The sequence below is a fragment of the Ambystoma mexicanum genome, chromosome 4q, assembly GCF_040938575.1.
Source record: "Ambystoma mexicanum isolate Mex_15411 chromosome 4q, UKY_AmexF1_1, whole genome shotgun sequence".
In the NCBI taxonomy this organism is placed as follows: domain Eukaryota; kingdom Metazoa; phylum Chordata; class Amphibia; order Caudata; family Ambystomatidae; genus Ambystoma; species Ambystoma mexicanum.
This window is the reverse complement of record NC_090928.1, coordinates 482,300,109-482,372,197: the sequence shown is the minus strand read 5'-3', so window position 1 is coordinate 482,372,197 and position 72,089 is coordinate 482,300,109.

Sequence of the window (72,089 nt, the reverse complement as noted above, 5' to 3'; positions counted from 1 at the left end):
GGGTGGGGGTGGTGGGAGACATGGGTGGGGGCCTGGTGGTGGGTGCCCCTGCACTGCTGGGGGGTGGGGGTGGTGGGAGACATGGGTGGGGGCCTGGTGGAGGCTGCCCCTGGTGACTGGGGGGGTGGGGGTGGTGGGAGACATGGGTGGGGGCCTGGTGGAGGCTTCCCCTGGTGGCTGGGGGGTGGGGGTGGTGTGAGACATGGGTGGGGGCCTGGTGGAGGCTGCCCCTGCACTGCTGGGGGGTGGGGGTGGTCGGAGACATGGGTGGGTGCTTGGTGGAGGCTGCCCCTGGTGACTGGGGGGGTGGGGGTGATCGGAGACATGGGTGGGGGCCTGGTGGAGGCTGCCCCTGGTGACTGGAGGGGTGGGGGTGCTGGGAGACATGGGTGGGGGCCTGGTGGAGGCTGCCCCTGGTGGCTGGGGGGTGGGGGTGCTGGGAGACATGGGTGGGGGCCTGGTGGTGGCTGCCCCTGCACTGCTGGGGGGTGGGGGTGGTGGGGAACATGCGTTGGACATGGGTGGGGGCCTGCTGGCAGGTGCCCCACAGTGCTGGGGGGTGGGGGTGGTGGGGAACATGAGTTGGACATGGGTGGGGGCCTGCTGGAAGGTGCCCCACAGTGCTGGGGGGGGGGGTGGTGGGAGACATGAGTTGGACATGGGTGGGGGCCTGCTGGCAGGTGCCCCACAGTGCTGGGGGGTGGGGGTGGTGGGGAACATGAGTTGGACATGGTTTTGGGCCTGCTGGCAGGTGCCCCACAGTGCTGGGGGGTGGGGGTGCTGGGAGACATGGGTGGGGGCCTGGTGGAGGCTGCACCTGGTGGCGGGGGGGTGGGGGTGCTGGGAGACATGGGTGGGGGCCTGGTGGAGGCTGCCCCTGGAGGGTGGGGGTGCTGGGAGACATGGGTGGGGGCCTGGTGGAGGCTGCCCCTGCACTGCTGGGGGGTGGTGGTGGTGGGAGACATGGGTGGGGGCCTGGTGGAGGCTGCCCCTGATGACTGGGGGGGTGGGGGTGGTGGGAGACATGGGTGGGGGCCTGGTGGTGGGTGCCCCTGCACTGCTGGGGGGTGGGGGTGCTGGGAGACATGGGTGGGGGCCTGCTGGCAGGTGCCCCACAGTGCTGGGGGGTGGGGGTGGTGGGGAACATGTGTTGGACATGGGTGGGGGCCTGCTGGCAGGTGCCCCACAGTGCTGGGAGGTGGGGGTGGTGGGAGACATGGGTGGGGGCCTGGTGGAGGCTGCCCCTGGTGGCTGGGGGGTGGGGGTGCTGGGAGACATGGGTGGGGGCCTGGTGGAGGCTGCCCCTGCACTTCTGGGGGGTGGGGGTGGTGGGAGACATGGGTGGGGGCCTGGTGGAGGCTGCCCCTGCACTGCTGGGGGGTGGGGGTGGTGGGAGACATGGGTGGGGGCCTGGTGGAGGCTGCCCCTGGTGGCGGGGGGTGGGGGTGCTGGGAGACATGGGTGGGGGCCTGGTGGAGGCTGCCCCTGGTGGCTGGGGGGTGGGGGTGGTGGGAGACATGGGTGGGGCCTGCTGGCAGGTGCCCCACAGTGCTGGGGGGTGGGGGTGGTGGGGGAACATGAGTTGGACATGGGTGGGGGCCTGCTGGCAGGTGCCCCACAGTGCTGGGGGGTGGGGGTGGTGGGGAACATGAGTTGGACATGGGTGGGGGCCTGCTGGCAGGTGCCCCACAGTGCTGGGGGGTGGGGGTGCTGGGAGCCATGGGTGGGGGCCTGGTGGAGGCTGCCCCACAGTGATGCGGGGGTGGGGGTGGTGGGAGACATGGGTGGGGGCCTGGTGGAGGCTGCCCCTGCACTGCTGGGGGGTGGGGGGGGTGGGAGACATGGGTGGGGGCCTGGTGGAGGCTGCCCCTGCACTGCTGGGGGGTGGGGGTGGTGGGAGACATGGGTGGGGGCCTGGTGGAGGCTGCCCCTGGTGGCTGGGGGGTGGGGGTGCTGGGAGACATGGGTGGGGGGCCTGGTGGAGGCTGCCCCTGCACTGCTGGGGGCTGGGGGTGGTGGTCGACATGGGTGGGGGCCTGGTGGAGGCTGCCCCTGGTGGCTGGGGGGTGGGGGTGCTGGGAGACATGGGTGGGGGCCTGGTGGAGGCTGCCCCTGGTGACTGGGGGGGTGGGGGTGCTGGGAGACATGGGTGGGGGCCTGGTGGAGGCTGCCCCTGGTGGCTGGGGGGTGGGGTGGTGGGAGACATGGGTGGGGCCTGCTGGCAGGTGCCCCACAGTGCTGGGGGGTGGGGGTGGTGGGGAACATGAGTTGGACATGGGTGGGGGCCTGCTGGCAGGTGCCCCACAGTGCTGGGGGGTGGGGGTGGTGGGAGACATGGGTGGGGGCCTGTTGGTGGGTGCCCCTGGTGGCTGGGGGTGCAGGGGGACATGCGTTGGTGGGCAGTAGTGCAAGTTGACATGTGGGTTGGCTGGTGGGCATGGCCATGGTGGATGGGGTGCCTGCAGGATATGTGCTGGGTAGGCCCCTGTGGTGTGAGCCACCTGCAGGGGCCGTGGAGGGTGTAGAAGGAACACCTGGGAGGACCCACACGTGCAATTCACGTGTGCTGCTCCCGGCGCACCCCTGTAATACACGTACCCTGATGAGATTGCGTGTGGAACGTCCCGCGCACCCCTGGAATACACGTACCCCGCTCAATCGCGTGTGTAACTTCCCGCGCACCCCCGAAATACACGTACCCCGCTCAATCGTGTGTGTAACTTCCCGCGCGCCCCCGAAATACACGTACCCCGCTCAATCGCGTGTGTTACTTCCTGCGCACCCCCGAAATACACGTACCCCGCTCAATCGCGTGTGTAACTTCCTGCGCGCCCCCGAAATACACATACCCCGCTCAATCGCGTGTGTAACTTCCCGCGCGGCCCCGAAATACACGTACCCCGCTCAATCGCTGTTAGGCGGAAACCTGTGCAGTTCCCTCTGGGACCACTGCAAAGATTTAGGACTACAGGTGTTGCGATGAACCCACTTGGTAGCAGTCTGTACCACACAGATTCAATTGGTAGCTGTGGCTGAGCAGTCAGACTTCTCTCAAGAAAAGTTGGTCAGTATAGGGAGTATACAAGATAGGGTAATCCTTCGCAGCAAAACGAGTAAACACGCAACCAGGCTTTAGTATAAAGATAGTAAGTTATTTATTAATAACAGAACGTCTACGAAAAATACTAAAGTGAACCACGGCAAACAAATCAAAATACAATTACTCTGCAGAATGGAATAAAGCTCAATCCCCCGAAACACAATATCGACAACTCTAGGTTCTACGGCACCACTTATTTTCAGACAGAGGTGTATACCTCAACCCAGATGACACTCGAATATTTAGTGAGGAAGGGAGAGAAGAGAAAGGCATGTAATGAAGTCAACACGGTTCGTACTGAAGAGGGTAAAAATGCAAGGCAAGAAGGCATTAATCACACTAGATCATACAGTTCGGCGGCCAGGCCCACTCGGTGAGAGGCAAGGCACGATGTCCTGGAAAGTCTCTACGGATGTTGCACTCAAGTCTTGTTTAGCAAATTGGTTAGCGACAGGTTGAACCAGTTCAGAACAAAGAGTGAATAAGCTTGGAGGCAACCCAACGGAACAGAGAGGAATCAGATACCTCACACGAACCGATCGAAAAGGGAAGCCAGGCGGTTACGGTACCTTGTTGTGGAAGACAGCTCCGACGGGGGCAGTTGTTCCTGGTGGTGGATGCACGACGGGTCCAAGAGAAGAGATGCTCTCGTCGTCGAAGAGAAGATGTCCGGTGCACCACCAGGGAAGAAACCAGCCGCGGAGTGCTTCGTCACAAGGCACCACCTTTCGATCACGGTGCAGGAGTAGTGGCTATCCGGTTGCCGGGTGCTCTGCACGGGCAATTCGACCACTGCGTCCTGGGCGACCAAAAAGCACAAAGAAGAAGAAGACTGGTTGTCCCCACCAGCCAGGGAAAGAGACTCTCCGGCAGAGAGATCTCTTCTGTCGTCGGGAGATTGTGAGACGATTCCGCAGGGCTTCACCGGAGGTGTTGTCGTGCAGGTCGACTCAGCGTTACCCTCGTTGGATTCTTTAGGTCCAGTGGCGACTTCCTGAAGATCCAGTCCCAAAGCCCTGCTTTTATGCAGACGTCCCCCATTCATTCAGCCTAGCTTGTCAATCAACACATGCTAAGTGGTGAGCGGGAAGGCTCACCACCTGGGCCAATCACTTCAGAGTGCGACCTGAGTTGGCAAGGCAACTCGGTCCAGGGTGTCTAAACCCCCTCCCACACCCCTGAGGTAACACAGACAGAATGGCACCACTTTGGAGGGTCTCTGTCCAGAGGCCCGCCAAAAGTGGAACAAAGGGCTCAACCTTTGGTTTAGGAGTCACAGAGAAAAACACAGACGCCATTTTACAACCCGAGTTCTGGCAGAAAATACCACTCGATAAACCTATTTAAGATAAGTAGATCGGTGGTACGTTGGAGATTAACGAAAAACAGTATTAATCTTCAACAATGGGACGGATCCCATAGGGTTATGCCCGGGGTCGAACATAACAAGTAGTTTCCACTGCCACCAGCCAAAACTCGATGAGGAGGGACGGGACAGTGCCCCCTCGAGTAACAGATCCAGGAGTAATCGAATTACCCCTACTAGCACGTCCACAATAAGATGGTTGGTACTAGTTCTGTTAGCAAATTTAGGTCTAGTAAAGCCAATGGTGACTTTACATGCCCGGGGAGACGGTAGTCAGTCCCCGGGTATGGAGTCTATGGTGGGGGGACCAGCTAGGGTGCCCCCGTGTCACGACACGTAAGGTGCGGGGTGACACACATAGAAAAACTTATGAGACCCTATGGAGTAAAAGACCCCATAGCCCATCGAACACATTGACAATTCAAAGGAATTCCACACATACATGTCCAAGAGTGAGAGGAAAAGGGTCACACTCTTGGCAGGATGGAAAAAACAAACTCCAGAAATCCAGCAAAGCTGCTGGGGGACTCACTAGGTTAGGAAATTCAGCCTAAACAGAGAATTCTCCCTAACACTCGCCCCCCCAGACTAAGGGACAGGAGGATTTAATCCACTCCTGGATGAATCTCATACCTCTAGTCGATGATATACATCCTAGAGAGACCATCAGCATTTTGGTGGTGACACCCTGACCTGTGCTCAATGGTGAAATCGAACCCTTGCAGGCAGATCGACCCTCTCAGTAGTTTTGGGTTTTCCCCTTTCATTTGCATTAACCATCTCAAGGGTTGGTGGTCAGTCTGAATAACAAAAGTAGAACCATACAAGTACGGCCTAAACTTCTTCAGAGCCCACACGATAGCAAAGCATTCTCTTTCGATTGTTGCCCACCTTGTTTCAGGATCCTTCAGCTTGCGGCTGATGTAGCAAACGGGGTGCTCCCTACCTTTCCCATCCAGTTGACTGAGTACGGCACCTATCCCTACATTGGAAGCGTCTGTCTGCACAATGAAGTGTTGGCGGTAATCAGGAGCTCTGAGTACTGGGGCTTGGCAAAGAGCCTTTTTCAGGTTTTCAAAAGCCTGATTGCACTCCTCGTTCCATTTAACCTTTTTAGGGAATTTGGGCGAGGAGATGACATTCAGTGGAGAAGCTATGGTCCCATAGTTCTCTATGAAATTCCTGTAATACCCGGTGAGGCCTAGGAAGGCTCTCACCTGAGTCTGAGTAGTCGGTGTTGTCCAATTTTGCACAGCTTCAATCTTACTGAGCAAAGGCCTTATTTCTCCACCGCCTACCTCATGCCCAAGGTAGACTACCTTACTCTGTCCAATTTGGCATTTACTCGCCTTTATGGTCAGATTGGCTCGTCCAAGAGCCTGCAAAACATCTCTCAGGTGGGTTACATGTTCGTCCCAGGAATTGCTGAACACTGCTATGTCATCCAAGTATGCCATGCAGAAGTCCTCCATCCCGGTTAGAACCTGGTTTACCATCCGTTGAAACGTAGCAGGTGCATTTTTTAGTCCGAAAGGCATTACCGTAAACTGGTATAAACCAACGGGGGTAGAAAATGCAGTTTTCTCCTTGGCATGGTTGGTCAGGGCTATTTGCCAATAGCCTGACGTCAAGTCAAATGTGCTGAGGAACTTGGCGGCGCCAAGTTTATCCACCAACTCATCTGTTCTTGGCAAAGGATGGGCATCAGTCGTGGTGACTGCGTTAAGAGCTCTATAATCCACGCAGAATCTAAGTTCTTTAGATCCGGCCTTTGGTACTAACACAACTGGGCTAGACCATGGACTAGTAGAGGGCTCTATTACCCCGAGATCAAGCATCTTGCTGACCTCACCTTTGATGTGGGTTCTTACGTTTTCTGACATGCGATATCCTCTGCTTTTGACAGGCAGACAGTCACCAGTGAGTATCTCGTGCTGGCCCCAAGGGGTCAAGCCTGGTGAGAGCGAGAACAGAGAGGCAAACTGATTCAACATAGACTTGCACTCTTCTTGTTGCTCGGGTGTCAGATTGGAGGAGAGATTTACTCCTTCAATGTTTTCATCTAAAGGTAAGCCTCTGAGGAGATCCGTAAGAGTTTCACTCTCTTCTTCTTCCTCGGCTGATGCTAGAAGCAACGCTCCTACGTCAGGTCGTGAGACATACGCTTTAAGTCGGTTGGTGTGAAAGACTGTTGGAGCCTCCTTGGGGTTGCCCAAGTCCACCAGATAGTTAACCTCACCGAGCTTACCCACTACTCGGTAGGGTCCCATCCATTTATCTTGCAAGGCCCTCTGCCTTGTGGGGATCATAACAAGAACAAGCTGGTTTTGAGCGAACTCAACCATGTTAGCCTTTTGATCGTGCCAGTGCTTGACCAATGCTTGTCCAGCTTTCAAGTTATCGCTTGCTTCTGTCATCAGGTGCGACATTCTCCTCCGGAGACCTATCACGTAGTCAGTCACTCTGACTGGCTTGGGGGAAGGAGCACTCTCCAACCCCTCCTTAATCAGGGCCAATGGACCTCTGACGGGATGACCATAGAGCAGTTCGAAGGGAGAGTAGCCTACTCCCTCCTGAGGGACTTCTCTATAAGCAAAAAGAAGGCATGGCAATAGAAGGTCCCACTTACGCTTAAGGGGTTCTTCTAGAGCACCTATCATGCTCTTCATGGTTCGGTTGAACCGTTCTACCAACCCATTGGTTTGTGGGTGGTAAGCCGTTGAGAACTTGTAAGTTACCCCGCAGGTTTTCCACATGGCTTTCATGTAGTGGGACATAAAATTTGACCCCCTGTCAGAGATAACTTCCTTAGGAAATCCGACCCTAGTAAAAATACCAAGGAGGGCCTTAGCCACAGCCGGAGCTGTAACAGTCCTCATAGGAATTGCCTCAGGATACCTAGTAGCATGGTCTACTACAACAAGTATAAACCTGTTGCCTGAGGAGGTTGGAGGATCAAGGGGACCAACGATATCAATCCCTACTCTCTCAAATGGGACTCCCACAACGGGAAGAGGCACTAACGGTGCCACATTCTTGGACCCAACCTTACCAGAGATCTGGCAGGTATGGCAGTTTCTGCAGTGTTTTTCTACTTCGGCCCCCATTTTTGGCCAATAGAAGTAGAGTGAGAGCCTTTCCTTAGTCTTCTTGAAACTCAAGTGACCAGCCAAAGGAATCTCGTGGGCTAACTGCAAGAACTGTGGTCTGTTCTCTTGGGGTACTACAAGGCGTTTGTAGTCTCCAGGTGTAGACTCGGTCGGTTCACTATAGAAGAGGCCATCTTCCCAGTGCAACCTATGTTTCCCAGGCTCTTGCCCTTCAGCCTGAGTTACTGCCTGACGGCGAAGACCTTCCAGAGTTGGACATTCTCTCTGTCCCTTACTGAAGTCTGCCCTGCTGGGTCCACCTTCTGCCAGTAATGACTGCAGCTCAGGATGGTGAACAGGATCCAGATCTCCAATGAGTTCCTGGCCTTCCATTAGCTCTTCTTCAGAGTCTAATTCTACCATACAGGGTTGTACTTCCCCCTCAGCCTCAGCTGGAGGTGGAGTTACGGGTGTGACGTTGGACAACCGCGGGGAAGTCCGTGTCGGCTGCATCGGAATGTGGGCTGTTGGTTTCGGTTTAGAAGTTTTAGGTTTCCCTTTGACTTCTGTGTTCCTAGAGACAGCGGCCGCCATTTCCAATGGAGCAGGAGTGATTTCTTTCTTCATCATCTCCCCGAGAGTACCGCGCAGGGTCCTCTCTCTTGCAGGTCTGGTTAGCTCCTGTAACCGTTTACTAGGAGGTCTGGGAGTATGCGATACAACTCCGAGAGTTTTCAAATCGTTACCCAACAGTACGCGTCCTGGTACCTCACTCTGTATGCTGACAGGTATCTTTACAGTCATGTCGTTACACTGGATGAGAACTGGTAATTGGGGAAGCATCTGCACAGGCCCTCCAGCTAACTTGGTGAGGCGTTTGGGTGCCTTAGCAACATCCTCAGCCTGAAAAAACGATTTATCCACCACAGTTATGCTGGCCCCAGTGTCCCTAATGGCAGGCGTCTCCTGACCATTCACCTGGACACTGTCCTTATAATACTCTTTAGTATTATCGGGGATAGAATTATAGACATCTAAATTCTGTTGTTCCCACAACCCCAGAGATACTAAAGAAACGCTGGCTGAGACTCCAATGGGTTCGTCAGCTAGCAGTAGAAAGTTTCCACTTGCCATTGGGACTTCCTCCTCTGGAGCGAAGGCTAAGGAGACAAGCTGGACCCCTGAAGGTTTACCCTTACATCTGGGATCTCCTTTCACGTGATCAGTCGAGCCACAAACAAAGCATTTCCCGAATGCTTTCTGGAATGGTGGCTTGTTCTGACCTCCTTCCGGTTTGGCACCAGAAGACACACTATTCTGCTGTGGTTTTCCCGGTGGCTTACCCTTCTGGTTTTGTTTGGGGCCCTCTTTGGAATGTGAGTTATTCGAATTCTCCTTTGAGTCTTTTTTAGGCTGTTTTCCCTCGTCCTTTTTCTGAGTTACCCCAGAATCCTTGTGAGTAGCCCTGTTGGCAACCCACAAGTCAGCAGCCTTAGCTAGAGCCCTGGAATCTAATTCCTTCGAATCAGCCAAGTGCTGTCTGAGCTCAGGAGAACAGGCATCATAAATCGACTCCAACATAAAAAGATTTCGCATACCCTCGTAAGTGTCAACTTTGTAACCCTTAATCCATCCCTCTAAGTTTTTCAACCCTTCACTCACCCAGGTAGCCCAAGGGGTACCATCATGCTTTTTGAGGGTTCTAAACCTCTTAAGATACTGGGAAGGGGTCTTCCCGAATCTAGCTATCAAAGCTAGTTTCACACTTTTGTAATCCGTTTTATCCACCTCCCCCAATTCCATTACCACATCAGTCGCAACAGGAGGAAGCCTAGAGAACAACCAGGGAAGCAACGCATTCCTGGTGATGTCCTGGAGCCCATGATTGTATTCAAACAGTTTCAACCAATCCAACACATCCAATCTCGGTTCGTACATACCCACTAATTCCTTCGGCATCCGGGGTCTTTTGGGACTGGAGCTCCTAGAGGAACCAGAGGAGAGAGAAGCATTTTCCATAGACAACTTTTTCATTTGTAACTCATGATTAAGCTCTATTTCCCTGAGTCTTAACTCAGCTTGTTTCTGCTCAGCCTGGGCATTCATTCGTTTGAACTCGAGCTCTTGGTTTCGTTCAGATTGAGCCAAGAACCGTTTATATTCTAATTCGAGCTTCATTTTTTCAAGTTCAAAATAAGCAGAATTACTCGTGGGACCTGGTATTGGCCCCGTAGGCACAGTTGGTAAGGCAGGTAGAGGAACAGGTGAGACAGTTTCGTTAGCCTCGCCGTCCTCGTCAGCCTCTTCATCGCTATCATCAGAATTACGATTCAGATCAACACCATTACTGTTATCTACAGATGCTGGAGAGTTTGGTTCCTCTGAACCAGTACCCAGACTTTGGTTCGCCAGCAATCTCTCTATCAGTTCTAACTTCTTGCCTTTTACAGGAAGATTCTCTTGTCTACAGAGAGCTCGCAGACTCTCAGTATTTTTATCCGACAAAGACTCTTGGCTGTAAATTTCCATCGTAGACATGTTTTTTGAAAGTTGCTTTTGTAAAGTTTTGTGGTTAGTCGTCCTACAGCGTCGAAAAACACTCTAAACTGTATACTCGATACTAATCCCACCGCTGTACACCAGTGTTAGGCGGAAACCTGTGCAGTTCCCTCTGGGACCACTGCAAAAGATTTAGGACTACAGGTGTTGCGATGAACCCACTTGGTAGCAGTCTGTACCACACAGATTCAATTGGTAGCTGTGGCTGAGCAGTCAGACTTCTCTCAGGAAAAGTTGGTCAGTATAGGGAGTATACAAGATAGGGTAATCCTTCGCAGCAAAACGAGTAAACACGCAACCAGGCTTTAGTATAAAGATAGTAAGTTATTTATTAATAACAGAACGTCTACGAAAAATACTAAAGTGAACCACGGCAAACAAATCAAAATACAATTACTCTGCAGAATGGAATAAGGCTCAATCCCCCGAAACACAATATCGACAACTCTAGGTTCTACGGCACCACTTATTTTCAGACAGAGGTGTATACCTCAACCCAGATGACACTCGAATATTTAGTGAGGAAGGGAGAGAAGAGAAAGGCAGGTAATGAAGTCAACACGGTTCGTACTGAAGCGGGTAAAAATGCAAGGCAAGAAGGCATTAATCACACTAGATCATACAGTTCGGCGGCCAGGCCCACTCGGTGAGAGGCAAGGCACGATGTCCTGGAAAGTCTCTACGGATGTTGCACTCAAGTCTTGTTTAGCAAATTGGTTAGCGACAGGTTGAACCAGTTCAGAACAAAGAGTGAATAAGCTTGGAGGCAACCCAACGGAACGGAGAGGAATCAGATACCTCACACGAACCGATCGAAAAGGGAAGCCAGGCGGTTACGGTACCTTGTTGTGGAAGACAGCTCCGATGGGGGCAGTTGTTCCTGGTGGTGGATGCACGACGGGTCTTGGCCAAGAGAAGAGATGCTCTCGTCGTCGAAGAGAAGATGTCCGGTGCACCACCAGGGAAGAAACCAGCCGCGGAGTGCTTAGTCACAAGGCACCACCTTTCGATCACGGTGCAGGAGTAGTGGCTATCCGGTTGCCGGGTGCTCTGCACGGGCAATTCGACCACTGCGTCCTGGGCGACCAAAAAGCACAAAGAAGAAGAAGACTGGTTGTCCCACCAGTCAGGGAAAGAGACTCTCCGGCAGGGAGATCTCTTCTGTCGTCGGGAGATTATGAGACGATTCCGCAGGGCTTCACCGGAGGTGTTGTCGTGCAGGTCGACTCAGCGTTACCCTCATCGGATTCTTTAGGTCCAGTGGCGACTTCCTGAAGATCCAGTCCCAAAGCCCTGCTTTTATGCAGACGTCCCCCATTCATTCAGCCTAGCTTGTCAATCAACACATGCTAAGTGGTGAGCGGGAAGGCTCACCACCTGGGCCAATCACTTCAGAGTGCGACCTGAGTTGGCAAGGCAACTCGGTCCAGGGTGTCTAAACCCCCTCCCACACCCCTGAGGTAACCCAGACAGAATGGCACCACTTTGGAGGGTCTCTGTCCAGAGGCCCGCCAAAAGTGGAACAAAGGGCTCAACCTTTGGTTTAGGAGTCACAGAGAAAAACGCCATTTTACAACCCGAGTTCTGGCAGAAAATACCACTCGATAAACCTATTTAAGATAAGTAGATCGGTGGTACGTTGGAGATTAACGAAAAACAGTATTAATCTTCAACAATGGGACGGATCCCATAGGGTTATGCCCGGGGTCGAACATAACAAGTAGTTTCCACTGCCACCAGCCAAAACTCGACGAGGAGGGACGGGACAGTGCCCCCTCGAGTAACAGATCCAGGAGTAATCGAATTACCCCTACTAGCACGTCCACAATAAGATGGTTGGTACTAGTTCTGTTAGCAAATTTAGGTCTTGTAAAGCCAATGGTGACTTTACATGCCCGGGGAGACGGTAGTCAGTCCCCGGGTATGGAGTCTATGGTGGGGGGACCAGCTAGGGTGCCCCCGTGTCACGACACGTAAGGTGCGGAGTGACACACATAGAAAAACTTATGAGACCCTATGGAGTAAAAGACCCCATAGCCCATCGAACACATTGACAATTCAAAGGAATTCCACACATACATGTCCAAGAGTGAGAGGAAAAGGGTCACACTCTTGGCAGGATGGAAAAAACAAACTCCAGAAATCCAGCAAAGCTTCTGGGGGACTCACTAGGTTAGGAAATTCAGCCTAAACAGAGAATTCTCCCTAACAATCGCGTGTGTAACTTCCCGCGCACCCCCGAAATACACGTACCCCGCTCAATCGCGTGTGTAACTTCCCGCGCGCCCCCGAAATACACGTACCCCGCTCGCGCAGGCCCAATTGCTGTATGTTGCCACTTTTGTGATGCGCTGGGACTCTACCGCCTGCCTTCGTGTGGCGGACGTGTTTCAGCTTGTGCGTGTCTTCGGCTGTGCGTGGCTTTGCCCTATTCGATTCCATGAATATGTGTGGTTCGAGTGCGTGTGGGCGTTCCGTCTGCTTCCCTGCAGTACATCCCCAGTTACGCCCTTATTTTCGCACGTTTTTCCCCATTCCGCACGTTACGCCCCGTGTCCCGCCCACTTTCTGGTGTATGCGCCGAGGTTGTGCGCTTTCACTGTGCGCGTCGCGCACGCCTTTCGGATGTTGCAGTGACTTGTGCGCCATGCACGGGTTTGGCGCACATCCCGAGGTGTACACGCGCAGGGACTTCCATGAATTGCACGCGTGTGCATGCGCCTGTTTTTTTCCGCTTGCGCCTGCTTGCGCGAAGATTTTCGGCGCACGTTTGTTCCATGAATCGGCCCCTTAGTTGCTTGCTGAAGCACGGTATGTGCTCAATAAATACCCTAATAATAATACAAATACAAATAATAATTGCAGCTGTATTTGCGCTACTGGTGTGCTAGAATGTGTCTTAACCAGGTGTGCCTCCAACCACTTGATTTATAAGTAGTGTGTGTGTCCTTGCATATCTTCCTTGCACTGAAGTCATATGAAAAACAAGCATTCTCAAAGACAACAGTTTTGGATTGTGTATAGGCATCATAGGTGTTTGCCAAGCACTGGTATCATTTGCCCAGCAGCTGATGTGTTCACACCATTTTTGCAGCCGTTGTCATGTCATGGTCAAGTATCACCATTCACGCAGTGCATGCCAAATGCCTATCCCATGGCTACACAAAAGCCAAATCTGTTGGCTTTGTTAATGCTCGTTTGTAGTGGTTTCATGCAGTACATATCACTCTTCTGTGTTATTTTGGGTTCCTTGAGAACATATATCTTTTTTCCATGTTATACTGCATTTGAAGTTGGAAAGTTTATATTTTACCAAATTCAAGTGTGCTTTATAAGAGGAGAAATGTACCTTAAACCTGTGTGTGGTTTGGAAGGCTGGCAAGAGTACATCCCACCCTGTTAGAGTTTTGGAAGGTCGGCAACAGTCATTCTGAGTGTGGTGTGGAAGGCCAGCATGAGGTACTTTATTTCTGGTTCTTTAGCTTAATAGGAGTCACTGTTCCTTCTGAAAAAGATGTTCCGTAATCGGTTTGTAAAATCTATGCCATCCTGCTGGTCTAACTCCTGCAGAGCACGCGTATGTGTGTTTGTTTTGTGCGTTGTGTGTCCCAAGCTCTCAGAGTCTTTGACTTGCTACTGCTCTAGGCATCAGGGATCGAAAGCTGTCAAGCCAAAAGATGGGCCACTGTCCAATAGCAGCTAAGCTCGCTCAACATTGGCAGAGCTCCATGAGAAAGCGTTCCCTGGGCCTCTATAGGTTTGGAATGAAGGTCAGTCGTGGAATGTGCCGCAAGGCCCACCCCAAGTGCGAGGCCTTTGGCAGTTTGCCCCTCCTGCACACCCCATGTGACGGCCTGGTGCCTGGCACTGGCAGCCATTCCTGGCCGAGCCAGGAATTATGTGCAGCAGTAGCAGACAGTGGCAGTGCACTGTCTGTGTACAACAAGAAATTCTGGTGGGGACATATGCCATTATATCCCCCCACCTAAAATTGTGGGAGGGTGATTTGTCCCCCCTATCCCACCCATGTCCTACGCCCATGGGGAAGATGTTAGGTTGGGGGCTGTGCAGAAAAGCACACATGCAGAAGGGTTGTTTTTAGAGATAACCTGGGTTAGCACACTTATATTGTTAGGTAAAAGAGCAGGAAGGTGGGGCTTCATTTTATTAAGTAGGTTGAACTAATATAATATTACGTAGAAATGTTAGTTTCTGCAGGGAGCAAGAGGATGGCCATATTGAAGCCAGCCAGTCTTGAATGTTGCAGTGTCATAGTTTAGCTAAAGGCTGTGGTATTCGTTTAATTGAGTTTTATTTTTACTGTTGGGCAGAAAAGCTCATGGAGTGAAGGTCAGGATGGAAAGGGATGCCAAAGCGAGTCAAATTAATTGTTGCAAGGGAGTATTTTCTCATGGGCGTGAAGTTTTTTTAGAGGCAGCAGGTGCATTCCAAGACGATAAACTAATGAATACACAAAGATTGTGAAGGACACAGTATGATGCACGAGAGGGCTCAGATCACGTCACTGCCAAAATATAGAACTAGGATGGGAGCAACAGTGCCCACACTGACCACAGGGCATTTGGATGCAAATAAAACTGTGGGGTAGAACCAATAAATATAAGAAATTCATGTCTAGCAACAGGGCCACACACACATTCTTTCATGGAGGTGTTCGTTATTTTTTTATAGCGCTAACACAGCCCGCTGGCATCAAGGCCGCTGTTATATGAATTGTTTGTTTTTTAGTTGCGTAATTGTTTTTGTCTTAGATGTGTATTTATAACACACTTACACACCCAGAGGTTTCTAAGCGTGGACCAGAGATTGAACCTGTGTTGCTTCGTGTTGTCTTGCTTCCAAGGCGCTCACGTTGCCGCTGAGCTATCCTCCCGGGACAATTATGAGAAGATAACTAGACGGTTGGCTCGGGAGTTGGCAGCATGGTTCGACACAGGAGGTGAGGAGCAAGCAGGTGCAGGGGGTGAGAGGCTAAGGGATGCAATGAGGGCTAGGGGATTACTGTGTTCTGGGGAAATCAGAAAATATTTGTTCTCGCTAATTTCCACAAATAAAGTGGGATGACGGAGTACATTCTCGGAGGGATGTCTTATGCTGTCTGCAATATAACTGCCCAATCAGGACCTAGCAATCTATCACATTGCATTACGAACAATACCAACCAATCAAAGTGTCATGTTTTGCACTGACTATCGCAATAGGTAATCTTCAACAGGCGGAATATATTTGCCATGAGAATGGAAACCACCAGTCATATTTCTCAATGTATAGCGTTCTTTTTGGGGCCTGATTTCGAGCAAACCAATCAACATGTTAGAATTATACTAATTGTTGTGATTTTCCGCTTTAAAACATGTAGCTTGGAAGTACAATGTTGAGAAATGGTTTCCAGTTCAGTTCCAAGGAGCTGTCTGTTTTTTCTGTCAACTGATTCCTTTTTAATAACATTTGTTTTTTCTTGCAACGTGTGCACACCATTTTTGACTACTTTTGGATTATTTCTTGAATTACTTGAGGGGCCGCACCTTTTCAATTTGGCATCAACAGTTACTTCATGTCTGACAATGTTTGTTCATAACATGGCTTCTAATTTAGCATTGTAAGCTGTAATTTTCATTTGTTGGCAGATTTTAGGCATATGAAGCCATAACTGGATTTGAGCATGAACTCGCCATACAATTATGGTAGCTGCGCCTGTGCAGCTGCACTGAACATATTAGGACAATACCGACACAGGATGCTTCATCGGGACAAAGATGGTAGCACACGGGAAACTGAGGCTGGTCTTGTCTAAAGTAGCAGCACCAGCACATCTGAGGCTATAACTTGCATATGATAAATGTACCTGGCATGCAAGGCTTTTGCAGGTACATGATACCAATATTGGGGCATTTAAAGGTGCCCTTGACATATAACTGCAGTCATCAGGTTTTGGACACTGTGCCTCTTATAGTATGCTTAGCACCTGAGGCAATAACTGACAAATGAGGGTAGTAATTGGAAATATCAGGCAGTATTTAATGGTTCTGGTGTTTGTGCCTTTGGCATATCTTGAATCCACGCATACTGTAGCAAAGCACCATGCGGGTTAATATGTGGTTGGTAACTCAATCATTTGTCTGTTCACATTCGGTAACATCCCATCTCGTGATGCCATCCGGGGGGAAAGGTCATTTGCCATCATTAATTTTGAAATTATTGATGTCAATGGTCATATGATGTCACTTCCTGTGGAGTCACTGGATATGTGATGCCACTCCTCTACCACTTGCATTTTGTTGAATTGACATCCCTGGTGTAGCTCAGGTTTTGCAGGGACAATCTAGCTGAGAAACATTCCCATAGGGCTCAATGGGAGTGGTGAGGATGCTAACAACGGGCCTGTTAATGACGGGCCCGTTGTTAGCATCCTGTATTTCTAGCGGGTCCCGCTCTGCACGTCTGGTCTGGCCAGGCATCCAGAGAGGGGCCCGCTGCAGACCTCGTAATGTGGCGGCCCGGAATGAACGGTGCCGGTCCCTTACCGGCGCTGTTCATTCCGCAGCCGCCAGCCTCGTAATGAGGCCCATTTTATTTTATGAGACAAAAAATAAGCTAAACAAAATGAAAGCAAAATGATGTTTTCTTTTTTGCGTTCCACTCACGTACTGCGTCATCACATTGTGATATGCACAGTTTGAAATGTGATTTCTAAAGCACATGGATCAAATAATTAAAAGTGCTCAACAAAAGAAAAAAATCAGTTGTTCTATTTTTTGTTCTTGAATAGAGAGAAAAGCTCGTGCTCAATGCTATTAGAGTTGACTGCTCTGTACAGAAAAGCAGCAATGTGGGTGGCCTCAAGTTCTTTCTTGCCACTGACAAGCTCAGCGTCCACACAGCAGGTAGGTTGCGCGTTAGCTTTCTGAAACACTGATATGTTTCTTTTATTTTAATTAGAAATGATACACCTAGGGCTGGTGCAAGGTTTTAGGCAGACTGAGTCAAAGTGCCATGTTTGCACCCCTTCCCCTGAAATGGGGGACATTTGTGAGGAGTGTAAGGTAGTAGGCGCCGACCATGAGCCCTACTTTGCTGACACAAACCAGTTGCTGAGAATGTTCTTGCTAAAGCATTGTCCCTGGATGCCTTGCAACTCTTCACAGCGTGCAACCCCTTTAGAAGCAAGTCGCATACACAAACTATGGCAAACCATCACAAAGAATATTCCACTTTTTAGGCTCAAACGTGCAATGTAAAAACTCAGACGAAGGTTAGAATATATAGTCAGTGAATCCTCTAAAGTGCAGTTGTCATCTGTGAAGCATCTGCAAAGCATTCACAGGTGCAGTTAACGTTGTTTGTCGTTCGTCACTCTGATGCATTTGCCTTGATTTTAGAGAGATGAAGTCGACGAGAATGTGATGTCATGTAGCAAGATTATGTCAGTGAGAAAAACATGTGGAAACGATCCACAACAATGAGCAAACAAATGAACTCATCACCAAAATCCACACGTTGCTATAAACCTCACCTCCGTGCAATCATTCATCGATGAATTTCGCCTGAGTGTCAATGGAGATATGTCCATTCTAACCAAAAACACCCGAGGTATTGAAAAGCGGGCTGCAGTGATGATGCATGAGACATGGATAATTCATAGATTAAGGGCTCGATTCATGGAATTATCTGCACAGAAAATAGGGTACTTAAGCGCAGAACTGTGTGCAAATCCGCCTTCGTTGATTCATGGAATTGAATGCACTGTACGTTTCCTGGACTTGCGTGGATTTCACACTGACCCGTCATGTCGCTGTGAGCGGAAGAACGCCTTGCGCAAGACTCCAAGCAGAGTGTGCGCCGGGCCTACACAGCAAGTAAAATAGGGGGCAGAACATGCAGAATGAGGAATAACACATGAAAATGTGGCCATGCTGAGGAACGCCTGGTACCTCGCTACTGTTTGTTGCCGACTCGGACTAATTAACGGATTGCTATTGTATTGTTTCCTCCTTGATTCCCGCTTCTGCCCGCCCGCAACCAACACTCTGTTTCGCCTAGACTTCCTTGCCACACGTCGGCCATCAACGTTGTCTTTCCTAGTCTCCCGTGAACAAATGCAGACCGGAGACTTTCTTCAACGTACTGCACAAGAACTGCTAGTCGTCCTCATGCTTTCAGGATAGGTGGTTTTCGTGGACTAGAGACTTTTGGAACACCACTCCTGCTACCTAGGCATCCTCGTGCTGTAGGGAAAGGTGGATTACCTTGGACTTCTTGGATACATCTTCCCTTCTGCACAGACGTCCTCGTGCCATCGGGACAGTCCTTTTCCATTATCGGTGAAACCACTCACAGAGAGACACTGACTCATCCTTCTTTGTGCCCCTCAGGATCTCCTCCCACAGTAGGCTGCATATATATAGCTCACCTCTCTATCTGACATCGCTCCTTAGGCTTTCTCTAAATCCTGGGTTTATGTGAGATCACCCACAGTTCAAGAGGAGGGGTATACCGAAGTCTCAAATCTTACCATCGCCCCTTAATGTGAATACATTCAGGTCAGCAGTTTTCACTGTGTAGTTTCCGTGCTTATCCCTACAAGTTTCCCTGTGCTGATCATTTAACGAGATTCTTTCTCTTACAGCCTATGGTGTCTAGTGCTGGATCCTCTCTTCCAATTAATAGATTCCTCTGTATGTCAGTATAGCATCCAGAGGGGTACATTGGTGGGAAGAACTCAGCGCCTACACTACGAGTTCAACTACCTTCTAGTGGTCTTGTGTTTCAATTCACACTTGGCAAGATGAGTTCTGACACACCACTACATCGGAACCTGTTAGCTGACAAGCATGGGAACGCATTGCTCATTGGTGAGTATGAACGGACACGCACATGCATGCATGTTGAACACTTACCAATAGACACTAGCAAAAAATGACAATGACAACCATGTATACATTTACTGGGGACATCGCCTACCCACTGAGCACATTCATGATGATGCCCATACGGAATCCCACCACACCACTGGAGGTAAGGTTCACTACTGCCCATGTCGCGACTAGGAGCATAGTGGAGCGAAGATTCAGAGTGTGTATGTCTAGTTTCCACTTCCTTGACCACTCTGGTGGTGTGTTGCTATATGCACCACCAGTTTTGTGCAGGATCATGGTGGCAGCATGTGTCCTGCACAATATCGTTGCATGGTGTGGAGTCCCAGTGGACATGCTGGTGGGCCACCGCCCACACCCACAGGCACGACCCTTGCACAAGGCTGGCCAAATGCCATGTGGAGAGGCTGCATGTACCCAGCTGGTGCAATCCTACTTTATGTAAAATCCTGCTCCTGTGGAGTGCACACGATCAATCCACATCCCAGGTGCCATTCAATGATGACCATGCACCAATCCCCCGTGCCCACAAAAACACCCTGAGATTGTGCCCCCGGGAGGGCAAACTTTTGTGCATCCATTAGACATAAAACAACATGCACAAAGTGTGGCTAAATGAAAGACACGTAAGTGGAAGTATTCCACCACCACAGTAAGCATGGAGTGAAACCACTACTGAGGCACAAAAACATCACTAATGTCCAAGAAAATGTCACACAAAATATGTGTTGCCAAAGATAAATTCTGCAATTTGGCAACTATCGATTATGAGCAGCTAGGCATTTATGGACTCCAAAAGTATAATTTCCACCAATCCCCATAATCCCAATGAAATAGGGTTGCACACTTGTGTGAGAATGTGCATGGCAGGCACACATGTATTCTTGTTGCTTTGAGCGCAAAAGCAGTGATGTCAGGATCCACATGTGACATACATGTAGCCAATATGGAGACAATACACCCCACATAAATAAACACACTGAACAGGGCACAATTGACAAGTGAGACAAAGTGATTGAAACACCCAAATGGACAAAGTCACAGAAGCCGCAAGTAACATTGACATTCCATAGCCAAATCAACAGTGAATCATGACCATAAGCAGCATGGCACTGTACCATTCAACAACAGAGTCACAACAACTGCAAATAACAGTGTACATAAAGTACACCAAACACAACGCATCACTATAGACGAACTACCTGACGACTGTCACATGGATAACTGTACTGCGTGTAGACACCAAACCTCACACATGAGACCACACATAGTAAGGCACAGTACTAACTTGAAGCCAATTAGCCCATGCAAGGAAAGCCCTGGACCCACTATGTGTGTTACACAACAAAAAACATGTACACTGGCCAACCCATTCCCTGACCGTCACAATCCATACAATACTCAGTGACATCAAAGTAGTCATTTTGAATATTAACAACCAAAGAGAAACAAAAGTGCACTGCAAGAGAAATGCACATTTTACCTGTTTCCTGTGAATGCACAAGACTGCAAGTGTCCCCACAATCCTATCATCCATCACATCATGAGGAATGGATCTGCAGAGAAAGACAAATCAATCTGAGCACAGCCAACACATCCATGCACACAAACACACAGCAATATGTACACCCCTGAGTGGCATGCAAAAAATGCAAACAACTCACATGCTGATCATCAACATGTGTCCTGGCACACATGCAGCCAGATCTGCACACTGCATGCAAATCTGACACACACAACACACACACTGCAAACACCCACCCACAACCCACACACTGCCTGAACCCCCAAGTGCCAAGCAGTGAATGGCCATGTCACACCTACCCTCATTATCAAGCTGACGGCACATACCTAACACACACATCTGGCAACAGTCAGCATGACAATGATTGGACCCACCCACAAAAAGTACACCACTGAGATCAATAAAAGGCTGGATCACCCTGGCTATATTTCCCTTGTCACGACATGGCATGCCATCATCAGCGTAGCACTGGGAGAGTGCAGTGAACACTGGCAGGGGAGCTGATGATGCAAAGCCCAAGAACGTCTGAACCCAAATACTCACCAATTGCACTGAAGACGTGATCTTGCAGAAGGCAGCACTTCACAGAGGAAGATGTCAGACCGGAAGGCTCAGCACTGAGGTAACTGCATTAAACACACAAGCAGACATGACAAAGCAATGAGAAACAGAGACAAAAGACAAATGTACACAAAAGTGAGCAGGCATCTGGAAAGTGCATGGTAATGCAGACTTCACTGTGACTCAATTGCATTCCGTCAAATTTGCATTGAATTGAAAGTAGCATTGACATGCACCCATCAGCTGTCAACATGCCACTGTAATCCCCATGGTGCACCATGCATGGCACACACATGGCAAATAAAAAACCCTGCTCATTGTAGTGTGCCTAGTGTCTGTTGGCAACATAGCATCTCAAACATGTGCATCAATGGTGTCATGTGTGTGGTTTTTTCTTTGGACTGCACAACAAGAATGGTGAACCCTGACCAAGAAAGTTTAAATGGTGTCTTCCGTGTACATGATTCAATATTTGTGTATTATTGTATGGAATGCCATGTGTTATGCAATGTACATGTGAAAAATGCAAGGAATCCCACACCACCATCAACATGTGTCACATCCCACAAACAGCTGGACCTGCCACCGCCCATGAACAAGAAATGCCATACAGAGATCACCCACCCATAGCTATGATCCAGAAACCTGTGGCACCATGATATGTGTGGAAAAACAGCATGAACAGACACATGACAATATGAATACCATGTGACATATGCACCCACTAACTTGGACCCTTCCCCACAAAACAAGTTAAACAAAAGTGAATGCACACAGTGCCACACTCACTGTTAATCACCACACTGCAAGTGACATGCGTGCCCTTAACTTACCTGCACAGGGTATCCACCTGGCCTGCATAAACTGCATTCCACCGAGAAACACATCCTCAAATTGTAAAGACATGCATTGCTACAACCTAAAGACAGTGGAGCTCCATGACAACCATTTATGGAATTACAAAACAGGCATAGACCACCCAGTGCAGAAGGACCACGGGGTGCAAGGGGGAGACAGGACACAGATTGGGAATTCCATAGGAGTGGAGAGTAGCACAAGAGAGAGACAGAGAGAGAGAGAGAAAGAGGGACAAGTGAAAACCATAGCAAGGAGTACACTGTCAGGAGTGGAGACGGGGATGGACATGCCAAACACCACTGTGGGTGAGGCAACATAGAATTTGACCTATGGATGATGATGGTGATATCAATATCTCCAGATGTACCATCATGGCATGAGATCATGGAAGGCACATAGAAGAAAAATATCCACATGTAGAGGCCTTGAAGGACAAAAGTGGTGACTGGTGAAGGACAGGCTGCCAAATAATAGGCACATGTCTACGGTCAATCAGTAGCCCGAGGTGTAGGGTCAATGAGTAGCCCTTTCCCACACAAACCAAGGTAAACATCTGCAAATCGACATGCAGCTGTACATTCACCCCCAACACACCACACCCCTGAGAGAGACTGACCCAGTAAGTGTGTATGGATGCCAAGGCTCACTTGAACCTGACACAGGGACAGCGATAATGTCAAGCCGTGGCAAGTGGAGGATGTTAGACATGCATGGAACTACATTGTGTCAATGCAATGTACACCCACAGACTATGGCAGTAAACATGAAGTAGAAATGAAAACCAGAAAACATGTAATACACACCAGTGATGATAACCAACAATACAAAAACATGTTGTTAGGAAAGATTTCGTAATTGTAGGTAATTTTCCTTCCATGTGGCAACCCCTAAACTTTTTGCTGTTGTTTTTCACCTTGTTCTTGACTTTGCCAGAGAAGTGCAGCCTTCTGCCGCACTCCTCTGGGCTTTTGCTCCTTTCTTACGGGGAAACTGACATGCCCTTAAGACAGTCAGTACCGGGGAACGCTGTTTCCCGTAGTTTCTTTTATCATGTTGCGGCTTTCGTGCAACATGACACAAGAGGGCACTGTAAGCTAAGTTACAGCTCTCTTGGGTCTCTAGCCTTCTAAAGGCCCTAGATACTCGTTTAGGATTGTATCTGATCGGTGCAAGTGATTCAGGGACAGGAATGGTGGCAACGATCGTTTCTTGTGTTTTGAGCTCCTTTTGGCGTTCTAAGCGCGTTTTTCGAGCTTAACCCAAAATGGTGGCCTGGCTCCCAAAATGGCCAGACCACGAGGCTCCTTTGTGCTGTCCGCTGACCGTCTTGCTCCCTTCACCTTCCCCAGGTCGAGCCAACCCGGGGCCTTCCTTATTTGGGCATGTACTTTCCCGCGAAACACGGATGCTTTCGCGGGCTTCTACATGTCTTGTGTGTGCCTCCAGGATGTGGGCTGGGATGTCTGGTCCCAATACACATCCTGGGTGCCAGAGAGTCTAGGGTAGTGTGAATGCCTGGGACCACCGTGGTCCGTGATTGGTCCACGAATGGTGTGAGTGTTGATGAGTAGATCTCCCATTGGGTCCCCTCCGTTTTGGCGCAAAGGGAACTATGTATAAGAGGGGGCTGGAAACACCACTACCATGTCGATCTCCTGAGTTCTCACGAACGAAGCAATACAGGAGCCAAGTATCCTGCAACCAAGAGGCTGGACCGAGGAATCGCTGGTGACCCGCTGAAGGACTTCTCCTCTGCACTGCTGTCGCCTTGTGAAACCCTTTTCACCTTTGATCGAACCAGAAGGCCTGTACTGGTACTTCGACCTTTGGAATAGCGGGAACAGCTATTCTCGGCATCTTCACCATCTCCTGCCAGTAAGCCTTCGGAAGCGTCTCTGGGCCATCCAGCTGACTGACCAGCTTACACGGGAGTCTTGCTCTGTAACCGCCGCCAGGTTGTGTAGTATTTCGAGTCCTTGTCACTCTCACACGCTTCGTACACTTGGCGTTCCCAGGTCGGAAGTGAATAGTGTACATTTGGCTCAGATACACACGGCCGCTCCGTTGCCCTGCTGTGGTAACAAACTGTGCGGGTTTCTTCGATTGGGACGTCTTTTTACTCAACACGACGACGAGGCGTTCCCTGCTCTTCTGAACCTGCCAGCTACTGAAACGGACGCGGAGAAGCCTGGGTCTGCTTGCATCGGGGACCGGTGAGTAGCATAGCTAGGATCTGGTCGCCCTCCTGCAGGAGCCCATTGCTTTTCCCCGCTGTATCAAACAGCACCCTTTTCCGTACTCGCGCTCTGCTTCTGCCCACTGTGGAGGCTGCGCTTGAGTCGCGGAACTTGTTCTTCTTCTTTTGTGCACTAAACTGAACTGCCTGATTTCCCTCGAAGAGCTTCTCCTTTTGCCCGTTGGCACCAGCGTGTGCAGGTACTTTTGAGCACAAGGCTCCACTCTTCGCAGGGCTCGGACTTCCATCTAGTTAGGTGCCTCTGAAGGCGAACTGGGACTAAACATTATTTCGCACTGCCTGTCTTCCTTCCCTTTTAGGTGGACTACCCATTTCGTGCATCTAATGCTTGAGACTGTCGTATTTGTATATATATTGTGTTGATATGGTATGTGTTGGTTTACTATCGTTATATTGTGATTTTCTCGCTACGGTCATTGTTTTAAAGGCCTTGAAATAAATGTGTATATATTTTTAATATAACAACTGTTTGGAGTAGTTTGTAAGTGATCTTGCTTTGTGTGCTCATTGCGGGCTTTCAGTCACCCTCACCCCTCTTGAGACCTAGTATTGACCGCCGCGATCGCTACCTTGATTGGTCTGGCTCGTCCAGAGGTTACCCTGTTCCAAGTAATTAGGTTGGCCTTCTGAACTTCTGCGCCACCAGGACAGAGTTCAGAAATCCGTCTTAACACATGTACACAAAGTCAACATACTGGGCAACACAGAAGCATCAATCATAGCTACATGTGTGCATATATGTCAAAACCAGCATGCAGTGTGTCAAACATATCCTGTGGAGTCAATGCAAACAAATGGTCACAACTGATTCATCAGAGGCCATGTCATGAAGTGCTGCAGTGTAGGTTGTGCATACATGCCTATCAATGTAAATGGGACATGGTGACCAGTGGCCTGGCTGGGCGGGATATTTAAGTAGAGAAGGAAGTGGATTTAGAATTGCCAACAGTCAAACAGTACTGTGTAGAGGGAGAACACCTGCAGGGCACAGTATGGAATATAGGGACTGGGAGAGTAGAAGGGTGGTAGTAAGGAGACATCATCACTGTCACTGTGCCAATTGTCTGAGAACAGGCACCCCAGAGTGCACAAGCTCTAACAATGCATGCGGCCAAGCAGTATGTGCATCCACACTGAATGAAACACTGACCATGAGGAATGTGACAATAGTGCTGCACAATCACTTCCAAACATGCTGCCAACATCATCAGTGCATCCACAGAAAAAAGCCACTGGCAAAAAAAAGTTCAAATGCACATACACACACATGCATGTGTACAGACACACATCTAAACAGACATTCACTGTGACACAAGATGAACACCACCAGCTGATCAAGATGTGTACTGCATACAGAGACCATGGGGAACAGTTACACTGGCAGACATGCAAGACAGTGCACGTGCTTACCTGCTGACTGAGCCACCATTATGTAATTCCTGCATCACAAACTCCTTGAACTGTGCCTCCAAATGCAAAACAGGAGGTCCAGTACCTGGCAGAGGGCATGGGGAGTTGGGACATCAAAGGGATCAGGGTGTTTCCCTGGGAGTGCAGTCACTGCCTCATTCCGGGGCACAGTAACAACATGGGATCAGACATTATAACAGCCATATTACAGTACCATACACGCCACACACGTGTCAATATTCACTTAACCCAATGTTACATGGACATGCCATCCCGTCCTGCAAAATGTAACCATGGCAGTTGACGTCACTGAGCATGGCTGCATGTCCACCACTGCATATGTCATGCCTTGAAAGGGCAATTGCACAACTCAATGCAAATGTAAACAATCAAAAAGAAAACAGAAAAGGATTCCACCTTGTAAAGTGATGAACAAAATACATGCCAACATCTGGGCCAAGGGTCTTGTAATCAAAGAACAAAGTTTTCATTGCAAAACAAGGGACACAAAAATAAAAATAAATAAAGGCCATGGTCATAAAAAATAAAAATAATATCTTACAAAAAAATGTCCATCATGGATGGGTGGGGAGTCCACCAAGGAGGGGGGCGTGGGGTAAGGTGCATGCCAATGTCCACTCAAAAAAATGTGACTATGACAAAAGAAAATAACTCCAAGTGTTCATGGACCACACGTCAACGGTGGTCCAAGAGGCATGTCTGTGCTGGGACCCCCATCCTGCAGTTGATCTGCAGGTGGGCGAAGTACTGGAGGCAGACCACACAATGCCAAGGCCTGGTCTTCAGAGTTGGTTGCCATATGTGACACTGATGAATGCACCAGCACAGTTAGACTGGTGATGTCTGTATGCATTGCATCACAGAAGGCAACGCAATCTGCATGTGCAGATTCCTGTGATGCACAGAGTTTCTTCGAGATTGACTGTATGAAGGTACACACCTTATCATGGATCAGTCTCCTTGTGGATGTTAGTTCTGCACAGAGTGCAGTCCTCTGGGCATCCATCTCAAGCCTCAAGGCCTCTCTGTGTGCCTGAGTGTCTGCAGGCAGGGAAGCCTGCACACACCCTAGATCAGCCCATCGGCCCTTGATGTTCACCTCCATACGCAGTCTGTGGGAGTGGCATGAGGACTGCATGACCTGCAGCTGTTACTCTACCCGGGCCGCTGGTAGGGTCATGGATTTCACCATCTTATCCATGCCCATGAATATCTTATCCTTTACATATCCATGTCGGAGGGCGGCACACAACATCCGCTGCTCCCACTCTGTCTCCCCAGCCTGGACATGTCCCCCTACATGTGCGCCACCCATGGCAGCCTGATACAATGGACTTAGTCCTTTGCTGTGGTGCCCCTGTCATTGGCTGCAGGTCTGCATCCCTCCCTTGGATATCAGGCCCAGGAACCAATACCAAATCAGTGGAGGGTGGCCTTGCATCTGTAACCACCAGACTGGGTGCCACCACTGACTGGTCTTGTGAAGCTAGCTGCCCCGCCACAGGCTCACAGGCTCCAACTGATCCACACATTGGGGCACTCACCTCTGGCCTGTTTTAGGCAATCACATCCGGTTCATCATCAGAGACATCTGACTCAGGAGATTCCGAAGAGTCTGCAGCATGACTCAGGATGGTCTGCAGCACCACTGGGTTCTCATGGACTACCACACCATGTTCCCACTTGTGGTATACCGCACAATTGGGACCTCCTCCACCCCTGCATCTGATGCATCTTCACCTGCAAATGGACAGAGAAAAACATATTAATAGATGTCGAAAGAGAGAACAATGCACATATGCTCCAAGGAATACTCTGACAAGAAATGTCATGACATTTACCCATCAGACATTGCACATTCACACACTTGGCCCAGTAAGCAACTGATGCATGTGATTTGCTGAAAAGTGCTCTTCCCCATAATGCCAGCACTGGGCACATTGACATTCAACAGTGTTGTAAATGCACAATGAGGGGACATTCAACTGTAAAGTCACCCCACATGCCAGAGGAAAAGTAATCCACATGTGACATTTTAATGTACAATGACATCACATGGGAACGGCCAGACATTCATATTTACAGACATTACCATGGTCAACACATGACACACTAATCAGGTCTGGGACAGGGAACAGGAGACAATGAGGACCTGCAGGAAGGTGTGGAAAGGGAAAAAGCCCATGAGTGAGTAAACCCGAAAGTGTGACTTCTGGTCAAGGTGCAGTGAGATCTAGAGTGGATTGGGTGATGTGAGCAAGGTCCACCAATCCACAAGAGGGTGAGGGCAGTGGCCACATGGAATGGGCACAGAGTATAGGAGGGCAAGAGGGAGCATGTGCCACAATGAGTAAACTCTCTGTGGCACTGGAATTGAGTCAATGTGTGTGTGGTCTATGGACACTCGTGCAACTACACTCTGTGAACACGACAATGTGCATTGACAGACAGCTCAGATATGCATGGTGATAAGGAAACCCATAGGAGCAGGTGACAAAAGGAACATGCATCTCTGCATCACATGGCGTGTAAGTGATACATTGTGTGCATGCACTGGTCTAGCAGTGCAGAGCGAAATACAATAAGAATGAAGCAATGAACACTTCTTGTCGATGTCACATGTTTCACAAGTACCGGGGGCCTATTGACATGAGTCTGTACATCACAGAACATGCTTTACCCAGGGCTGTCATACAAATGCATCCGGATGTCCTAATACACAATTGATGTGGGTGAGGCATGACTGGAAAAACATAGGAGGCGCAATGACGAACACTCACCTGAGGTGTCCTCATAAATCACCAGGCCTCCCACGCCATTCACCTGCTCAACAAGGATGAATTGGCTCATGGCCTCTTCATGCTGTGTCAGCTGCTCCTCCTCTGGTGCGCCCCCTCCAGTTGGCAGCACGGAGGTCAGGTTGACACTCAGCTTGTGCCTGGTATGACGGTTGAGATCATTCCAGTGCTTGATGACCAATTCCGCTGTATGCATCTCCACCCCTAAGGCATTTATCTGTTCTGTGACATGCTGCCAATGCACCTTACATTGTGTGACTGTATGTGTGCTCCCCGCATACAAGCACATGTCACGATGGTGATCAGCCACGTAGTCAATCAGGATCTGGAGCTCCTCGTCAGAGAAGTTCTTCTTCCTGTGTGCAACAGTGTCCTGTGCCGTGTCTTAGAGTTTAGCCTTGACCAGCTGTACAGAGCATCCCTTCCGGCCACAGGTGGCAGGGGGGTTGGAGCTACCTCTGTCTGGAACCACTTTGACACCCAGGTGCCGGGCCACCTTTGGACGGGGGCCTGCCATGTCCTCCTGGGGCTGGGGCCGGTGTGTCACCACAACTTCCCTGAACACCTGTGGCTGGGGCAGGTGTGTCACCCCCACTTCCCCGACCACCTGGGGCTGAGTCAGGTATTTCACCACCATCACCCCCAACCAACTCCCTATGTCCCCTTTCCCTTTTGGGGCCTTCACAACCATTTCACTGGTGTAGAGGATGAATGGGAGGCAACCAAGTTATTGTCCTGGGCAATGTGAGTCAGGTAAGAGTTTACGTGGTGTACAACGTAGATGTGTGGTCCAGCAAGGCTCACATGTACCCCAAATTGGAAAAATAGACGTGACGCGATACGCAGAAGCATCCAATAACACAAACATTGCATACGCGACACCTGGAAAGTTTCCAACACTGAAAAAAGAGGTACACAATTCGCAGTGGCAACTACAAACAGAAAAAGTGCCTATGCGACATTCTATGTGCCTCAAAATTGGGGAAAGAAAAAATGCATGTATGTGCAGAGACACAACCCACGCAAAAAGAACAGTGTAGGTAGCGGATTGTGTGCCCCCCAAAATATGTGGAAATAACAATACTCCATCTTTGTTCCTTTGCGTGCACAGCCAGTGATGTGTTTACTCATCCTTATGTATCCCTGTCAATACTGTGAGCTGTGTCGGTGTACTGCATGCAGCGCATGTCACGTAACTTATGCGCTAAAGGCTTTTACTCTGTTTTCAGTTGCCTTTCAAGATGCACATGAAAGACCCACTCTCCTGCCTCCGTGCCACGTTACCTGCCTCCTCCTCCCTGTGCTGCCGCCAATGTTGGCATCTACTGCTGCCGGCCCTGTGTGAGTACCTTATGCCCACCTGCACTGTGTTGTGGGTGCCATCTTTCCAGCCATTGCCTTTGCTCCTGTCCTGTACTGTGAGCTGTTATGATGGACTTCCACCTTCATATATCACCACCACTGCTCCCCAGCCCATCTCCAGGACCAGCCTACCCATCCACACATGCCTTGGGGGTTGCCATGTCCACACCATCTACCTATGACCAGAATGGCAACCCCATGGCAGCAAGGCAGAGGGCTGTCAATCCTGGTGGGTAAAGTTCCTGGAGAATTATGATGTCCTCTTCAGCCAAGCGATGCAATGCATCAAGGAAGGACGTCTCCAGATCTGGGAGGACATAACTGCTGCCATCAACATGGAGAGGGTAGCAGTCTGCTGCTACAAGACCGTCCACAAGTACTGGGAGGACCTCAAATCCAGGAACCACGTCAAGGCCCATCGCTTCCTGAAGGCTGGTGCAACCACGGAGGTGCACTGTGCACGTAGGTGCCGGTTGTCCAACAACAATATGCGGGTCCTGGCGAGGTTCTACCCGGAGCTACATGCCCAAGTCTGCTAGTTGCAATGACATCTGGAGTGGGATGGTGAGTAGGCATGTGTTGTACTGCTCTACGGTGCATGTATGTTGTGCATGTTCTAGCATATTTTCAGTGACTCCCTTACTTTTGCAGCGTGTATGTCTCATTGACCAACATCTGCATGGAGGCCCCAGACAGTGCTCCCCATGTATGACATCAGACCTGTGCGGATTCAAATTGCACTGTAATTTGCATTGTGTGTTGTAGTACATTTTTGCGAACTATGCACATGCAATGTTTCTTGTGTCTGAGACGTGCCTGGATGGCAAGAGTGACAGTGGAGAGAGTGTTGACCATGTCATGTGCATGCATGCTGCTCATGTGGTTGTGGCGACAAGAGCAATGTGTGACTATGCATCACTCATGTCTGGAAGTCACACGTGCATTTGGATGTTTGACGTAGTCACACTTGGGCATTGCAGTTTGCGTGACTGTGATATGATCAGTCATAACACTGCTTGTGCACTCAGAGTGATGTGTGTGCATGCCATGTGAATGTGCTTGGTGCTATGGAATACCATGTGTGCCTGCACAATTGATGAATGTATGTATTGCATGAGTGCAGGATGGGTTGTGGCAGAGGCGGGGAAAAGGATTAGCGTTTCAAAGGACGGAAATAAACACAAACAAAATGAAACAGCCAAATAACAGTGCTCAAAAGCCACAACAGAATCCAAGGCAACATAACCAGCTCCAGGCTCGGGAATTTGACGTGGCTGATAAAATTAGCTTTAATAATTATACACAGCTCAATGAAGAGCTTGATATTTTATTGAATATGTCGATTTACTCTGATGATTACTACCCTTCTAACATGATTGTTCAAGGATTAGTCACACAAGTTGGAAAACTACTAGACAACAATTACATTAATAATGTAAAAACATCCAACAATTGGTTTAGAACACTGGAAGAGAAACAATCCAAATTGTGCCCGTCTCCACCAACCAGGTTGACAACCAGAACTGTCAACTTCCAGTTTTAAACTTTGCAACTAGACACTAGCCAACATGACCATGAAGTAGCCTGTTGTGGGTCATTTTTGAAAGATTTGTAGCTGGTGAGGACGAAGTAACTCTGAATTGTTCAAATATCTTCTCGTCTTTTGAGAAGATTCCATCCTTAAGGTCTCAGTTCTAGTGACAGTGATCAAATTGAATTTTTGGATGATCATGATAGTGCCAGAGGTTGTCGGTATCTAAGATCCAGATTAACCCTAGAAACCCTTTTTTTATCAGCAGTACCCTTCTTTCTCAGTTTGGGTTATGATGTTTATGACCCTCAACAACATGACTTACATGGGAAGCATACAGATCATGGCTATTCAAATAACCAAATACATCTGATTAAAACAATAGAGGTCCCCTTATTCATTTGTTGCAACTTGCACCACATAGATGAACAAAGGGTATTCTTTAAAACATTCAATGTACATAACATAACATTGATAAAGGACTGGTCCTGGCTAGCCTCGGCTCTCCAGTCGGGCACTTCTTCCAAAAATAAAAACAAAAAAATGGCCTCCTATCTTTGAAGCAGCTAAAATTATATGTGTTCTCTGCTGGAACACCCGTGGACAGGCACACCTGATTAAAATTGACTCCTTATGTTTGGACAAGTTTGATATCTTCCTGCTGCAGAAAACCTGGTTCAGAGAAAGTCCCCTCCTTGATGGTTATACTAAGGATGTCTTGCCCTTCAAAGCTTGGGGGACCACCCTTCTGGTGGTCTTTTATTCGGGATTAGGAATGGTATGGGAATTTCCTTGGGTGGCTGGGAGGCTAATACATACAAACAATGGAATTTGTATGCAATACAGCGATTTATGTGTTGAGTAGGACATTATTGATCAATATTTATTGGAACCCAATGAATGCTATAGAGATCATTTTTTTGTGTCATATAACCTCAGTTTTGGATAAGTGGGTGTCCATTAGCGGTTCCAATAACATTGTAATTACTGGTGACCTGAACAGTTTCTGCTGTTTTGGGGAGAAGGTTTCTTCTTATACAAGGTAATTGCTTTTGAAAAAACACATAAGTCATGGACAGGCTTGGGCAATGCTCATGCACACCTGGGGATTTCAGGCATTAAATGACATTAAATGACAATGTACAGGGTGATATCCCACCCCACTTTACGTGGGGATGGGATGGTAAAAACTCAGTGCTGGGTTATATTTACAGTTCTGTGGGACACTTTGAAAATTGAAAATCTTTCCGGGTTTTAGATCATTATTAGAGTGATCACCTCCCATTGGTAGTAAAATGGAGTATGGACTGTATATCTGTCCCTGCAAACCCTGTCCATATGTGTCCACTGTTGGAAATAAATGTTATTACATATAGATTAGTTTGTAACTCATATGTAGCTAGCATTTCTAATTTGCACTTAGAGGCCATGGTCCTGAATTGCTCTAAGCAAGATTTCAGCAAAGTATTTTCACCCAAGAGAGTTTTTTTAAAGAATTTCAACCCTACTTTTAAATATACGATATGTGGAGTTCCTCAATATAAACATAGTTTTAATAGCCTAATTTATGATAAAAGAAATTGAGCTAAGGTGTAATATGAGAGCCGTCTGTAAGGCTTCCAATTGTAATGCAAGACTGATCATACATATGTGTATGCAAAAATATAAAAATTGGGTTAAGGGGAATAAACACCACATGCTTCAGAGGGATTTAGAGTTAATGCTTTGTTCCTTGGCTCCTCATAATCTAGTGCCTATCTGGAAACTGTTAAACAGTTCAAGTGAGACTCAATCATGTTATGTGATAAACCCAATCTCTGAAGATGCCTGGGTAAAGTATTACAGTGAACTCGTGCAACAAATCATACTGTTCCTCCCCTGACTCACCAAAAGTGGGCCTTTGTCTTCAACCAGGATGTTATTTACAGGTTAATTCCAAATAGTGAACCATCCTGGGTCTGGATGGTCTCTCTAATATGAGACTGATGGGTCACCCAGAAATGTGGTTGAAGATTTTAAAAGGACTTTACAACCATACACTATTTGGCATTTATGATATGGCATTTATAATGTGCCTATACACAAGTGTTCCAAGGTTTCAATCCACCCTCTTGGAAATGTTATTATATAGTCCCAATCTACAAAAAAGGAGATAGAACATTACCTAATAACTATCATGCAATAGCCTTGCTAGACATGACCACCAACATTTTTTCGGCTACACATTTGAAAAACCTAGATTGGGCCCTTTCCTTGAGGGTGTATGATGAGTATCAGTCAGGGTTTAAGAGGCAATTGGGTACTTTGTTAAATGTATTTCTCCTGCCTTTGTTACAGAAGAGGGCATCTATGTGGCATTCATTGACCTCTGTATGACCTTTGACTGCATTAATAGATCTCTTTTGTGGTCAAAGCTTCAGGATTAGCGTTTCCCTAGTTCTCCTTAAATATTCTGCATTATCTCCATACTAATACACAGGTAAAAATTAGGCGGAACGCACAAGGTATCCTATCCAAACCAGTGTCCACGTATGTGGGTTTAAGGCAAGGGTGTGTTATGGATCTATTTCTTTTCAATTTGTGTACATCATGTATTGGCCACACCCTCTCTCCTGTAAGAGTATTCTCTCCATATATGGGACATAAGACAATCAGTTGATTGGCCTAAACAAATGATTTAGTGATCTTAGACTATAATCAGGTAAGCCTGCAACGTCTGTTGAATGCACTTCAAGGTTACATAATGAATAATGACCTTAAAATCAATCCTGGTAAGTCCAGGATACTAATTTATTCCAAGAAGTTCAAAAGTATCCATAGATTTACTGGAGTTTGTTAAATTATTTTCTTGAAGTAGATGTGACTTTTCTTTAAATGGGTTTCTCAGTTTTTGGCAAAAACTAGACGGTGGCTTGTAATATCATTATATCTACACATGTATAATGCTTGCGAACCAAGGTTAGTGCATTAACATCCAATACAGATGATTGTATTTAATGCCGGTCTTAAAGAATTTTAAATCTAAGGTGGAGCCTAACCTTACTCATGGAGCTGAGGTAGTGGGGCCCGTATCAGAGGATTTCCGGGGCAAACTTGAAGGATTATTCTGGAGACGTGCCTTCAATTTACCAAATTGTGTGCCAATTACGATTGGAAGATATGAACTAGGCTTGACATTGCTCTTGGCTATGTCAAATTGGCACATCTTTCCTTATATGGAAAGATTCTAAGCCCCTCTGATTTGTTGTTCTGTAGTGCATTACAATTTGTCAAGGAGAAATCAACTGATAGAGAATTACTCTTGTGGACCTTCTTTGGCTATTCACTGTTGGAACCCTTTAACTCTATTGCGGAAACACAGATCACTGTTCCGGATAAGGTGTAAAAAAAAACTTCATACTATGGTTTGGATCTCTACGGGGGGGAGAGAACTAAGACATAGGCCCTCATTACAACTCAGGCGTTAAGGGTTAACGCCACCGTTAACCCTTAACGCCTGATTCCCACCTTAACGCCTGCTTCTTGCAGGCGTTAAGTTCCATGGTGCTAAGGCACCTTGGTGCTAATTACGGCACCGTAATTTACGGTGCCGTAATTAGCGCCTTCCCCACTCCCATTATGCCCTATGGGGCAAAAATGGGAATGGGGAAGGGAAAATGGGAAATGGGGATTTACCGCCCCACTCACCTTGTAATGGGGCGGTAAATCCGCCATCCACCATGGTGTAAACGTAGTTTACACCATGGTGGTAAAGTTGGTGCACTTAACACCTCAGTTGTAATGAGGGCCATAAACATTGTATTTTCATATCAGCAAAATGGTGAAATCTCAAAACATCAACCCACTTCATTTGAATTTTGACGATTCAATTAAATACCTACAAACTCATTCTTAGGGTCTCGTAATGACGTCCGTAGAGCCCTCAGACCATGCAGGTTCTCTAAGAACCGTAAAATAGTTGAAACTCGTGGACATGTGGTGACGGAGAGCACATTTTTAGCAGGCAAAAGACACATACACATACAACAATACCTTTCAAATTGTTTCCAGAATGTTCATTACATGTCCTCAGTCGACCGCTTGAATACGATTTTGGCAGCTCAACAAGTGTCATTTATCTTAGTTGCCATAAGATTTCGTATGGATGATTTTCCTGATTTTTCTTAGAACTTTGTCAGACCTTTCTTTTCATTATTTTGTTTTGGTACAAACAAAAATGCAAAGTGATGGTAACATTATTTAATGGAATTATGCTTATGTATAGAGTTTCAAAATGCTACTTTTAGAAGTTTTAACTTTTTTGTTTGTGTATAGTTTATGCATAGAGAATATTTTATGCTTTTTACTTAACAATGCATATGTCCTAATTGCAATTTTAATGTGTCTTACTGTATTGAATAGTGGACAGTTTGATTCAACCCATATCACTAATAAAAAATAAACTGAGGTTGTGGCCTCACTTCTGTAAGACAGGAGAGCAGCAACACATGCAGGCTGTGTCCCCTCTCCTGTGAGAAAGAGGAGATATACAAGTTGACTGTGTACAGGAGAGATGTAGACATCAAGCCATGGACCCACCAATATGGAACAGGAGGGAAGCAAATATGAGGACTGTTCCCCTTCACATGCATGACAGTGGAGACATAAAAATTCAGTTTGTACCCCCATCCTTGCGAGTGAGAATAGACATAACAATTGAGACTTCACCTCCACACTAGGGTGACAGGTGAGAGATACAATTGAGTCTCTCGAATTTGGCCTTGTGAATATATGAATTGGTGGAACATTTTACCTTAAACGCCATAGACACCAGCACCACAGACTGTAAGGTTTTCATGATAACCAACAGAAAATATGGATTAGAGTTAAATGAGGTTGCTTGGTAGGGTTTCCACAAACTAGTCAGGCTTCTCTCTGGTACTGTGGCCTTGGTCCATCCTGCGCTCTCATAGTTTCTGCTGTTCTGGTGGGAACATTTTGACCACCAGTGTTTAGGGCTATAAATGCCCTATACAAACTCCTTCTTGGCTTGATTTGACGGCTCTATTGAGTGTTGCTGACATTGACAAGATGTCATACTCCTTGGCACAACCACCCCTAGTGTCCTGGCCTGTCTGAACATATGACAGGCATTAAGCTCTTTAGGGTCTTTTTAAGATTGTATTGGGCATTGGGCATTGGGGTTGTCAGACTTAACTCCTCCACACAAACTCCCTGAGTGCATCTCCTCTGCCATCTCCTTCACAACCTAGGCGACTCTCCATTACATTGACTCCAGAGCTATTTTCTCTTGTTCTGCCCTTCTTCTTGGACACATCCGTCTTAATTGTCCTCTGCCTTCCTCCTTCCACCATTCTGGTCTTACCTTCTCCTCCAACCACTACAATGTCCACATTTCCATATCTTCTTCTCCTATATCCATTCAAGGACATTTCTCATACACACCTATGTTACATTCTGATAAAAGTACAATGTAGCAGGTTTGGTTTGGTACATTCTGTGGCAAAATTTAAATTGCTAATCCTCATCTCATCACCTCAGTCACCTTCACCACCATCATCACAGAATCATTTAATCTTTCAAGCCTTAATTAGTAGTAACCATGAAAACAACACTAGCTGCAAGCCCCATGGCACTGTTCTGGTAGGCCTGCCTACCACTGGAAAAGAGGGAAACACCTCACTAGACTGTGACCTGCTGCAGACCTTGAGAATACTGTTGGTGTGCGTTTAAATGCACCCAGATTTGTGTGTAGTTTGCTGGAATATGGTGCCAATATATTTTGGTGAACATCAGTTGTTCAGCATGCTGTACATATAGGCTTCACCTGTGGTTGGAGACAAGTGCACCAACAACACTGAAAACACTTTACTATTTCACAATAGCTGTGGCTGTTAAGGATGTCTCTGGTTACATGGACAATTCCTGCTTTCTCCTTAAAGCAGGGGTTACGTAGAGAGCCCAAAATACAGTCAATGTTTTCTATCAAACACTTCATGCATGGATCATAAGAACATATTGGGCCTCATTACAACTCAGGCGTTAAGGGTTAACGCCACCGTTAACCCTTAACGCCTGATTCTGATTTTAACGCCTGCTTTTAGCAGACGTTAAAATCCATGGCGCTAACCTGCCATGGTGCTAATTACGCCGCCGTAATTTACGGCGGCGTAATTAGCGCCTTCCCCACTCCCATTATGCCCTATGGGGCAAAAATGGGAATGGGGAAGGGAAAATGGGAAATGGGGATTTACCGCCCCACTCCCCTTGGAATGGGGCGGTAAATCCGCCATCCACCATGGTGTAAACGGAGTTTACACCATGGTGGTAAAGTTGGTGCACTTAGCACCAAGGTTGTAGTGAGGCCCATTGACATTCTTTTTCTCACCAGTTGTGCAATGCCTGATTCACCAGTACAGTCATGATCCATTGCCTTTTTAAATAGATTATTTTATATATATATAATAATTTATTGTGATTTAGTTTACATTGAAACTTTACACATAAAATATACCTTAAGTAAGAACAAAATTATATCGAAAAAAACATCAATTAACAAAAACATTGCATAAAAAATGACCAAGGAAGACAAAACATTAAGGGGCCGATTCATGGAACAAACGTGCGCCGAAAATCGTTGCGCAAGCAGGCGCAAGCAGGCGCAAGCGGAAAAAAACAGGCGCACGTGCACGCGTGTGATTCATGGAAGTCCCTGCGCGTGTTCACCTCGGGATGTGCGCCAAACCCGTGCATGGCGCACAAGTCACTGCAACATCCCGAAAGGCGTGCGCGACGCGCACAGTGAAAGCGCACAACCTCGGCGCATACACCAGAAAGTGGGCGAGACACGGGGCGTAACGCGTGGAATGGGGAACAACGCATGAAAATAAGGGCGTAACTGGGGATGTACTGCAGGGAAGCAGACGGAACGCCCACACGCACTCGAACCACACATATTCATGGAATCGAATAGGGCAAAGCCACGCACAGCCAAAGACACGCACAAGCTGAAACACGTCCGTCACACGAAGGCAGGCGGTAGAGTCCCAGCGCATCACAAAAGTGGCAACATACAGCAATTGGGCCTGTGCGAGCGTGGCACGTGTATTGCGGGGGTGCGCGGGAAGCAACACACGCGATCGAGCGGGGTACGTGTATTTCGGGAGCGTGCGGGAAGTGACACACGCGATTGAGCGGGGTACGTGTATTTCGGGGGTGCGCGGGAAGTTACACACGCGATTGAGCGGGGTACGTGCATATCGGGGGTGCACGGGTAGTTACACACGCGATTGAGCGTGGTACGTGTATTTCGGGGGTGCGCGGGAAGTTACACACGCGATTGAGTGGGGTACGTGTATTTCGAGGGTGCGCGGGTAGTTACACACGCGATTGAGCGTGGTACGTGTATTTCGGGGGTGCGCGGGAAGTTACACACGCGATTGAGCGGGGTACGTGTATATCGGGGGTGCGCGGGTAGTTACACACGCGATTGAGCGGGGTACGTGTATTTCAGGGGTGCGCGGGAAGTTACACACGCGATTGAGCGGGGTACGTGTATTTCTGGGGTACGCGGTAAGTCACACACGCGATCTCATCAGGGTACGTGTATTTCAGGGTGCGGGGGAAGTATCCCACGCAACATCAGCAGGGCACGTGTATTCCAGGGGTGCGCGGGAAGTTCCACACGCAATTCCATCAGGGTACGTGTATTACAGGGGTGCACGGGAAGTTCCACACGCGATATCATCAGGGTACGTGTATTACAGGGGTGTGCGGGGAGCAGCACACATGAATTGCACGTGTGGGTCCTCCCAGGTGTTCCCTCTACACCCTCCACGGCCCCTGCAGGTGGCTCACACCACAGGGGCCTACCCAGCACATGTCATGCAGGCACCCCATCCACCATGGCCATGCCCACCAGCCAACCCACATGTCAACTTGCACTACTGCCCACCAACGCATGTCCCCCTGCACCCCCAGCCACCAGGGGCACCCACCACCAGGCCCCCACCCATGTCTCCCACCACCCCCACCCCCCAGTCACCAGGGCAGCCTCCACCAGGTCCCACCCATGTCTCCCACCACCCCCACCCCCCAGCAGTGCAGGGGCAGCCTCCACCAGGCCCCCACCCATGTCTCCCACCACCCCCACCCCCCAGCAGTGCAGGGGCAGCCTCCACCAGGCCCCCACTCATGTCTCCCATCACCCCCACACCCCAGCCACCAGGGGCATCCTCCACCAGGCCCCCACTCATTTCCCCTATCACCCCCACCCCCCAGCCACCAGGGGCAGCTTCCACCAGGCCCCCACTCATGTCTCCCTGCACCCCCACCCCCCAGCAGTGCAGGGGCAGCCTCCACCAGGCCCCCACTCATGTCCAACTCATGTCTCCCATCACCCCCAGCCCCAGCAGTGCAGGGGCAGCCTCCACCAGGCCCCCACTCATGTCCAACTCATGTCTCCCATCACCCCCACCCCCAGCAGTGCAGGGGCAGCCTCCACCAGGCCCCCACTCATGTCCAACTCATGTCTCCCATCACCCCCACCCCCAGCAGTGCAGGGGCAGCCTCCACCAGGCCCCCACTCATGTCTCCCTGCACCCCCACCACCCCAGCCACCAGGGGCACCCACCACCAGGCCCCCACCCATGTCTCCCACCACCCCCACCCCCCAGTCACCAGGGCAGCCTCCACCAGGTCCCCACCCATGTCTCCCACCACCCCCACCCCCCAGCAGTGCAGGGGCAGCCTCCACCAGGCCCCCATCCATGTCTCCCACCACCCCCACCCCCCAGCAGTGCAGGGGCAGCCTCCACCAGGCCCCCACTCATGTCTCCCATCACCCCCACACCCCAGCCACCAGGGGCATCGTCCACCAGGCCCCCACTCATTTCCCCTATCACCCCCACCCCCCAGCCACCAGGGGCAGCTTCCACCAGGCCCCCACTCATGTCTCCCTGCACCCCCACCCCCCAGCAGTGCAGGGGCAGCCTCCACCAGGCCCCCACTCATGTCCAACTCATGTCTCCCATCACCCCCACCCCCAGCAGTGCAGGGGCAGCCTCCACCAGGCCCCCACTCATGTCCAACTCATGTCTCCCATCACCCCCACCCCCAGCAGTGCAGGGGCAGCCTCCACCAGGCCCCCACTCATGTCTCCCTGCACCCCCACCACCCCAGCCACCAGGGGCAGCCTCCACCAGGTCCCCACTCATGTCTCCCATCACCCCCACCCCCCAGCAGTGCAGGGGCAGCCTCCACCAGGCCCCCACCCATGTCTACCACCACCCCCACACCCCAGCAGTGCAGGGGCAGCCTCCACCAGGCCCCCACTCATGTCTACCCACCCCCCAGCCACCAGGGGCAGCCTCCACCAGGCCCGCACTCATGTCTCCCTGCACTCCCACCCCCCAGCAGTGCAGGGGCAGCCTCCACCAGTCCCCCACTCATATCTCCCACCACCCCCACACCCCAGCAGTGCAGGGGCAGCCTCCACCAGGCCCCCACTCATGTCTCCCATCACCCCCACCCCCCAACCACCAGGGGCATCCTCCACCAGGCCTCCACTCATGTCTCCCTGCACCCCCACCCCCCAGAAGTGCAGGGGCAGCCTCCACCAGTCCCCCACTGATATCTCCCACCACCCCCATCCCCCAGCCACTAGGGGCAGCCTCCACCAGGCCCCCATCCATGTCCCACACCACCCCCACCCCCCCAGTCACCAGGGGCAGCCTCCACCAGGTCCCCACCCATGTCTCCCACCACCCCCACCCCCCAGCAGTGCAGAGACAGCCTCCACCAGGCCCCCACCCATGTCTCACACCACCCCCATCCCCCAGCACTGTGGGGCACCTGCCAGCAGGCCCCCACTCATGTCCAACTCATGTTCCCCACCACCCCCACACACCAGCAGTGCAGGGGCAGCCTCCACCAGGCCCCCACTCATGTCTCCCATCACCCCCACCCCCCAGCCACCAGGGGCAGCCTCCACCAGGCCCCCACTCATGTCTCCCTGCACCCCCACCCCCCAGCATTGCAGGGGCAGCCTCCACCAGTCCCCCACTCATATCTCCCACCACCCCCACCCCCAAGCCACCAGGGGCAGCCTCCACCAGGCCCCCACCCATGTCTCCCACCACCCCCACCCCCCAGCCACCAGGGGCATCCTCCACCAGGCCCCCACCCATGTCTCCCACCACCCCCACACACCAGCAGTGCAGGGGCAGCCTCCACCAGGCCCCCACTCATGTCTCCCACCACCCCCACACCCCAGCAGTGCAGGGGCAGCCTCCACCAGGCCCCCACTCATGTCTCCCATCACCCCCACCCCCCAACCACCAGGGGCATCCTCCACCAGGCCTCCACTCATGTCTCCCTGCACCCCCACCCCCCAGAAGTGCAGGGGCAGCCTCCACCAGTCCCCCACTGATATATCCCACCACCCCCATCCCCCAGCCACTAGGGGCAGCCTCCACCACCCCCATCCATGTCCCACACCACCCCCACCCCCCCAGTCACCAGGGGCAGCCTCCACCAGGTCCCCACCCATGTCTCCCACCACCCCCACCCCCCAGCAGTGCAGAGACAGCCTCCACCAGGCCCCCACCCATGTCTCACACCACCCCCATCCCCCAGCACTGTGGGGCACCTGCCAGCAGGCCCCCACTCATGTCCAACTCATGTTCCCCACCACCCCCACACACCAGCAGTGCAGGGGCAGCCTCCACCAGGCCCCCACTCATGTCTCCCATCACCCCCACCCCCCAGCCACCAGGGGCAGCCTCCACCAGGCCCCCACTCATGTCTCCCTGCACCCCCACCCCCCAGCATTGCAGGGGCAGCCTCCACCAGTCCCCCACTCATATCTCCCACCACCCCCACCCCCAAGCCACCAGGGGCAGCCTCCACCAGGCCCCCACCCATGTCTCCCACCACCCCCACCCCCCAGCCACCAGGGGCATCCTCCACCAGGCCCCCGCCCATGTCTCCCACCACCCCCACCCCCCAGCAGTGCAGGGGCAGCCTCCACCAGGCCCCACCCATGTCTCCCACCACCCCCACCCCCCCAGTCACCAGGGGCAGCCTCCACCAGGCCTCCACTCATGTCTCCCTGCACCCCCACCCCCCAGAAGTGCAGGGGCAGCCTCCACCAGTCCCCCACTGATATCTCCCCACACCCCCATCCCCCAGCCACTAGGGGCAGCCTCCACCAGGCCCCCATCCATGTCCCACACCACCCCCACCCCCCCAGTCACCAGGGGCAGCCTCCACCAGGTCCCCACCCATGTCTCCCACCACCCCCACCCCCCAGCAGTGCAGAGACAGCCTCCACCAGGCCCCCACCCATGTCTCACACCACCCCCATCCCCCAGCACTGTGGGGCACCTGCCAGCAGGCCCCCACTCATGTCCAACTCATGTTCCCCACCACCCCCACACACCAGCAGTGCAGGGGCAGCCTCCACCAGGCCCCCACTCATGTCTCCCATCACCCCCACCCCCCAGCCACCAGGGGCAGCCTCCACCAGGCCCCCACTCATGTCTCCCTGCACCCCCACCCCCCAGCATTGCAGGGGCAGCCTCCACCAGTCCCCCACTCATCACTCATATCTCCTACCACCCCCACCCCCCAGCCACCAGGGGCAGCCTCCACCAGGCCCCCACCCATGTCTCCCACCACCCCCACCCCCCAGCCACCAGGGGCATCCTCCACCAGGCCCCCACCCATGTCTCCCACCACCCCCACCCCCCAGCAGTGCAGGGGCAGCCTCCACCAGCCCCCCACCCATGTCTCCCACCACCCCACCCCCCCAGTCACCAGGGGCAGCCTCCACCAGGTCCCCACCCATGTCTCCCACCACCCCCACCCCCCAGCAGTGCAGGGGCAGCCTCCACCAGGCCCCCACCCATGTCTCCCACCACCCCCACCCCCCAGCACTGTGGGTCACCTGCCAGCAGGCCCCCACCCATGTCTCCCTGCACCCCCACCCCGAGGAGTGCAGGGGCAGCCTCCACCAGGCCCCCACCCATGTCTCCCTGCACCCCCACACCCGAGGAGTGCAGGGGCAGCCTCCACCAGGCCCCCACCCATGTCTCCCACCACCCCCACCCCCCAGCAGTGCAGGGGCAGCCTCCACCAGGCCCCCACTCATGTCTCCCTGCACCCCCACCCCCGAGGAGTGCAGGGGCAGCCTCCACCAGGCCCCCACCCATGTCTCCCACCACCCCCACCCCCCAGCAGTGCATGGGCACCTACCAGCAGACCCCACCCATGTCTCCCACCACCTCCACCCCCCAGCCACCAGGGGCAGCCTCCACCAGGCCCCCATCCATGTCTCCCATCACCCCCACCCCCCAGCCACCAGGGGCAGCCTCCACCAGGCCCCCACTCATGTCTCCCTGCACCCCCACCCCCCAGAAGTGCAGGGGCAGCCTCCACCAGTCCCCCACTCATATCTCCCACCACCCCCACCCCCCAGCCACTAGGGGCAGCCTCCACCAGGCCCCCACCCATGTCTCACACCACCCCCACCCCCCAGCAGTGCAGAGGCATCCTCCACCAGGCCCCCACCCATGTCTCACACCACCCCCACCCCCCAGCACTGTGGGGCACCTGCCAGCAGGCCCCCACCCATGTCCAACTCATGTTCCCCACCACCCCCACACCCCAACAGTGCAGGGGCAGCCTCCACCAGGCCCCCACTCATGTCTCCCATCACCGCCACCCCCCAGTCACCAGGGGCAGCCTCCACAAGGCCCCCACTCATGTCTCCCTGCACCCCCACCCCCCAGCATTGCAGGGGCACCCTCCACCAGTCCCCCACTCATATCTCCCACCACCCCCACCCCCCAGCCACCAGGGGCAGCCTCCACCAGGCCCCCACCCATGTCTCCCACCACCCCCACCCCCCAGCCACCAGGGGCATCCTCCACCAGGCCCCCACCCATGTCTCCCACCACCCCCACCCCCAGCAGTGCAGGGGCAGCCTCCACCAGGCCCCCACCCATGTCTCCCACCACCCCCACCCCCCAGTCACCAGGGGCAGCCTCCACCAGGTCCCCACCCATGTCTCCCACCACCCCCACCCCCCAGCAGTGCAGGGTAAGCCTCCACCAGGCCCCCACCCATGTCTCCCACCACCCCCACCCCCCAGCACTGTGGGTCACCTGCCAGCAGGCCCCCATCCATGTCTCCCTGCACCCCCACCCCCGAGGAGTGCAGGGGCAGCCTCCACCAGGCCCCCACCCATGTCTCCCTGCACCCCCACCCCCGAGGAGTGCAGGGGCAGCCTCCACCAGGCCCCCACCCATGTCTCCCACCACCCCCACCCCCCAGCAGTACAGGGGCAGCCTCCACCAGGCCCCCACTCATGTCTCCCTGCACCCCCACCCCCGAAGAGTGCAGGGGCAGCCTCCACCAGGCCCCCACCCATGTCTCCCACCACCCCCACCCCCCAGCAGTGCAGGGGCACCTACCAGCAGACCCCACCCATGTCTCCCACCACCTCCACCCCCCAGCCACCAGGGGCAGCCTCCACCAGGCCCCCACCCATGTCTCCCACCACCCCCACCCCCCAGCAGTGCAGGGGCAGCCTCCACCAGGCCCCCACTCATGTCTCCCTGCACCCCCACCCCTGAGGAGTGCAGGGGCAGCCTCCACAAGGCCCCCACCCATGTCTCCCACCACCCCCACCCCCCAGCAGTGCAGGGGCAGCCTCCACCAGGTCCCCACCCATGTCTCCCACCACCCCCACCCCCCAGCAGTGCAGGGGCCCCCACCACCAGGCCCCCACCCATTTCTCCCACCACCCCCACCCCCCAGTCACCAGGGGCAGCCTCCACCAGGTCCCCACCCATGTCTCCCACCACCCCCACCCCCCAGCAGTGCAGGGGAGCCTCCACCAGGCCCCCACCCATGTCTCACACCACCCCACCCCCCAGCCACCAGGGGCATCCTCCACCAGGCCCCCACTCATTTCCCCTATCACCCCCACCCCCAAGCAGTGCAGGGGCAGCCTCCACCAGGCCCCCACTCATGTCTCCCATCACCCCCACACACCAGCCACCAGGGGCATCCTCCACCAGGCCCCCACTCATTTCCCCTATCACCCCCACCCGCCAGCCACCAGGGGCAGCCTCCACCAGGCCCCCACTCATGTCTCCCTGCACCCCCACCCCCAGCAGTGCAGGGGCAGCCTCCACCAGGTCCCCACTCATGTCCAACTCATGTCTCCCATCACCCCGACCCCCAGCAGTGCAGGGGCAGCCTCCACCAGGCCCCCACTCATGTCCAACTCATGTCTCCCATCACCCCCACCCCCAGCAGTGCAGGGGAAGCCTCCACCAGGCCCCCACCCATGTCTCCCACCACCCCCACCCCTCAGCCACCAGGGGCAGCCTCCACCAGGCCCCCACTCATGCTCCCTGCACCCCCACCCCCCAGCAGTGCAGGGGCAGCCTCCACCAGGTCCCCACTCATGTCCAACTCATGTCTCCCATCACCCCACCCCCAGCAGTGCAGGGGCAGCCTCCACCAGTCCCCCACTCATGTCCAACTCATGTCTCCCACCACCCCCACCCCCCAGCAGTGCATGGGCACCTACCAGCAGACCCCACCCATGTCTCCCACCACCTCCACCCCCCAGCCACCAGGGGCAGCCTCCACCAGGCCCCCACCCATGTCTCCCATCACCCCCACCCCCCAGCCACCAGGGGCAGCCTCCACCAGGCCCCCACTCATGTCTCCCTGCACCCCACCCCCCAGAAGTGCAGGGGCAGCCTCCACCAGTCCCCCACTCATATCTCCCACCACCCCCACCCTCCAGCCACTAGGGGCAGCCTCCACCAGGCCCCCACCCATGTCTCACACCACCCCCACCCCCCAGCAGTGCAGAGGCATCCTCCACCAGGCCCCCACCCATGTCTCACACCACCCCCACCCCCCAGCACTGTTGGGCACCTGCCAACAGGCCCCCACCCATGTCCAACTCATGTTCACCACCACCCCCACACCCCAGCAGTGCAGGGGCAGCCTCCACCAGGCCCCCACTCATGTCTCCCATCACCCCCACCCCCCAGTCACCAGGGGCAGCCTCCACAAGGCCCCCACTCATGTCTCCCTGCACCCCCACCCCCCAGCATTGCAGGGGCATCCTCCACCAGTCCCCCACTCATATCTCCCACCACCCCCACCCCCCAGCCACCAGGGGCAGCCTCCACCAGGCCCCCACCCATGTCTCCCACCACCCCCACCCCCCAGCCACCAGGGGCATCCTCCACCAGGCCCCCACCCATGTCTCCCACCACCCCCACCCCCCAGCAGTGCAGGGGCAGCCTCCACCAGGCCCCCACCCATGTCTCCCACCACCCCCACCCCCCAGTCACCAGGGGCAGCCTCCACCAGGTCCCCACCCATGTCTCCCACCACCCCCACCCCCCAGCAGTGCAGGGTAAGCCTCCACCAGGCCCCCACCCATGTCTCCCACCACCCCCACCCCCCAGCACTGTGGGTCACCTGCCAGCAGGCCCCCATCCATGTCTCCCATCACCCCCACCCCCGAGGAGTGCAGGGGCAGCCTCCACCAGGCCTCCACCCATGTCTCCCTGCACCCCCACCCCCGAGGAGTGCAGGGGCAGCCTCCACCAGGCCCCCACCCATGTCTCCCACCACCCCCACCCCCCAGCAGTGCAGGGGCAGCCTCCACCAGGCCCCCACTCATGTCTCCCTGCACACCCACCACCGAGGAGTGCATGGGCAGCCTCCACCAGGCCCCCACCCATGTCTCCCACCACCCCCACCCCCCAGCAGTGCAGGGGCACCTACCAGCAGACCCCACCCATGTCTCCCACCACCTCCACCCCCCAGCCACCAGGGGCAGCCTCCACCAGGCCCCCACCCATGTCTCCCACCACCCCACCCCCCAGCAGTGCAGGGGCAGCCTCCACCAGGCCCCCACTCATGTCTCCCTGCACCCCCACCCCTGAGGAGTGCAGGGGCAGCCTCCACCAGGCCCCCACCCATGTCTCCCACCACCCCCACCCCCCAGCAGTGCAGGGGCAGCCTCCACCAGGTCCCCACCCATGTCTCCCACCACCACCACTCCCCAGCAGTGCAGGGGCCCCCACCACCAGGCCCCCACCCATTTCTCCCACCACCCCCACCCCCCAGTCACCAGGGGCAGCCTCCACCAGGTCCCCACCCATGTCTCCCACCACCCCCACCCCCCAGCAGTGCAGGGGAGCCTCCACCAGGCCCCCACCCATGTCTCACCCCACCCCACCCCCCAGCCACCAGGGGCATCCTCCACCAGGCCCCCACTCATTTCCCCTATCACCCCCACCCCCAAGCAGTGCAGGGGCAGCCTCCACCAGGCCCCCACTCATGTCTCCCATCACCCCCACCCCCCAGCCACCAGGGGCATCCTCCACCAGGCCCCCACTCATTTCCCCTATCACCCCCACCCGCCAGCCACCAGGGGCAGCCTCCACCAGGCCCCCACTCATGTCTCCCTGCACCCCCACCCCCAGCAGTGCAGGGGCAGCCTCCACCAGGTCCCCACTCATGTCCAACTCATGTCTCCCATCACCCCGACCCCCAGCAGTGCAGGGGCAGCCTCCACCAGGCCCCCACTCATGTCCAACTCATGTCTCCCATCACCGCCACCCCCAGCAGTGCAGGGGCAGCCTCCACCAGGCCCCCACCCATGTCTCCCACCACCCCCACCCCTCAGCCACCAGGGGCAGCCTCCACCAGGCCCCCACTCATGCTCCCTGCACCCCCACCCCCCAGCAGTGCAGGGGCAGCCTCCACCAGGTCCCCACTCATGTCCAACTCATGTCTCCCATCACCCCACCCCCAGCAGTGCAGGGGCAGCCTCCACCAGTCCCCCACTCATGTCCAACTCATGTCTCCCATCACCCCCACCCGCAGCAGTGTTGGGGCAGCCTCCAACAGGCCCCCACCCATGTCTCCCACCACCCCTACCCCCCAGCCACCAGGGGCATCCTCCACCAGGCCCCTACCCATGTCTCCCACCACCCCCACCCCCCAGCAGTGCAGGGGCAGCCTCCACCAGGCCCCCACCCATGTCTCACACCACCCCCACCCCCAGCACTGTGGGGCACCTGCCAGCAGGCCCCCACCCATGTCCAACCATGTTCCCCACCACCCCCACCCCCAGCACTGTGGGGCACCTGCCAGCAGGCCCCACCCATGTCTCCCACCACCCCCACCCCCCAGCCACCAGGGGCAGCCTCCACCAGGCCCCCACCCATGTCTCCCATCACCCCCACCCCCCAGCCACCAGGGGCAGCTGCCACCAGGCCCCCACTCATGTCTCCCTGCACCCCCACCCCCCAGCAGTGCAGGAGCAGCCTCCACCAGGCCCCCACTCATGTCCAACTCATGTCTCCCATCACCCCCACCCCCAGCAGTGCAGGGGCAGCCTCCACCAGGCCCCCACTCATGTCCAACTCATGTCTCCCATCACCCCAACCCCCAGCAGTGCAGGGGCAGCCTCCACCAGGCCCCCACCCATGTCTCCCACCACCCCCACCCCCCAGCCACCAGGGGCAGCCTCCACCAGGCCCCCACTCATGTCACCCTGCACCCCCATCCCCCAGCAGTGCAGGGGCAGCCTCCACCAGGCCCCAATTCATGTCCAACTCATGTCTCCCATCACCCCCACCCCCAGCAGTGCAGGGGCAGCCTCCAACAGGCCCCCACTCATGTCTCCCATCACCCCCAACCCCCAGCAGTGCAGGGGCAGCCTCCACCAGGCCCCCACCCATGTCTCCCACCACCCCCACCCCCCCAGTCACCAGGGGCAGCCTCCACCAGGTCCCCACCCATGTCTCCCACCACCCCCACCCCCCAGCAGTGCAGGGGCAGCCTCCACCAGGCCCCCACCCATGTCTCACACCACCCCCACCCCCCCAGTCACCAGGGGCAGCCTCCACCAGGTCCCCACCCATGTCTCCTACCACCCCCCACCCCCCAGCAGTGCAGGGGCAGCCTCCACCAGGCCCCCACCCATGTCTCACACCACCGCCACCCCCCAGCACTGTGGGGCACCTGCCAGCAGGCCCCCACCCATGTCCAACTCATGTTCCCCACCACCCCCACACCCCAGCAGTGCAGGGGCAGCCTCCACCAGGCCCCCACTCATGTCTCCCTGCACCCCCCCCCCCAGCAGTGCAGGGGCAGCCTCCACCAGTCCCCCACCCATGTCTCCCACCACCCCCACCCCCCAGCCACTAGGGGCATCCTCCACCAGGCCCCCACCCATGTCTCCCACCACCCCCACCCCCCCAGTCACCAGGGGCAGCCTCCACCAGGTCCCCACCCATGTCTCCCACCACCCCTACCCCCAGCAGTGCAGGGGCAGCCTCCACCAGGCCCCAACTCATGTCCAACTCATGTCTCCCATCACCCCCACCCCCAGCAGTGCAGGGGCAGCCTCCACCAGGCCCCCACCCATGCCTCCCACCACCCCCACCCCCCAGCCACCAGGGGCAGCCTCCACCAGGCCCCCACTCATGCTCCCTGCACCCCCACCCCCCAGCAGTGCAGGGGCAGCCTCCACCAGGCCCCCACTCATGTCCAACTCATGTCTCCCATCACCCCCACCCCCAGCAGTGCAGGGGCAGCCTCCACCAGTCCCCCACTCATGTCCAACTCATGTCTCCCATCACCCCCACCCCCAGCAGTGCTGGGGCAGCCTCCAACAGGCCCCCACCCATGTCTCCCACCACCCCCACCCCCCAGCCACCAGGGGCATCCTCCACCAGGCCCCTACCCATGTCTCCCACCCCCCACCCCCCAGCAGTGCAGGGGCAGCCTCCACCAGGCCCCCACCCATGTCTCACACCACCCCCACCCCCAGCACTGTGGGGCACCTGCCAGCAGGCCCCCACCCATGTCCAACCATGTTCCCCACCACCCCCACCCCCCAGCACTGTGGGGCACCTGCCAGCAGGCCCCACCCATGTCTCCCACCACCCCCACCCCCCAGCCACCAGGGGCAGCCTCCACCAGGACCCCACCCATGTCTCCCATCACCCCCACCCCCAACCACCAGGGGCAGCCGCCACCAGGCCCCCACTCATGTCTCCCTGCACCCCCACCCCCCAGCAGTGCAGGGGCAGCCTCCACCAGGCCCCCACTCATGTCCAACTCATGTCTCCCATCACCCCCACCCCCAGCAGTGCAGGGGCAGCCTCCACCAGGCCCCCACTCATGTCCAACTCATGTCTCCCATCACCCCAACCCCCAGCAGTGCAGGGGCAGCCTCCACCAGGCCCCCACCCATGTCTCCCACCACCCCCACCGCCCAGCCACCAGGGGCAGCCTCCACCAGGCCCCCACTCATGTCTCCCTGCACCCCCACCCCCCAGCAGTGCAGGGGCAGCCTCCACCAGGCCCCAATTCATGTCCATCTCATGTCTCCCATCACCCCCACCCCCAGCAGTGCAGGGGCAGCCTCCAACAGGCACCCACTCATGTCTCCCGTCACCCCCAACCCCTAGCAGTGCAGGGGCAGCCTCCATCAGGCCCCCACCCATGTCTCCCACCACCCCCACCCCCCCAGTCACAAGGGGCAGCCTCCACCAGGTCCCCACCCATGTCTCCCACCACCCCCACCCCCCAGCAGTGCAGGGGCAGCCTCCACCAGGCCCCCACCCATGTCTCACACCACCCCACCCCCCCAGTCACCAGGGGCAGCCTCCACCAGGTCCCCACCCATGTCTCCTACCACCCCCCACCCCCAGCAGTGCAGGGGCAGCCTCCACCAGGCCCCCACCCATGTCTCACACCACCGCCACCCCCCAGCACTGTGGGGCACCTGCCAGCAGGCCCCCACCCATGTCCAACTCATGTTCCACACCACCCCCACAACCCAGCAGTGCAGGGGCAGCCTCCACCAGGCCCCCACTCATGTCTCCCATCACCCCCACCCCCCAGCCACCAGGGGCAGCCTCCACCAGGCCCCCACTCATGTCTCCCTGCACCCCCACCCCCCAGCAGTGCAGGGGCAGCCTCCACCAGTCCCCCACCCATGTCTCCTACCACCCCCACCCCCCAGCCACCAGGGGCATCCTGCACCAGGCCCCCGCCCATGTCTCCCACCACCCCCACCCCCCGCAGTCACCAGGGGCAGCCTCCACCAGGTCCCCACCCATGTCTCCACCCACCCCCACCCCCCAGCAGTGCAGGGGCAGCCTCCACCAGGCCCCCACCCATGTCTGCCACCACCCCCACCCCCCAGCCACCAGGGGCATCCTCCACCAGGCCCCCACTCATTTCCCCTATCACCCCCACCCCCCAGCAGTGCAGGGGCAGCCTCCACCAGGCCCCCACTCATGTCTCCCATCACCCCCACCCCCCAGCCACCAGGGGCATCCTCCACCAGGCCCCCACTCATTTCCCCTATCACCCCCACCCCCCAGCAGTGCAGGGGCAGCCTCCACCAGGCCCCCACTCATGTCTCCCATCACCCCCACCCCCCAGCCACCAGGGGCAGCCTCCACCAGGCCCCCACTCATGTCCACCTCATGTCTCCCATCACCCCCACTCCCAGCAGTGCAGGGGCAGCCTCCACCAGGTCCCCACTCATGTCCAACTCATGTCTCCCATCACCCCGACCCCCAGCAGTGCAGGGGCAGCCTCCACCAGGCCCCCACTCATGTCCAACTCATGTCTCCCATCACCGCCACCCCCAGCAGTGCAGGGGCAGCCTCCACCAGGCCCCCACTCATGTCTCCCTGCACCCCCACCCCCAGCAGTGCAGGGGCAGCCTCCACCAGGTCCCCACTCATGTCCAACTCATGTCTCCCATCACCCCGACCCCCAGCAGTGCAGGGGCAGCCTCCACCAGGCCCCCACTCATGTCCAACTCATGTCTCCCATCACCGCCACCCCCAGCAGTGCAGGGGCAGCCTCCACCAGGCCCCCACCCATGTCTCCCACCACCCCCACCCCTCAGCCACCAGGGGCAGCCTCCACCAGGCCCCCACTCATGCTCCCTGCACCCCCACCCCCCAGCAGTGCAGGGGCAGCCTCCACCAGGTCCCCACTCATGTCCAACTCATGTCTCCCATCACCCCACCCCCAGCAGTGCAGGGGCAGCCTCCACCAGTCCCCCACTCATGTCCAACTCATGTCTCCCATCACCCCCACCCGCAGCAGTGTTGGGGCAGCCTCCAACAGGCCCCCACCCATGTCTCCCACCACCCCTACCCCCCAGCCACCAGGGGCATCCTCCACCAGGCCCCTACCCATGTCTCCCACCACCCCCACCCCCCAGCAGTGCAGGGGCAGCCTCCACCAGGCCCCCACCCATGTCTCACACCACCCCCACCCCCAGCACTGTGGGGCACCTGCCAGCAGGCCCCCACCCATGTCCAACCATGTTCCCCACCACCCCCACCCCCAGCACTGTGGGGCACCTGCCAGCAGGCCCCACCCATGTCTCCCACCACCCCCACCCCCCAGCCACCAGGGGCAGCCTCCACCAGGCCCCCACCCATGTCTCCCATCACCCCCACCCCCCAGCCACCAGGGGCAGCTGCCACCAGGCCCCCACTCATGTCTCCCTGCACCCCCACCCCCCAGCAGTGCAGGAGCAGCCTCCACCAGGCCCCCACTCATGTCCAACTCATGTCTCCCATCACCCCCACCCCCAGCAGTGCAGGGGCAGCCTCCACCAGGCCCCCACTCATGTCCAACTCATGTCTCCCATCACCCCAACCCCCAGCAGTGCAGGGGCAGCCTCCACCAGGCCCCCACCCATGTCTCCCACCACCCCCACCCCCCAGCCACCAGGGGCAGCCTCCACCAGGCCCCCACTCATGTCACCCTGCACCCCCATCCCCCAGCAGTGCAGGGGCAGCCTCCACCAGGCCCCAATTCATGTCCAACTCATGTCTCCCATCACCCCCACCCCCAGCAGTGCAGGGGCAGCCTCCAACAGGCCCCCACTCATGTCTCCCATCACCCCCAACCCCCAGCAGTGCAGGGGCAGCCTCCACCAGGCCCCCACCCATGTCTCCCACCACCCCCACCCCCCCAGTCACCAGGGGCAGCCTCCACCAGGTCCCCACCCATGTCTCCCACCACCCCCACCCCCCAGCAGTGCAGGGGCAGCCTCCACCAGGCCCCCACCCATGTCTCACACCACCCCCACCCCCCCAGTCACCAGGGGCAGCCTCCACCAGGTCCCCACCCATGTCTCCTACCACCCCCCACCCCCCAGCAGTGCAGGGGCAGCCTCCACCAGGCCCCCACCCATGTCTCACACCACCGCCACCCCCCAGCACTGTGGGGCACCTGCCAGCAGGCCCCCACCCATGTCCAACTCATGTTCCCCACCACCCCCACACCCCAGCAGTGCAGGGGCAGCCTCCACCAGGCCCCCACTCATGTCTCCCTGCACCCCCACCCCCCAGCAGTGCAGGGGCAGCCTCCACCAGTCCCCCACCCATGTCTCCCACCACCCCCACCCCCCAGCCACTAGGGGCATCCTCCACCAGGCCCCCACCCATGTCTCCCACCACCCCCACCCCCCCAGTCACCAGGGGCAGCCTCCACCAGGTCCCCACCCATGTCTCCCACCACCCCTACCCCCAGCAGTGCAGGGGCAGCCTCCACCAGGCCCCAACTCATGTCCAACTCATGTCTCCCATCACCCCCACCCCCAGCAGTGCAGGGGCAGCCTCCACCAGGCCCCCACCCATGCCTCCCACCACCCCCACCCCCCAGCCACCAGGGGCAGCCTCCACCAGGCCCCCACTCATGCTCCCTGCACCCCCACCCCCCAGCAGTGCAGGGGCAGCCTCCACCAGGCCCCCACTCATGTCCAACTCATGTCTCCCATCACCCCCACCCCCAGCAGTGCAGGGGCAGCCTCCACCAGTCCCCCACTCATGTCCAACTCATGTCTCCCATCACCCCCACCCCCAGCAGTGCTGGGGCAGCCTCCAACAGGCCCCCACCCATGTCTCCCACCACCCCCACCCCCCAGCCACCAGGGGCATCCTCCACCAGGCCCCTACCCATGTCTCCCACCCCCCACCCCCCAGCAGTGCAGGGGCAGCCTCCACCAGGCCCCCACCCATGTCTCACACCACCCCCACCCCCAGCACTGTGGGGCACCTGCCAGCAGGCCCCCACCCATGTCCAACCATGTTCCCCACCACCCCCACCCCCCAGCACTGTGGGGCACCTGCCAGCAGGCCCCACCCATGTCTCCCACCACCCCCACCCCCCAGCCACCAGGGGCAGCCTCCACCAGGACCCCACCCATGTCTCCCATCACCCCCACCCCCAACCACCAGGGGCAGCCGCCACCAGGCCCCCACTCATGTCTCCCTGCACCCCCACCCCCCAGCAGTGCAGGGGCAGCCTCCACCAGGCCCTCACTCATGTCCAACTCATGTCTCCCATCACCCCCACCCCCAGCAGTGCAGGGGCAGCCTCCACCAGGCCCCCACTCATGTCCAACTCATGTCTCCCATCACCCCAACCCCCAGCAGTGCAGGGGCAGCCTCCACCAGGCCCCCACCCATGTCTCCCACCACCCCCACCGCCCAGCCACCAGGGGCAGCCTCCACCAGGCCCCCACTCATGTCTCCCTGCACCCCCACCCCCCAGCAGTGCAGGGGCAGCCTCCACCAGGCCCCAATTCATGTCCATCTCATGTCTCCCATCACCCCCACCCCCAGCAGTGCAGGGGCAGCCTCCAACAGGCACCCACTCATGTCTCCCATCACCCCCAACCCCTAGCAGTGCAGGGGCAGCCTCCATCAGGCCCCCACCCATGTCTCCCACCACCCCCACCCCCCCAGTCACCAGGGGCAGCCTCCACCAGGTCCCCACCCATGTCTCCCACCACCCCCACCCCCCAGCAGTGCAGGGGCAGCCTCCACCAGGCCCCCACCCATGTCTCACACCACCCCACCCCCCCAGTCACCAGGGGCAGCCTCCACCAGGTCCCCACCCATGTCTCCTACCACCCCCCACCCCCAGCAGTGCAGGGGCAGCCTCCACCAGGCCCCCACCCATGTCTCACACCACCGCCACCCCCCAGCACTGTGGGGCACCTGCCAGCAGGCCCCCACCCATGTCCAACTCATGTTCCACACCACCCCCACACCCCAGCAGTGCAGGGGCAGCCTCCACCAGGCCCCCACTCATGTCTCCCATCACCCCCACCCCCCAGCCACCAGGGGCATCCTCCACCAGGCCCCCACTCATGTCTCCCTGCACCCCCACCCCCCAGCAGTGCAGGGGCAGCCTCCACCAGTCCCCCACCCATGTCTCCTACCACCCCCACCCCCCAGCCACCAGGGGCATCCTGCACCAGGCCCCCGCCCATGTCTCCCACCACCCCCACCCCCCGCAGTCACCAGGGGCAGCCTCCACCAGGTCCCCACCCATGTCTCCACCCACCCCCACCCCCCAGCAGTGCAGGGGCAGCCTCCACCAGGCCCCCACCCATGTCTGCCACCACCCCCACCCCCCAGCCACCAGGGGCATCCTCCACCAGGCCCCCACTCATTTCCCCTATCACCCCCACCCCCCAGCAGTGCAGGGGCAGCCTCCACCAGGCCCCCACTCATGTCTCCCATCACCCCCACCCCCCAGCCACCAGGGGCATCCTCCACCCGGCCCCCACTCATTTCCCCTATCACCCCCACCCCCCAGCCACCAGGGGCAGCCTCCACCAGGCCCCCACTCATGTCCACCTCATGTCTCCCATCACCCCCACTCCCAGCAGTGCAGGGGCAGCCTCCACCAGGCCCCCACTCATGTCCAACTCATGTCTCCCATCACCCACACCCCCAGCAGTGCAGGGGCAGCCTCCACCAGGCCCCCACCCATGTCTCCCACCACCCCCACCCACCAGCCACCAGGGGCATCCTCCACCAGGCCCCCACTCATGTCTCCCTGCACCCCCACCCCCCAGCAGTGCAGGGGCAGCCTCCACCAGGCCCCCACTTATGTCCAACTCATGTCTCCCATCACCCCCACCCCCAGCAGTGCAGGGGCACCCTCCACCAGGCCCCCACTCATGTCCAACTCATGTCTCCCATCACCCCCACGACCAGCAGTGCAGGGGCAGCCTCCAACAGGCCCCCACCCATGTCTCCCACCACCCCCACCCCCCAGCCACCAGGGGCATCCTCCACCAGGCCCCTACCCATGTCTCCCACCACCCCCACCCCCCAGCAGTGCAGGGGCAGCCTCCACCAGGCCCCCACCCATGTCTCACACCAACCCCACCCCTAGCACTGTGGGGCACCTGCCAGCAAGCCCCCACCCATGTCCAACTATGTTCCCCACCACCCCCACCCCCCAGCACTGTGGGGAACCTGCCAGCAGGCCCCACCCATGACTCCCACCACCCCCACACCCCAGCCACCAGGGGCAGCCTCCACCAGGCCCCCATCCATGTCTCCCACCACCCCCACCCCCCAGCCACCAGGGGCAGCCTCCACCAGGCCCCCACTCATGTCTCCCTGCACCCCCACCCCCCAGCAGTGCAGGGGCAGCCTCCACCAGGCTCCCACTCATGTCCAACTCATGTCTCCCATCACCCCCACCCCCAGCAGTGCAGGGGCAGCCTTCACCAGGCCCCCACTCATGTCCAACTCATGTCTCCCATCACCCCCAGCAGTGCAGGGGCAGCCTCCACCAGGCCCCCACCCATGTCTCCCACCACCCCCACCCCCCAGCCACCAGGGGCAGCCTCCACCAGGCCCCCACTCATGTCTCCCTGCAGCCCCGCCCCCCAGCAGTGCAGGGGCAGCCTCCACCAGGCCCCCACTTATGTCCAACTCATGTCTCCCATCACCCCCACCCCCAGCAGTGCAGGGGCAGCCTCCACCAGGCTCCCACTCATGTCCAACTCATGTCTCCCATCACCCCCACCCCCAGCAGTGCAGGGGCAGCCTCCAACAGGCCCCCACTCATGTCTCCCATCACCCCCACCCCCCATCAGTGCAGGGGCAGCCTCCACCAGGCCCCCACCCATGTCTCCCACCACCCCCACACCCCCAGTCACCAGGGGCAGCCTCCACCAGGTCCCCACCCATGTCTCCCACCACCCCCACCCCCCAGCAGTGCAGGGGCAGCCTCCACCAGGCTCCCACCCATGTCTCACACCACCCCCACCCCCCAGTCACCAGGGGCAGCCTTCACCAGGTCCCCACCCATGTCTCCCACCACCCCCACCCCCCAGCAGTGCAGGGGCAGCCTCCACCAGGCCCCCACCCATGTCTCACACCACCCCCACCCCCCAGCACTGTGGGGCACCTGCCAGCAGGCCCCCACCCATGTCCAACTCATGTTCCCCACCACCCCCACACCCCAGCAGTGCAGGGGCAGCCTCCACCAGGCCCCCACTCATGTCTCCCATCACCCCCACCCCCCAGCCACCAGGGGCAGCCTCCACCAGGCCCCCACTCATGTCTCCCATCACCCCCACCCCCAGCAGTGCAGGGGCAGACTCCACCAGGCCCACACTCATGTCCAACTCATGTTCCCCAGCCAACATGTCATCACAATCTAGATCCCTGGTCCCTATGGTCAGCCTCCAAATGCAAAACACCCACCCGAGTATTTCATCCACCCACTCACAATTTGCAATTACATCACAGAACACCAATTGCAAGTTCCGAAACAAACACATTTCCCTCACATACACCCAATGGGTGTCAGTGAATCTCAAAACACATATCATGAAATGCATGAAACCAATGAGATACCACACATTGAAGTTCACCAAAAATAATATGTATTAAAGGAAACATCAATAGAATGAAAAATGAAGAAACAGAAATGTGAATGTACAAAAATGAAAAGAAGCATGCCGTCAAAAAAAGCAAAACCAAAAATAAAAATCCAAAGTAATGTCCAAAGTCAATGTCCACAAAACAAAATCCAATGGGAAATAAAAAAGAAAGCCATTACTCCATGGTCAAAAATAGAAAAAAAAATACTGATATGTACATGGGAACAATCCAGGGTCCATTATCCCAACAAAATAAAGGAAACCTATCTAACTAAACCTATCTAACTACACTAACTAATAAAATAAACTATATACAAAAATGTGGCCAATGTCCGAAAGGTCCAAATAAAATAAAAACAAAAATGAAATCTAACACTACCTAGAAACTATGTACAAGGCAGCGGGCTAGTTTCACTGCTCACTTGTGGATGTTCCGGGCCAGGGCATCATCGAACTCCTCCTCAATGTCCCGGAGGCGGTCCTCCTCCATGGCCCCGAGGGTCCGCAGGGGCGCCGACATCTCCACCTCCAAACCCCTGCGGATTGCCTCCTGGCACTCGGCCCGCCTCAGGGCCCTCCGCATGGAGATCTCCGCCCTGACCATTGTGAGCCGTGCCTCTTCCGCCCGCTGCCGCTCCGCATCTAAGGCGTGGCCCAACCGCTGCCACACGGAAGACACTCTCTGTCCTGGGTCCTCCTGCCCTCCGGCCGATGCCTGCCCCTACGATGTCGAAGGCCCCGAGCCTTCATGGCTCCACCACGTTGCTGCTGCTGCTGTGCCTCTGCCGGCTGGGGTGCAGTTGTTAATGTGGCCACCCCTGCTGGACGTCCGACTCCCGACTGTGGCAGGGATGCCTCCTCCACCAGCCTGGCCGCACCATCAGAGGCAGCTCCACAGGGCACCCAGGTGACTGATGGGTGGGAAGATGGCACAGAGGACGACTGGCGCGTAGGGGGTCCAGTTGAGGAGGGGGTCGGAGCAAGCCCCATCAGACGGAGGAATCCGGCCTGGGTGACCTGTCCCAGCAGGCTGACGTGGTCAACGAGCCATTCGAGATGACTGGCAGTCTCTTCATGAAAAGACTGCAGGTCACCTCGCATGGCCCGTTGACGCAACGCCACACCAGCCAGGACAGGCCTAACCCGGACCTGGATAGCCACGTCCACAGGCAGAGGAAGGCCAGTTGACGTGAGCTCATCCCCTGCCTGAAAACGGGTCTGGACGTAGGCATCCCTGCTGGTGCAAGATGATGCAGGGACAGGATCGGGGACGGGATTGCACACAGGCATCTCCGCGGCGGCCTGTGCTGCCTCCTGTCCCTGGTCCTGCACTGCACCACTAGCACCAGTGGGATCCCCACCTCCAGACCCCGTCTCTGGTGCTTGCACGGCCTCCTCCTCCACCAAACCCCCCACCAACCTGGATGACTCTGTGCCATCTTCCCCTGTTGGGCCCTGTGGGATCCCAGCTGCCCCTTCTGCTGCCGAGGAGTCCAACTCCAACCTCCGCCTCTTGGACCTCCCCCCGGCAGCTGCGGCCTGGGACGCGGCACCGGACTCCTCACTCCCCGACGAGATGACAACCTGGGAGGGGAGCCGGGCCTTGCGTCTCCGGCTGGCGGTCGGATCCCCGCCGCTGTGCTCCACAGCACCTTCTCCGCCCTCTTCATCAGTTGATGCTGCAGACAGGGAGAAACAAAACACAGGCATCAGGGCACTGTACAATGGACACATACACACATGACAGTTGTACATGAGTGGCATTGGCAAACCTCAGACATGTCATCACAATCCCCAACACACATGTCATTACAACTCGCACACATGAGCCGTACCACAGCCATATCGCAACTGCCACCACCATCCATACACATTCAACTGCATGAGCAGCCAAAGTTGAGCCAGACATCACATGCAACACAGGAAGTGCACCACACATGTACACACACCACCACACTTGCATGCATGTGTACACCTCTGCCAAGTGTCGCACTGTTCAGACGGGCATCCATGTCACATCTGCCAATCAGGCTTCCACATACTGCTGTCACATGCATCCATGTTGCATCACTGTTGCACCCTTGTCAAATACACACACATGCACATGTACACAGTGCTGATACATGCAGCCGAAAACAACATACATGTGTGACATCAGGGACATGTCTACTCACATACACATTCATCCAAACATGTGTGCCCACACAACTGCATTTGGCATGCAAGCCTACACACACAAGCACCATCCATGTCTCACACATTACAGCCCTCGCATGTGTCAGCCCCACGGCCCTGTACACCCCCACCCATACTCGACCCCATACAAACAGATGTGCAACCTGCACACTACTGAATAATTACCACACGCACTGCTCACAATCAGGATGCATGTACACTCACTGCTCGACTCCAGACGGGTCTGCCTCTCAAGGACCTGGACGTGGAGCGCTGGGGATATGCGTTCCAGGACCCTCATCTGTTCTTCCGACAAGTGGCCCCGGCGCCCCTTGGCATCCGCTGCCTTCAAGAGGCACCGGGCCTTGTTCAGGGTCCTGGACCTGAAGTCCTCCCAGCGCTTCCTGACATGTTGTAAGTCACGGACTGCCACCCCCTCCGCGTTGATGGCAGTCACAATGTCAGTCCAGATACGAGTCCGTCCTTCCTTGTCGGTGCAGGAACTTCCGAAGAGGGCATCATACTGCCCCAGGACTTGCTCCACCAGGACACCAACTTCGGTGGCACTGAAGCTGGTGCCCCTCTGCCTCTCTGGCCGGGAGCTGTCAGTGGTCACAGATGGTGTTTGCCCCGACATGACAACCCCAGAGGCAGGAGTAGGTGGGCAACTGGGTCCTGGGGCTGGGCTGTAGAGCGATGGAATCCCAGTCGGGAGTCTTCGGTTCCAGCAGGGGTGGTCACAGCAACAGCACCCCTGGCTGATGTGCAGGCACCAAATGGCAGTGCACATGGGCAGCAGGCAGCAGCAGATGGCAGGTGGGAGCGTGCTCGGGGCTCTGGGGGGCAGTAGTTCGGCCTTCTGGGCAGGAGCGTGGTCTTCCGTGTGCTTACGCGTGGCCAGCTTGATACGGAGTGATTTGGCACGTGAAAAATCTGCACGTCAGTGTGTAATTCGAGGAAAGGCCCTTAGCGCGTAAGCGCGTCTGCATGCATACGCATTTTCATTGGACAGAAGGCCCCTCAAGCGCAAGCGCCCCAGTGACGTGACGCGTACAGACGTGCATGCGCATTTCAGCGCGCGTGAAAAACTGCACGTCCGCGTGTACTATGAGGAAAGGGCCCATGCGCGTAAGCGCGCGTGGAAACTGCACATCCGCGTGTAATACGAGGAAAGGGCCATGCGCGTAAGCGCGCGTGGAAACTGCACGTCCGCGTGTAATACGAGGAAAGGGCCCATTGGCGTAAGTGACGTGACGCGCGCGTGCATTTCCCTCAGCACGGGTTAAAGGTGAGCGGGCCCAGCAGTTCGCTGTACGTGCCTTTCGTGGAGACCGATGTGTGTTGCTGCTTCCTGTTGTTTCGCGCGCCATCACAACTTCACAGCTATCAAGGACGTATCTCTTCTTTTGGCGGGGGCATTGGCTACACGTGTTTTTCTGCATCGCGCTAGTCAGACGGTGTATCGCACACGCTCTTTTTCCCACTGCGGGTGCCCCTGTGTATCGCATCCATTTTCAATGTCATAGTAGCCTGCGTGTCCCACGCGTACGCGTTATTCGTGTTACTGGGTGCCACCGCGTACTGCGGGAGGTTGAATCCACGCACGTAGGCTGCAGGGTTGCGTGCACGGTTTTACTGCAGTTTTGGGGTGCCTGAGCGTTGCGTGACCCGTCACCACATCACCGGGGTCACATACAGCCTTGCAGGTGCAGGGGGGCTGTTAACATCTTGCTTCCCACCCCCTTCACCCCAATTGCCCAGGTCAATTGTGGTGTACACCTCCCATTGGCACCACTCCATCTGTGCCAGCACTACTACATCTGTGCCATGGTTGGGAGGCCACCAAAGGTGAGGGGCGCCTCAGCTGGGCGTACTCCTCGTGGCGGGCGTGGTCGGGGACATGGCCGTGGTGACCAGGGAGTAGGGGGACTCCAGGGTGTCCAGGGCAGCCACAGAGGGGGAAGAGGCAGGGGTGCGCCACTTGAGCACAATGTTGTGCCATGTGTCGGTGCAGCCATGCCACCACCCCCTGTGGTTCCGGGAGATGCAGCTCCTGCATCTGGCACTGGCACCCATATGACCCGGCAGTCCGTTCCATCGACTGCCACGGGCCCAAGGGTAGTGGTAGCTGCAGGTGCAGCTGTGGACACCGCCACCCAGGCTCAGGGTCTGCCAGCGCAGGCTGCGTTGGCACTTGAAGAGCCCTTGGTAGATCTCCAACAGGCCAGGGGGAAACCATAGGGGCAGGCCGGGCTGCTCATACCAAGACACGTGTCCCTGGGGCAGTCATGTCATCTGCTGCCCCGAACAGCCGGGTGTTGGCAAGTGCAGGGGCAGATGCACCCAACAGCACCCCGGTTGTGAGTCTGCCAACCAGGACCGTTGCGGCCAATGACCCTGCCACAGCTGATGTTGCTGCGCAGGGTCCATTAGTGGGCACCCAGCTGCCACTGACACAAGTCAGGCCTTTGGTCATCCCTCCACCTGCCACTCCCTTGGCTCAATCCACCGAACCCACTGGCCATACTGGTCAGGGCGGCATTAGCCAACCAGGGTCTGCACCACAGTCCAAGAGGAGGAAGGTTGCACCTGCAGCACAGGCTGGGACACCACACACAGCCACGACCTCCTGCACATCGAGGAAGAAGCCTTTCTGTAAGCAGGAACTGGACTTCCTCGTCGACTACGTGCGGGGCCACAGCCGTGACATGCTAGTGGGTGCCAATAGTCAGACCACGGCTGCCCAACGTGACATCCACTGGAAGCATGTTGCGGAACATGTCAGTTCATTCGGCCATGAGGTGCGCACGGCGCAGGAGTGCAAAAAGCATTGGAATGACATCAAGCGCAGCACTAAGGCCAAGCGTGCCTCAAATTACAATTTGACTCTGGTGACTGGCGGTGGGCCTGCACCAGAGGAGGAAGAACTCACTCTGCATGAGGCTCTCGTTGTGGAGTTCATACACCAGAATTGGTCGAGGGAGTGGGAGAGAAGCTGGACTTTGATGCCCAGTCCAGTGAGTGTTGATGCGTGTTTGTTGAGGACGTGTGTGTTTCACTTGTGGGATGTGTTGTGCATGATTGCTGCTACATGTGACGTGTACATGGTTCTGATGTGTAAGTAATGCAATGCTACCGTCATGCATGTCTCCTCTGCCTGCATGCGGGACTCCATGTAGGCATGCTCCCTTGCCCCTCCTCCGCCACTCTGCACCCCAGTTCCACCTTTGCACTGGTCTGCTTCAATCTTGCCAATGTGTACTTTCTTGTTCATGTGTCCTGTGTAGATGCAAACTTCCAGCGTAGAATCTGCTAGACATATGCCGTGTGGTACAGCCTTAGTACTCGATGCAGGGTATCTCACTTGTACTGTGCATGGGTCAGATGTCCCGCAGGGACATGAGTGCCCATTCATGCTCCATGTGCTTTGCACGCATGCCCCTATGTGTCCTTGACTGGATGATCACTGTAATATAATCCTTGGTTACATACATTGCCTGCCATCTCATCAGCCTTCCCATGTCAACTGTGGCTCAGTCCTGTGTTGCACACATGTTTAGGCTCTGACAATCTGTGTGGCTCACAGGCCTCAGCCTGTTCAATGGCCAATGACTCTGTCCAACTCTTGTTGTGTCTTCTTCACACGTGGGCGGCCTCCGGAGTTTCCATCATGTGTCCTGCCCACTGTCCCAGCATCATTTGCAGTGTTGTAATTTGAATCACATCAAGCTGTTGATGCCAGTCAACACTGCCTGTCAATACACAGGTGTATGGTCAGCCTTTTGATTCCATGCTAGGCATCCCTGCTTTGGTACTGGGGTGGAGGGGTGCTTGGCTTCTAGACATGGTACACATTGAATGCACAATGCATGTGATGTCTGAATTTGACATTGCACTGCCTTCACATTTCCTGGCACACACCATGTAGTGCTTGTACATGTAGGTAGTGAGTGGCGTACACATTTTCTGCACTGCATAGACCCACTTCCATGGAAACTGCCACCTTTGAACAGGTCTGATCACAGAAGCTATTCAAAGTAGACCCAGCATGCATGCCAGGTCATATGTTGTGTGTCACATGTCTGCCGGATGCCTTTGCTGTCGGTGTGTGTGTGTGTCGTGTGCTTCTGACATGTGTATTGACCTTTTTCTCTCTATTTTTCAGGTGATGACACAATGGAGGCAGAGGATGGTGTTGTCATGCCAGACACAGGGTTGGTAACGCCACATCAACCCGGCACTAGTGGGGGTCGTGGGGTGGTAGGCCACGAAAACCCCCAAGTGCTGCAGTCCATCTTGTCTCTGGCTGCTTATGAGTCCAGCCTTGATGACGACTCTGACGTCCATGTTGAGTTGGATGAGCATCAAGTCCATGTGTCAGGGGTGAGTGATTCTGATGTGGACACTCCTCTGTCTGCGACACCTGCACTGAGGGATCAGACAGTCTTGGTTCCTCCGCCCGTGGTGGATCGGGATGCAGGGTCACCCTCCACACCAGTCACTGATGTGCCTGGGACATCACGTCGACGGGGGCATGTAGTCGTGCAGCCGCAGGAGGTGCCAACACAGCGAGGACCCCCGGTCCTTGGGTCCCGCAGGGGTCAAGCCCGGCAACGCGGTCGCCGCGCGCAACCGCTGTATACTGAGTGGGAGCAAGACATGACTGCCAATTCCGAACGGCAGGGGGCAGCAATGGAGAACATCGCTGAGAGCATGGAGCGTGTGGCCCGATCTTTGCTCCCCCCCTGCTAGGCAGGTGCTTCTCCAGCAGCAGGCGGCATGGTCCCTGAGGGAGGAGTATGCTTCCCTCAGATCCACTCTGGGTGTCCTTATGATGTCCCAGAGGCAGCAGGCAGAGGAGAGGTTTGCACAGCTTGAGCGTACCATCTCGGCTGAGCTACAGGCTTGCCGGGAGGTGCAGCGGTTGTCCAGCCAGGCCTTGCAGGAGGAACTCCGTGTTACACGTGCCACCTTGCAAGAGGAAGCACGTGTATCACGGGAGGTTCTGCATGCAGACCTACGTCACATCGCCACACAGAACCAGGCTCACCCGTCCGGCAGACTTGCTGCCGACGAGGGGCAAGCTGCGGCTAGGCGTGGCCAGGCTACTGTGCCACGTCCTCCTTTCCAGGATGAGCCAGACTCGGACGACCATCTATCTCCCACATAGGTCGTGCTGTGCAGGCGTTGAGCCCATGGAGGATTATTTTTTGGCTCAGCATCATCGCATGTGGATGTTGAGCAGCACCCTGTACCTCCCCCCTCCTGGGTGCCTCCCCTCCCCCCCGGGTCGTATGTGGCCATTTTTGATTTTTCTTTTAGTTTAGTTAGTTAAATTTCTGTTTGATAGTTAGTTTAAATAGGTAATGTAGGTTTTCCTTAGTGTAATTAGTTTATAGTTGAGTTAGTTTAAAATTGCTAGTCTATTGTGCTTTCATGTGACGGTGCAGTGCTTTGTGGCTTTTGAAGGCATCCACTGTCTGTTCCAGCCGGGCCCTTCATGGTTGTCTTGTGTATGTGTTTACTGCTTGGGTTCCTTGACTCACATATGCCACTCCTGCCTCCCTTATCCATGGGCTCGCAAGGATGGTTCGGTGTTACAGCATTTTACACAAGGGCTTTGGACTGTCATATCTGTGGCATGTCTGGTGCTGTGTGACTTGTGTTGACACCCCTAGTGGGGATGATTTAGGTGGCATTGTCCACTGTTCAGCTTTTGCTAGATGGGGTGTGTCATGATTAATGTGGACATTGATTGCTATGCATTGTGTAGTATGTTTCATATCTTTCCTGTACATGTGCCTGTTGCAATTCATGCTGTAGATAGTGTTCCACACTTTGGAGGTGAAAGACAGACTGATGGTGTGATTTGTGATGTGACTCTCTGACATGGTCAAGTAATGAGATGCCTGATGAGACACACACAGATGACTTTGAAGCATTAATCATGTGTTTCATGCCCTTTCTGCAGGGGGATGAGCCTCCAGAGCACCTTTGCCAGCAGACATGGCCCATTGGACGACGGAATTCTGGACCCGTTTGTTGGTGCCCACATGCACATGTGTGCACAAGCAGAGGCACAGTGATTGCAGACCCACATCCTAGAACTGCTGACATGTTCCAAGGAACTCCAGGCAAGGTGAGCATCACAGGGGGGCCACGACACAGCAAAGCTTGCACCAGGCGAGTTGCACATGCAGGCTTAGTCACAGCACTGAGGGTGAGCTTAGACGAATATTGGTGTTGAAGCACACAATGCAGCTCAGATGTGTTTGTGGACTGATGGCTGCTGATAGTAGGGTTGTCTGGACACATGCAGGGGCAGTGGCACATACCCTCCGGTACACCAAGGTCCATTGAGGCACTTGTATCAACCATGTAGCCTTCCGAGACATGGAAAGGGGCAGCTCACAGGGACATACAGGAAGGGACATACTCGGGTGCAGTGCATGTCTTTTCCACGTACTTCATGATAAATGCACTGCCAACTTTGTTTCGGTCATGGTGGTACGCAACTTGCTCTGTAGTCATGGCTTGCTATATGGGTCTGTCTGCTTACCCAGGGAACATTGCATGTTGTGTGAATTGTGACACATTGGTGTTCCATTTGCCACGCACCCACCAGCGGCTGCCTTACTGCATTGACTGTGTATGACCCGTCACAGGGGTGATGTTGTATATGGGTACGAAGCATCAACCACAGATTGTCTGTTTGTAGAGTAGTCTGTTGCTATGGGGCATGTTTGGTGTTGTGTTTTTGTGCAATTGGCACGTACAGCTTGTTGACTGTGTCTCTCTTTGCAGCATTGCAGTGCTCCTGTAACCGGACCTGAGAGTGCGTAGGCAGGAGGCCAGCACTCAAAACCAGAGCTAAGTGTCTTGTTGTTTTTCTTACGAACTGCTCTGCATAGGCTTGCTGGGGAGTGTACTGATGCATGGATGTATGTGTGGTTCAATTTGGTATGTTTTCTTCTCCCTAATCACCCGTGATCCTATGCAATTTTTTTAACCTGTACCCTCTACCCGGTGTTCCTGCTTCCCGTGCCTATCCAAGCAACGTTCCCTGACCCTCTTTCCCCACTGGGGTTGCAGATGCCTGTGTAAGCCCCAAACTTGCAGGCGCCAAAACCCTAGAGGGGGTGGTTGATTCGTACCACTCCTGAGCCTGGACTACAGAAGGCCATGACAATGATGTCCAAGTCTGTATGGATTGTGTATGTGTTCATGCAGGTTGTACATTTTCGTGCATTCCCTAGTTTCATGTGTCATTCCTCCTCCCCTCTCCTGCCGCTCATTCCAGTCATCCAGTGTGTCAACACCTGTCCCGACTGCATATCCCTGAACCTCCTTCCCCACCAGGGTCTCAGGAGCCTGTGTGAGTCTGACCTTGCAGGCACCCGGGACATGGTGGGGGTGGTTGTTTCGTGACAGTCCCGCGCCTGTACAAGGGACCTGAACAGTAGACATCCATTCATGGTGCATCATCCTATGTCATGTACCACACATGTCTCACATCCTGTCGTGACATTGTTTTGCTGTGCTACCTTGGTTGTTGCATCATTGTGGTAGTACTTGGCCTTTGTGAGGTACTGCTACGTCAAGTCATCTACTGGAGGGTGTTTGGGTTTGTTTTTATGCCTTCGATTTTGTGATTTTGGAAATGAGTGTGGATTCTGAGGGTTCAGGCATCTTTTTACACACAAGGTGGGAGATGGTGACGAAGGGTAAAGGTGATCCGGTGGCCAGGTGGAATTGAGGTTTGGAGGCTCCATGACCCAGGTGCAGTTGTTCAGTGGGTCATGGTCATTTGTGAGGGGGGGGGGGGGGTTGTTGTTGATAGTTGCCTTGCCCTGCAGTGTGATGGGAACTCTGACATAGTAATGGTGGTATCCTATGTACATGTTGTGTTCTGCTGATCAATGTCCTGTTCATGTGTTGTGTTTTCCTTTCAGGTGCGAGGGGATAGTTGTGGTTTGACATGCTGGGGTGTACACATGGTGGATGTTCACATGTGATGTGTAGGGAACACTGATGGTCACTTGAGTGCACATGCATATGTGGAGTGCATGTCCTTGCAGAACCACACACTTGCACTCTGATGCACTACATCTACTCCCATCCTTGCATATCCACGTGTACACTGTTTGCCTTCTGGTGCCCACTGTGTCCCGGCAGCACATGTTCTGTGACCGATCATGGATCCAGTACATGCCTAATTTGATGTTTGACGTTGTCTGTCACTTAGATGTGGTGCTCAGGGTGTGCATCACACACAATGGCTGTTCACTGTGCTGTGCGCTGAGCAGTGTGATGCAGGAGTAGGACACTGCACACATGAGCTGCAGTGTTGATTTTGCAATGCATAATGTGCATGTAGACAGGCATTCATTGTGATGTTACGTCTACGACTGTTGTAATGCATTTGGAAATGACTTATTTTGGATGGGAGGTTGTTGGTCTGTCATTTCATCTGATTCCGGGTCAGGCGGCAGTGTCCGATGCCACTGTGCATTTAGGACATGGCAATGTGTACCTTATCGTTACTGCATTGGTGTATGGGTATTGCGTGCCATGTCATGTTGATGTTTGGGAGGGTTTGAGTGACATGACAGTGATGGCCATGGCCTGTTTTGCAGGTGTGTGTGATGCACACCTTGCATGTCCGTGTCATCCGCTTCTCAGAGCAACTAGCTGGGGGTAGATTTCTCTCCGCAGCAGGGCCCTCCCCCTAGAACAGACTTCCGGCCTGACTTGAACTTGAGGGGAACCATCTCCAGTTCTGGAAGCACCTCAAGACCTTCCTCTTTGCTTCTGCTTACTGTCTGCCTCTCCCTTGCAGAATTCTCCACTGGAACTGCACAGGAGCTGCAACTGGCCCACTCTCACCGACCTCGGTCCCTGGCCCAGCCACTCTCCACTTGCACTGCCTCCCTGGCAACCCCTGCACTGCAGTACTGTCTCTCTATCCCTACAGCCCTCCCTTCCCAGCACTTGTATGCACTTACCTTTGTAGTTGCCACCAGGCGACCTATGTATTATTTTTTTGGGCTACTTCCCCTGTACTGGACTCCCCCCACCCTTCCCCTTGCACTTTTCCCATTCCCCCTAACCCTGCACTTGCACGATCCCAATGACACCTGGCCTAGTAGTACCGTTCCCTGTGTTCCCTTGTTCCCCCCTCCCTGCCTCATTACGCCTTGGAATACTTGTGTATGGCCCATATCATGTCATATGTCATATGTGTGCCTTTTGGTCACACAGGATAGCTTGTGTTTAAGTAGCTAGGGATGCAGACGATGTGGCACTTCCATTGCAACTTTCTCAGGGTGGTAGGGTTGTGACAGTTAGCTGTCTCTTTGTCATCATCGATTGTCACCTGGTATGTGCCAGGCCTGTGTGCACTCCGCAGGGGTGGGAGTTTAGGTGAAAAATGTGGCCACAAGCTGGGTCCGGGCTTCCTCGCCACGTGCCCTGCCCCCCCCCCCCATGGCCAGCACCTGTGCCTGTGGTTGGGGATGTGGGGGCACCACCATGTCCACCGGGATGCCCTGCCGTGTTGCAACATTGTGCAGGACACATGCTGCCACAATGATCCTGCACACTACTGGTGGTGCATAGAGTAGTTGGCCACCAGAGCGGTCAAGGGAGCGGAAACGTGACTTGAGCACTCCGAATGTGCGCTCCACTATGCCCCTGGTTGCAATATGGGCGGCGTTGTATCTTACCTGGGGTGGTGTGGTGGGGTTCCGGATTGGCGTCATCATGTGGTTGCTCAGAGGGTAGGCACTGTCCCCTGGGGAGGTGATAATAAATGAGATTATTAAGGTTGGGATATTTGTCTGTGTGTGACTTGCATGCATGTGCAAGGGCATTTGTACTGACCTAGGAGCCATGTGTCGCCATGCTGCCCAGCTTCCAGGGCCCAGCTCAGGGCGGACATTCTGTATATGAAACTGTCATGGGTGGAGCCAGGGTAGTTTGCATAGACAGAGGTGATGATTCCCTTTGCATCACATTCCACCTGTACATTGATGGAATGCCAGTGCTTGCGGTTTCGGTAGATGTGCTCAATGGCCCTAGGTGGACGTAGGGCCACATGGGTGCAATCTATGGCACCGAGCACTTTGGGGAAGTGTGCCACCCTGAAAAAATCCAGGACAACGGCCTGCCTTTCTGCGGGTGTTCTGGGCATGTATATGTGCCTGCGGACTGAGGGGCGCGCTGTCATGATTGCCAGTACCTGGTGTAGGCAGCGTGACTGCGTGGCCTGTGAGACCCCCCCCACTATGGCAGTGGTCCGCTGAAATGACCCAGTGGCCAAAAAATGCAGGACATTGAGCAGCTTCTCCAAGGGGCTCAATGCTTGGGAGCAAAGGGTGGGGGATGTGAGGTCATCTTCCCACTCCCTGACCAGGTCTAGGATGATATGGGGTGGAAACCTATACCTGCCATAGACCTGGTCGTCAGGCATCCCAAAAAGGCTTGTCCGTGGTGCGAAAATGCGTGCCCTCGCTATTCTCCTCCTCCTGCGGTGTCCCACGATCAGTGCAGCGACAAATGGGGCATTCATCGCAGCTGTATATACGCGTTTGTTGTTTGCGCGCACTTTTATGCTGTGCGCCGGGACGCTTCCGCCTGCCTTCGTGTGGCAGACGCGTTGACGCCTGTGCACGTCTTTTGCCGTGCACGGGTTTCCCGTATTCAGATACGGTCCGAGTGTCATCGCGTGTGATCGGAGGGGAGTGAGCGTACACGCAACTGGCCTGGGTACGCGTGTTTCGGGGTGCGCCAGAAGTTCCACACGCGATTAGCCTGGGTACGTGTGTTCCGGGGTGCCGGGAACTTTCACACGCGATTGGTGGAAATCCACGTGTGTTCTGTCATCACGTGCAATGAGGGAAACACCTGCGCGCGTCACGTCAGGGCCTTTGGTCCAATGAAATCGCATATGCGTGCTGCCGTGCATACGCGCATGGGCCCTTTCCTCGTATTACACGCGGACGTGCAGTTTTTCACGCGCGCTGAAATGCCCATGCACGTCTGTACGCGTCACGTCACAGGGGCGATTGCGCTTGAGGGGCCTTCTGTCCAATGAAAATGCGTATGCGTGCAGACGCGCTTACGCGCTAAGGGCCTTTCCTCAAATTACACGCTGACGTGCAGATTTTTCACGTGCCAAATAACTCCGTATCAAGCTGGCCACGCGTAAGCACACGGAAGACCACGCTCCTGCCCAGAAGGCCGAACTACTGCCCCCCAGAGCCCCGAGCACGCTCCCACCTGCCATCTGCTGCTGCCTGACTGCCTGCTGCCCACGTGGCCTGCCATTTGTTTCCTGCACATCAGCCAGGGGTGCTGTTGCTGTGACCACCCCTGCTGGAACCGAAGACTCCCGACTGGGATTCCATCGCTCCACAGCCCAGCCCCAGGACCCAGTTGCCCACCCACTCCTGCCTCTGGGGTTGTCATGTCGGGGCAAACACCATCTGTGACCACTGAGAACCCCCGGCCAGAGAGGCAGAGGGGCACCAGCTTCAGTGCCACCGAAGTTGGTGTCCTGTTGGAGCAAGTCCTGGGGCAGTATGATGCCCTCTTCGGAAGTTCCCGCGCCGACAAGGAAGGACGGACTCGGATCTGGATGCGGAGGGGGTGGCAGTCCGCGACTTACAACATGTCAGGAAGCGCTGGGAGGACTTCAGGTCCAGGACCCTGAACAAGGCCCGGCGCCTCTTGAAGACAGCGTATGCCAAGGGGCGCCGGGGCCACTTGTCGGAAGAACAGATGAGGGTCCT